Source organism: Chiloscyllium plagiosum, unplaced genomic scaffold (genome assembly GCF_037043375.1).
Source record: "Chiloscyllium plagiosum isolate Xiang-an unplaced genomic scaffold, Cpla_swu_hap1 HiC_scaffold_45, whole genome shotgun sequence".
Taxonomy (NCBI): Eukaryota; Metazoa; Chordata; class Chondrichthyes; order Orectolobiformes; family Hemiscylliidae; genus Chiloscyllium; species Chiloscyllium plagiosum.
This window is the reverse complement of record NW_028270183.1, coordinates 65,033,451-65,105,539: the sequence shown is the minus strand read 5'-3', so window position 1 is coordinate 65,105,539 and position 72,089 is coordinate 65,033,451. Positions and strand designations below refer to the sequence as shown.

General features: G+C 43.7%; 7 non-coding genes across 7 annotated transcripts; all 7 read left to right on the top strand.

The window, feature by feature from the left end:
• Positions 1-37,095: 37,095 nt before the first annotated feature.
• On the top strand, positions 37,096-37,168 carry trnar-ucg (transfer RNA arginine (anticodon UCG)). Its single transcript has one exon. It is a non-coding gene; the product is annotated as a tRNA-Arg (tRNA).
• Positions 37,169-40,813: 3,645 nt separating this feature from the next.
• trnar-ucg (transfer RNA arginine (anticodon UCG)) lies at positions 40,814-40,886 on the top strand. Its single transcript has one exon. It is a non-coding gene; the product is annotated as a tRNA-Arg (tRNA).
• A 1,437-nt stretch (positions 40,887-42,323) lies between these two features.
• Positions 42,324-42,405, top strand: trnas-aga (transfer RNA serine (anticodon AGA)). The gene has a single exon. It is a non-coding gene; the product is annotated as a tRNA-Ser (tRNA).
• A 2,129-nt stretch (positions 42,406-44,534) lies between these two features.
• trnar-ucg (transfer RNA arginine (anticodon UCG)) lies at positions 44,535-44,607 on the top strand. The gene has a single exon. It is a non-coding gene; the product is annotated as a tRNA-Arg (tRNA).
• A 1,437-nt stretch (positions 44,608-46,044) lies between these two features.
• Positions 46,045-46,126, top strand: trnas-aga (transfer RNA serine (anticodon AGA)). Its single transcript has one exon. It is a non-coding gene; the product is annotated as a tRNA-Ser (tRNA).
• Positions 46,127-48,255: 2,129 nt separating this feature from the next.
• trnar-ucg (transfer RNA arginine (anticodon UCG)) lies at positions 48,256-48,328 on the top strand. Its single transcript has one exon. It is a non-coding gene; the product is annotated as a tRNA-Arg (tRNA).
• A 1,437-nt stretch (positions 48,329-49,765) lies between these two features.
• trnas-aga (transfer RNA serine (anticodon AGA)) lies at positions 49,766-49,847 on the top strand. Its single transcript has one exon. It is a non-coding gene; the product is annotated as a tRNA-Ser (tRNA).
• Positions 49,848-72,089: the final 22,242 nt, after the last annotated feature.

Here is a 72,089-nt window from a genome sequence, read left to right as displayed (position 1 = left end):
GAATACACCACCCGCAAGTGCATCAAGTCCTACTCGAATATGCCGGTTTACTACCATCAACATCAGTGGAGAACGGAACAAAGCTCATTCTGCAGTTGTCAACCTGTTGTGACGTAGTTTGTAAAGTCAGAAATATGATGAGGTAAAAAGCGGGATGAAAGCGGGATATAGGAATTCTGAAAAAAGCAAGTGCGTGCTTTGCTTTGAAGAAGGTTGGCAGTGATGATAATGGAAATTAATACTCAGCATCGTTGCAACACACAGGGACGCAATTCGTTTTGCTAGGTTTCTGTTCTGCCATTTTATAATCACGACTGCTGTCGGGTTTGGTTTCCATTCCAGGCTTAGGTGACAGCCTGATGGAAGTTTGCACATTCGCCCAATTTCTTTGTGGTTGCTCTGGTTTGCTGCCACATTCTAAACATTTGCAGGTTATTTGGAATCGCCATTGAACGCACACGGTTACAGAGACAGTGATGACTCTGTAATAGGAGTGTCTGGATAGGACGTACTTCAGAGGATTTTTGTGAACTTAAATAGACAGAGTGGGGTTAATCTGCTGTTTCCTGGGTGAGCTACATGGACAGAGAGGGGTCAGGGTCTTCTTCCCTGAGGGAGATACGTTGACAGAGTTGGGTTAGTTGCTCTTACCTGTTTCAGTCACGCAGATACAGTAGGGTCAGTCTGCCCTTCCCTGGGCGAATTTCTTTCACAGAGTGGTAACAGTCTGCTCTTCCCTGCCTGAGTGAAATAGAAAGAGCGGGGTCAGTATTCTCCTCCCTCGATAATTTATGTTGACAGTCTGGCTTCCGTCTGCTCCTCCCTGGCGAGTTACATTGGTAGAGTGGGTTTAGTGTTCGTTCATTGGGTGAGTGCCATAGACAGAATGGAATCAGTCTGCTCTTCCCTGAGGGAATTATATTTATAGAGTGGGGTCAGACTGCTCTTCAGAGAATGACTTTTATTGACAGTTTGGGATCAGTCTGCTGAGTTTCACTGAGAGTGTGGGGTCAGTCTGCCCTTCCCTGGGTGAGTAACACTGACTGAGTGGCGTCAGTTTGTTCTTCCCTCAGTGAGTTACATTGGCAAGGTGGCGTCAGGAGTGGCGTCTTTGAGGAGTTGACAAAAGTAACTCGTCCTCTACATCTTTGGGATAATTAGGGATGGGCAGTGAATCTCATCTCATTGAAAGACAACTGTGTCCCAGAAATGCATTTCTAATAATTGCATGTACTAATTCGACACTGCAAGCGGTCGGGAATAATTTGAGGAGAGGTGCAGGGTCGAATAATTAAAGTCAAATGCACTGATGCCGAGGAGACATGACACAAGATGTGAGTGTTATGCTGATGGTGCAAGGTTCAGTGTCAGTGCTATTTATTTCTCACTGTTCGCAATGACTCACACACCACTGCTGTCAATTCACAACAATGAGCCTGTTCATCTTGGTTTGAAAATCCCTGCATGTGTATTAACGTGGTTAATGGGACGCGAGAGGAGATGAGCACATCCTCTTTATTCTGTCAGTTTAAACAGATGAAAATATCTGTTGAATGCCAATGCAAGAGGATACTGTCTTTTTCTGTGCCGTTTCAGTGGGGTATGCTCAGCATTGAAATGTCTGTTTTTGCACAAGCAGAGTTTGATTGCCATTCATACTGAGCAACGCTAATACAGAAAACGCGTTTTCCAATTCCTGTGATCAAGTGGTTCAGACATTGCACATATGGACGACAAATCTGGCTTTTAACGTGGTGCCCCGTGGCTTAGCTGGTGAAAGCATCTCCAATCACACTGGTGCCTGCTCATTTTATTGAAAGCTCATTATTTCTCACAAGTATTGCGTTGCTGATCGAGAAACTCAGTGTCTGTTTGAATTGCTTTATATTCTGATTTCGAGTTCCGTCTTCATTTTCCAGGTTTAAATCCAGTAGTGTATGTTGCTCTTTTTAACTACTATTTTAACCTGGAGATTCTTCCCGCAGTTCCACAAGCACTTCTGCTTCTCATCCTCTTATTCTCATTCCTTCATTCCCAGATTTGTGGAAATTAAGTGGTGAGGCAGGAGACACTGCAGCATTCCTGGGGAATGTTGTTGTAATGGCACAGACACCACGACATGATCACCCTCATTCTCTGCTGTCACCATTCATTGATTGTACACCAACAGTAAATGCATCCTTGTTCTTCTTCAGCTATCATGTAATTACTTTCTTTTTCTGTTGGATAAGGAATTCAACTTTAACTTCGAAAGGGTCTTTAGATTTTGAGGAAGAAATGTCTCCTTGCCTCAGGTCGAAGTGACAGACGCATTATCCAGAGAATGTGAGACTACTTCGACCGACTCCAGCCAGGCGTCAGAAAGCCTCTCAGCAGTTCGAATCTCAAACTGTCTCTGAATGTCAGGCTTTTCAGAGCAGAAATGGGAAATGAGGGATATGGACAGCCAGAGAATGTGAAAAAAGGCCCAGGAGGATACAGAGACAAATATAGAAAGAACAAGGACACATTTTGAGGCAGACACTAAAAGAAACAATTCTCCATTCGGCGTGACTGCTAAATAACAGAAAGCAAAAGGAAATGTTGCCATTAAAATATAGCCTTCCACCAGCTCAGGAAAATGAAAGTAGCATGACAGCTGATTAAGTCCTTTTAAGATTGTAAATTCGACGTTTGTAAGCTCAAGAGTGATTTTGATAAATATCCTGATTCGACAGGTAAGATTATCATTTTCCCAACAGGATAATCTAGGAATCTATAACTAACCTGTTTCCTGTCCATCTAAAAAAAAATCTGTTTCTCTCCACAGATGTTGCCAGGTGTAGTGGGTTTCTCTATCAATTCTCGTTTTTAGTTCAGCTTTCCAAAACCTGCATCTTTTTGATTTTTGATAACCTGGCACAAAACCAAGAATTACCAGGATCGGACCAGTGGTCAGAAATACTGCTACCACGATATATTTGCACAATAAAACATTCATTCCCTGTCCGAAAATAGAACTAATGCCATGGCAGTTCTAGTTCCAAATCCTACCTACGACATTACACTGAATGAAGACAGACGCTCTTGCACTTATTCTCAATGAAATGGCTTTTCCTTTTCATTTCTGATCAGTTTCACTGCAGATTGTTTTCTACTCGTCGTCAAGTTTTGCAGAATGAGAAAGCCCATTTGGCCCATGGTGCAGTCTGGTTTAAAGACATTCGTCTATCCATTCCCTGTTTCCAGCTTTGGTCCATAATCTTATGTGTTCTGATGTTTCCAGTGCAAATTGCAGTGAGGTTCTCGCTTTGATCTTAGATGACACAACAATGGGATTGAAGTTTGACATAGTCACACTGTGTTATTACCCACGTCGTGTCTCCGACAGAAAGAGACACACAGACACATTCCCCGAGAGTGGCAGAGTTCTCAGGATTTGACCAGCTCCTTGTGCTTCACTTCAGCTGTCCGCTCCAACATGCAAGTTCAACCGCCAAAAGGCAGCTTTTGGTTAAACCAAAGCCAGTTCTACAGACAATGAGAGACGTTGCTCTGAGCTAGAATTTGAAGTGGACGAAAGAAACTGCAAATTCGAAAACCCAAACCCTTCCGTTCCTGACAGACAACAGGAATTGACGAGCACGCTGCATCCTCGCGATTTTAAATGCAAACCGACAATCCCCTAACTCGACGTCAGGCGTGTTACCAATTCCGTCACTGAACCAAAAAACCAGGTTTGGCTGTGACAGTTTGTCTATAGGTAATGTAAACGTCCACATCAGGGGAACAGCATTCACAAGGTGAAAAATCAGCAAACATAATCACCGTCACTGTTTCACTTGGAATTCCCCACTCTGTGAACCATTTCCTTTCACTGTACTTTCATATTTGAAGTTTTTTACATTCCAGAGCCTGAACTAATTCAGCGAGAAACCACTGGTCATTTCGAGCCCGTCACCCGGAATGAGGCGAGTTGAACGATGCCTTTCTTGCTGCCAAAACATCAGCACAGCTCAAAACGAGCTCGTGTTTGCATCAGTCTTTACTTAACTTGCTGCAGTATATCTGCTGAACAACATCAGATTATCACAGCATTGCCTTCTTCACATTGAAACCAAGGGTGATAATATGAACCGACTCGGAAACTTGGAGAGAGAAACACTGCTGACAAAGACAATTATGACGTGAAGAGCAGGCACTAGAGTTTGTACAGGTCCCAGAGGCTACTGCAGTATCAATGGACATCCCTGCATACGAGTCTGAGTTTGCATTGCCAGGAACAGGCTTTCATTCCCAGTTAGGAGATGTAGATTTAATTATCTTCTTGTGAATTATCCGAATGAAAAATAAATCCTGGCTGCACCCAGGACACACACACGGATCCTGCCAGAACAATTCAGTGATTGATCAGCATCTGTCTGGAAGGACAATGGCAGCAAATACAAGCGAAAGCTATCACAACAATTACCCCTCCAAGGTTCTCGCGTTTCCCAGTTGAAAATATTTCGCTGTTCCTTCAATGTCACGACGTCTAAACCCTTGCCTCATGGCATTATGCCTGTACCCCGCTACTGAGGTCACCCAGGGTTATGCGGAGTAACTCATAATCTCAATCTCTCGAGTAATTAGGGATTGACGGTGCATCCCATCACATTGAGCAATGACTCTATCCCAGTAATACGTTTCCTAAAGCTGCAGTTTCTAAGGGAACACTTGCAAGCTGTCGGGAATAAGTTGAGAAGTGGAACGGACGAGAGGAAAATGTGATAGGCAATGATGACTGGGAGGCATGAGACAGCAAGTGAGTTAGGAGCTGGTGTTGCAACGTTCAATGTCAGTGTCAGTACTTACTGATCACTATTCACTCTGACTCACACACCACTCCTTAACAATTCACCGCAATGAGCCCATTCCTCTTAGTGTGAGTTTACCTTTGCGGATATTAACGCGGTTAAAGGTGCCCAAGAGGATGGATGGATCCGCGTTATTCTGTCAGTTTAAACAGTCTAAGTTATCAGTTTACAACAAAAGTAATAAGAGATTGCCTCTTCCTGTGCATTTTCAGTGGAGAATATCCAGCTTTGAACTCTTCTGCATAACCAGAGGCTGTTTTAAATTTACACCGAGTAACTGTGAAACACACAAAAATGAGTCCGAGTTCCTGTGTTCGAATAGTCAAGTAAATGCACGCATAGTTTTGAATCGTTGAGCTTGGGCAGTCCCTCAGCCTTAGTTAGTGAAAGTTCCTGTGAAAAGACAGCCGAATATGGGATCAAATCCTGACATCTCAATGTTTATAGGTCTTTCATGAAAAACAGAGTTCCCGACTTCACCTGTGGTTCTGGTTGTGGTGGGAATTCAAATCAATGACTGGATCTAGGTTATAGTTTAAAGACAGCTCCTTCGACACCTCTGCCACGCTGCCACAAAAACACCCGCAAACACGTTTTTCATGATTAGTGTTTCAGCTCACTTCAGGCACTTACCCACACGCACTTTCAATGGCGAACTTGGCGTAAGTTTGATAATATTTATGAGGATGTTGCAAGGCATACAGTGTTTGGACTGTAGCGTAAAGCTGAATAGGATGTGAAAATTTTCCCTGGAGCTTGAGGGCTGAGGGATGGGCCTACAGAGGTTTATATCAATATGAAGGAGACGGTAGACTAAATGGTCAATGACTATTTATTCCCAACGCAGGCAAGTTCAAAACAAGGGAACAATGTTTTAAGGGGAGAATGGTAAAATTTAAAAGGGATCTGAAGGACATTGTTTTTTCACACAGAAAGGTTTACATGTTTGGAATGAATTGTCAGATTTAGTGGTGGAGTCTGGTATACTCTCAACATTTCAAAGGCATATGGATCTGTATACAGACAGGAAAGTTGTAAAAGAAAAAAACGTGAAAATTTGGCAAATAGAGCGGTTGTTTAAGGGGTCAGCCCCTCTGAGATGCTGCAGTGGCGATCACCAGTTTGAATAGGCACTCATCACTTGGTCAGTGCGTTGGGCTAGTTTTCTGGAAGATGGTTAGATTAGATTCCCTACAGTATGGAAACAGGCTCTTCAGCGCAACTAGTCCACACCGACCCTCCAAAGAGTAACCCACCCAGATCAATTTCCCTCGAACTAAAGCACTGATTATTATGGGCAAATTAGCATGTCAAATTCACCTGTCCTGCACGTCTTTGGAGTGTGGGAAGAAACCCAAACAGACGCAGGGAGAATGTGCAAACTACGCACAGGAATCAAACGTGGAACACTGGTGTTGTGAGGCAGCAGTGCTAACCACTGAGCCACGGTGCCGCCCTAAAAGGGGATGGAGAACGCAGATAGCAACCCTGCAATCTCTCGCATGCAAAGAGAGTATTCTCCCATTTGAGATAACTCCCACAGGCTGCTTCGGTGAAAACCAGCAACGAATCATTTTTTTCTGATCTGAGGCTGCCAATGACCATTCTTCTTGACACATTCCCAACTTCTCAGTGGGAGGTTTTGGCTGCGGAAAATACCTCACAAATAATGTTGCCCGCGCAGCTCTCCAGCGAAACCAAAACCTGACATCTCATGAACAGAAGCAGAACTGACAAAGATAACCTATTTTCAGACACACCGACTCATGAATGCTGTCTGTGAGGCAGAGCAAGTCGTTTGGGTCATGAGCTGCTCACACAAATTGCAGCGAGGCAATTTCAAATCGTGCTTTCAACGTACTGACGCCTTAGTGCACCAATACTTCCAGGAAGGGCTCAAGTTACATGAATCAGAACTGACTAACAATGAACCATGAAAAGTGAAGATTACCAGTAACAGTCTCGATTAGATGAGGTTAACAATTGGGCTGATGTCTCCACCGGATCGAGAGGACCAATCACCAGCCTCTCTCATCAGGACAGAAATTAAGGAAATTAGGGAAAAGTAACCAAGTTTTATATCGCAATTTGCGTCCTTTTCGCAACAACAACAGAAAACTGCGAGCAGATTCAATGTAGAACCTAATTTCACATAAACAGGGAAATAAATATCTCCATTCACTTTCAGAGAAACGGTGAAAAATGCAAATTGTCTGGAATATGAAAGATTGGCCCAGCCTGTTTTTGAGTCGCATATTATGCTGGTGGCCTTTCGAGCTGCAGGGGAACGTGACAACTGCAGCAGAAGGGGAAAACATGGGCACTGACATGTTGGTTGTTTTCTGCTGTGCCACATCACAGCCGGGTTAGAAGAAATGACTGCTTTTTTTTATGTTCAACTTTAACAAAACTCATCCCTGCAAAACGTTGCCAGCTTAGTCCATTAGCACACGTGGCCGCGCAGGGATGCAAACACAAGCCTTCTTAAGAAGTGGAATCTGAAATCAGAATCTCAGGTTGCTCAGCCACGCGAGCACACAGGCCAAAACCGGAAACCCAAGAGCATGTAGCTGATGATACCCTGCAGCATACTCACAGCAACTGCACCAGTTCTGCAGAATAAGCGGTGGGAAGGAATTGCTCTATCTGAGCGGTAGTGCTTGTTGTTCTCATCAGCAAATCTGGCTTTGAATTTGCTAGCCCATACCTGCTACCATGCTGAAACGGAATGCAATTCCGATTAGTCGCTGTGTGAAACTTTGTTCATTTTCTCTCTTCAGATAAAGTGATCACTGGAGATGATGAATTCTGCTCCTGCCAGAAACGCTGACTCTCCTGCATCTCGGATGAACTGAAAAACTGATTTAGTACTGGAATCCGAGAATGGCAGAACACGTAGCAAGATTATTCGAAACCCAGAGCCAATAAGAATTCCAACTTTCCTTTTCTTTCTCCATAATAGTGCATTATCCAGCAGAGCCATGAGCAACTGCCACCTGGCTGCAAGCTGAGTTGGAAACCTATGTGGCAATCAAGGACATGCGACTCACTTATTGTCGGTAAATCAAACACTTCTCACTTTGAGGTGTACAAAAATTAGTTTCTATACATATTCAGGGAAGGTCAAAGACGATCTGAAATGTCAAAGAGGTGGTCACTGTTCGTGATTGCTCTTTGTTCGAGTTGTGAAAAGGTTTCCCGCTTTAGTCGCATTCACATTTCTTGTTGATGACTGAATCAGACAGAAGGTGTTTCACCAGAGCTGCACTTGACTTGCATTCCTCTCCCTCGCTGTCATACTTTCCTGGAACTCTGTGAGAACAAGAAAACAAAATACATACTGCGTCATTCGGCAGCCTGTCTGTGATTTCCAAATTTTCAGTTACAATATGGCTTAGACTTCAGGCCACACGGTAATATTAGTAACAGTATGAGAACAAGAGTCGATAGTTCATCTGTGCCTGTAAATCTTTTCATTCCTGTTGTTGACTGAATGAACTGTATCCGTGTCTGCTGCTTCGAAACTCGAATATGTGAACTGCTCCAAACTATGATTGAGGATTTCTGGTTTTGGTTGACACACCTTGAGAAACGCCAGACAACGTTCAAATGAAGCTTTCAGAGCACATTTTCGGATGCATTTGACAGAGACTAACATCATGAATCCAGTGTTCGCTGTGACAGAAGGAAATGAATGTTCTCCTTGTTACTGATCCAGGCCACCTTCGCATGTCAAGCAAATGCGGTACTGTTGTTACAAAAAGGATCAGTGCTCGGTAACTGTGTCCTTAAAGAGGACATGATTGAAAAAATAAAGAATACCACGTTGAAATATCCAGGAAATATTGGCTAAAAAGGCGCAGACAATTTTCCCTGCAGCGCCAAGACAGAGGAACATATGTAACGGCACTCTTAAACAGGATGGCCAGCAGTGATATAGACATCACCACATATGAAGGACCATTGCTAATAGAAATTTTAAAATGAATTTCACGCAGCAGGTATTCGGACTTATATTTTATTCACCGCTACAGTAGTATTTGGCGAGTAAATTCAAAACAAGGTTTGCTGATGAGAATGCAATAAAACCCCATCGATCATGATATGAAACTGAGATTGATGACACGTAGACACGGTGTAACAGCTGCCAACACATGTGGAGGGTTTTGGGACGGATGAGGACCCACTCTGGGAAAAAGACTGGATCCTAAGACTGGGGATTAAGTGTTCAGGTAGAGGACTGGAGAATGGGGTTAAGAACGATATTAGCCAAGATCGAATGATGAAGCAGATTAGATATTCTGAAAGCGCTAATCGCTCCTATGTTTTCCAATCTCTGGCCATCTGGTATCTAAGGAAATAGAAACAGAGTTATTTGTTCAGTTGGAAGTCCTGGGCAAAGTGAGAGATAGAACAAGCATGATACAATTTTAGAGACTGGGAAAATGTTTGGAGAGGAAGCAATAAAAGTGAAGCTGAATATAAAGTTTGAAGTCAGGATATATTAAATAAAAAGGAAGTTTGTAGAAAGGCAGAGGGACATGAAGATTGAAAAAGAAGTGTCACCAGTCCCGAAATCTCATTCGGTTTTCATTTTCAAGATGCGACCGGACCTGCTGAGATTTTCCAGCAATTTCATTTGTTGATTCTGAAACAGAAGATGGGAGTGATCCTGGACCAATCAGCTCTCTCATGTTCTGGGAATATTTGACTTACCCGTTCGATCAGATCAGGTCTGTCCCACACTGAAACCTCAGAATCCTTCCCCACCCCCACCCTCGTTACTGGCAATAAACTGTTCATTACATAAACTTACATGAGCACACAACAAGAACAATTGCAAAATGTACAGGGAGAGCTCCGTTCCGTTCCATCAGCACATTCTGAATCAGTTAATTTTTGTTCAGGACCCATGATACATTAAGCCGTCTCTGTCAGACCACTAACAAATGACCATTCGCGTTCTGTGTCTTTGAACACTTTGGTTGGTGCACGGATGTAGTGGAATCTCATGTTTTGTAATGGACATCATTCATAGTATTTTCAGCTGCACTGATAAACTTGTCTCTGGCGCTTCCAGGAAAGTGCAGACAGTTTTCACTCAGTAACCGACATGTGATCAAAGCAGGAGGACATATGCGTCTATAAAAGCAACAAGAATGCTCCACCAGCGTTGGCTTGCAATTCTGCATGTGGAACAAAGAGCTGGAACTCGATTAAACAGTGAAAACGACTATTATGGGCCTTGGACGCACGGCTCCCTGATTAAACACCTCACATTGCACCGAACTGAGATATCCAGGCTTGGGACACGATGAATTAGTTTGCTATTTCATTCTGAGCATAATTCACCTGGCACAGAAATTTGCAAAGATCCAGCTCATTTCTCTCAATCACAAAGAACATAATTCACATCTTTCACTTTTTTTATTTCTTCAAAACATTACAATCTATTTAACACTGGTCCCGGCATTTAAGATTCAACCCGAATATTTTCACATGAAGTGATTTCCAGTCACTCTGTCAGACAGTAAATCAGTCGGAAAATTACCTTAGGAAACCCAACCATTTCTGTTTACAGTATTGGGAATTTCCCATCTGCTGACAAGACAGAGTCCTCACAATCAACATTTTCTTTGTTCTTCCGGCCTAAAACGTTTACCACTTCTTATTTTGAAGACAGGAATTTTTGTTTATACCACGTTCCAAGAACAGGAACAACCTTCCAATCTCCTGAAGCCGTTTCCAATTTAAAATGGAAGTTTTGTTCCTTTCCCATGGGAAGAGTAGTTAATGAGAAAGGAATTCCCACGAGCTGTGTCCCAGGGTTTAGCAGGAAGCCGCTAATTGCAGCTGCAGTGGCCGCTTTCAGTTGGCATCGGGGGATTGGAGAACATGGTGTCGTATTCTGCTGCGTGTAAACGTCTTGCTCCCTGTGGACTCAGGGTGAATCATGGATGAGTTTTCGGAACAACACTGCCTTCCAGTCTCTGGCCATCTGATATCTAAGGAAATAGAAACGGAGTTATTTGTTCAGTTCGAAGTCCTGGGCAATGTGAAAGATGGAACAGTTCTGATACAAAATTGGAGACTGGGAAAACGGTTGGAGAGGAAGTAATAAAAGAGAAGCTGAATATAAAGTTGGAAGTCAGGGGACATTCAATAAAAAGGAAGAGTGTTCAAAAGCAGGTGGAGATAGACATGGAAAAGAAGTGTCAATAGTCCCGAAGTCTTAAATCGATTTATATTTCCAAGATACTACCAGACCTGCTGAGATTTTCCAGTAATTTCATTTGTTGGTTTAGAAACAGAAGATGGCACTGATCCTGGACCAAACAGTTCTCCCGTTCTCTGGGAATATTTGACTTACTGTGTCTATGTCCCACACTGAAACCTCACGATCCTGCCGCACCTCCACCCTCATTACTGACAATATACTGTTCATTACGTTAAACACAAGAAGAACAATTGCAAAACGTTGAGGGAGAGTTCCCTTCGGTTTCCATCAGAACAATCTGAATCACTGAAAATTGGTTCAGGACCCATGTGACATTGATCCGTTTCTGTCAGACCCCCAGCAAGTGGCCATTCGCTTTCGGTGCCTTTGAACACTTTGGGTGGTGCACGGTTGGTTTGGAACCTCGCGTTTTGAAACGGACATCATTCATTGTATTTTCGGCTGCACTGATAAAGTTGTCTCTGGCGCCTCCAGTAAAATGGAAACAGTGTTCACTCAGAAACCGACGTGTGATCAAAAGCAGGCGGACAATGAAAGCAGCAAGAACATTCCCCTGCGAAGGGTTGCAATACTGCATGTGAAACGGAGAGCCGGAATTGTATTAAGCAGTGAAAGTGCCCATTGTGAGACTTGCACCCACCACCCTCAGATTATGCATCTCACACTGCACCGACTGAGCTAACCAAGCACGGTGCACTGTGGATTCGTTTGCTATTACTTTGCGAGCATAATTCATCAGCAATTTTTTAGGATCCAGTTCATTCCTCCTCATCACAAAAATATCATTCACACCTTTCACTTCAGTTATTCCTTCAAAGCATTACAATCTATTTAGCACTTGTCCCGGGATTTAAGGTTCAGCCTTAATATCTTCATATTTTTAACCTCACCTTTATGTCGCTGATTTGATTTCCAATCACTCTGGCAGACAGTAAATCAGTCAGGAAATTACCTAAGGAAACCCAATCATTTTTACAGTGTTGGGCATTTCCCATCTGCTGACGAGACAGAGTCGTCTGAATCAAAACTTCCTTTGTTCTTTCTATCTAAAACCTTTACCACTTCTTATTTTCAAGTCAGGAGTTTTATTTATAACATGTTCCAAGGACTGGAGCGACATTCCAATGTCCTGAAGCCCTTTCCAATTTAAAGTGAAAGTTTTGCTTCTTTCACACGGATAGAGCTGTTACTAAGGAAGGAGTTTCCACGAGTTGTTTCCCATGGCTTGGCAGAAATTCGCTGATTGAAGCTGCAGTGGCCGCTTTCTGTTGGCATCGGGAGCTTGGAGAAAGTGATGTCGTATTCTGCTGCGTGTAAACGTCTCACTCCCTGCGGACTTGGGGTGAATCATGGATGAGTTTTCCCAGTTGAAATGTCAATATATGGTCGGGGTAAATGCTTGTGCTGAAATATTTGAGGCTTATTCCCTGGGTGGGCTCGAACCACCAACATTTCAGCCAACTGCACTGACCATTTGAGATACAGAAACTGGCAACGCAGATATCCAAAACCAATGTTATCGACGGGATATGAGGATACGTCGGACAGCAGGAACTTGCGTTGTTTTCAGAGACGGTCGCTGATTTTATCACCGAGAGGGTAAGCATACTGAGGAGCTGCAAATACTCAAATTAAAAGGCATCCACGCATGCGCACTGCGCTCACATACATCTCCACACAGTAGCTCACTTACGATGCTGGTAGTTGAAGCCACGATTCGATAGAAACTGAAGCTTAAAATCCAGCATATTAGACCGCTCGACCACGCTACCACACAAAAGCCATCACTCAGATTTGTTTTGACTAGTGTTTCAGCATCGATTCACTTCAGGCACTTAGACCTCGTAAATTTTGTAATGAAATTGGCATAATTTAAGAAGAAAGACTAAAGAAAATGTACAGACAAGGAACAGGCCCTTCATCCATTCAAGCCTGAGCAGATCCAAATCTACTGTTTAAATCTGTCACCCAATTCCTAAGCATCTGTGTCCCTCTGCTCCCCACCTACTCATGCATCTGTCCAGACGCATCTTAAATGTATCTACCGTGATTACCGCTCCCGTCTCTGCTGGGAACGCGTTCCAGACAACCACCACCCGCTGTGTCAAGTAGTTGCTGCGTGTATCCCTCTTAAACTTTTCACCTCTCACCTTGAAAGCGTGACCTCTCGGTATTTAATCCTTCAACTGGGAAATAAAACTTTTCTCTATCTACCCTGTCTGTATCTTCATGATTTTGTAAACCTCAAAAAGGTCCCCCTCAAACTCCTTTTTTCTAATGAAAACAAACCTAACCTACTCAACCTCTCTTCCTAGATTGCACCTTCCATACGAGGCAACATCCGCTTAAACCTTTTACGCGCCCTCTCCAAAGCGTCCACATCCTTTTGGTAATGTGGCGACCAGAAATTTGCACAGTATCCTAAGTGTGGCCAGACCAATGTATTGTTCCATTTTAACATGACTTGCCAGCCATTTTATTCAATACCCCATCCAATGAAGCCAAGCATACTATATCCCTGCTTGTCTACTCTATCCACCTGTGCAGCAACCTTCAGTGTATAATGGACCTGCACTCACAGATCTCTCTGTCCATCACCTTTTTTTTCCCAAAGCTCTTCCGTTCATTGTATAACCCCAGCTAGAATTAGACTGACCGAAATGCGTCACCTCACAGTTGTCTGTTTTGAACTCCAGCTCCCACTTTTCCGCCCAACTTTCCAGTATATCTCTATCCTCCTGTATTCTTAAACAGTCACTTATACTTTCTGCTCGTCCAGAAAACTTCGTGTCATCTGCAAACTTTCTGATCATTCCAACAGTGCTCTCTTCCAGATTATTTATGTATATCACAAACAACAGTGGCCTCAACACTGACCCCTGTGGAGCACTACTGCTCATCTTTCTCTATTTCCAGAAACTCCATTCAACTGCCATTCTCTGTCTCCTATTGCTCAACTAATTCTTTATCCACCTGTCTAGAACACCCTGCACACCATGTTACTTTACGTTCTGTATTTGGTTACCATGGGGAACCTTATATAACTCCATACTGTAGTGCATGTATATGACATCAACAGCCTTTCCTTCATCTATCAACGGGCACTTCCCCGAAAAACTCTGTGCCTCTCACTGATATGCACATTATTTTATAAATATGAATAGATCCTATCCCTCAGTACCTTCTCCAGCAACTTTCCCAACACTGATGTTAGGCCCATTGTTCTGTAGTTATCCGGAATATCCCTATTATCCTTCTTGTACAGTGGACAATATGAGTAACGTTCCAGTCGGCCAGAACCTCACCTGTGTTGAAGGATGCCACGAAGATATCTGTCAGGGCCCCAGCTATTTCCTCTCTCACCTCACTCAGGAACCAGGGATAGATCCCATCCGTTCCTGGGGATTTGTCCACATTAATTACCCCTAGCCTGCCCAACACAGCTTCCCTACTTATGGCAACATGATCCAGACTAATCAAATGTTTTAGTTGAAACTTTATTGCTGGAACAGCGCAGCAGGTCAGGCAGCATCCAGGTAACAGGAGATTCGACGTTTCGGGCACAGGCCCTTCTTCAGGAATGAGCAGAGAGTGTTCAGCAGGAGAAGATAAAAGGTAGGGAGGAGGGACTTGGAGGAGGGACTTGGAAATGTGATAGGTGGAAAGAGGTCAAGGTGAGGGTGATAGGTCGGAGTAGGATGGAGGCGGAGAGGTCAAGAAGAAGACTGCAGGTCAGGAAGGCGGTGCCAGGCTGGAGGGATTCGGCTGAGACAAGGTGGGGGGAGGGGGGATGAAGAAACTGGTGAAGTCCAAGTTCATCCCCTGTGGTTGGAGGGTTCCCAGTCGGAAGATAAGACGCTCCTCCTCCGACCGTCGCGTTGTTGTGGTTTGGCGGTGGATGAGTCCAATGACCTGCATATCCTCGGTGGAGTGGGAGGGGGAGTTGAAATGCTGTGCTACAGGGTGGTTGGGTTGGTTCGTTCGGGTGGCCCAGAGGTGCTCTCTGAATCGCTCCGCAAGTAGGCGGCCTGTCTCCCCAATATAGAGGAGGCCACACCGGCTGCAGCGGATGCAGTAGATGATGTGGGTGGAGGTGCAGGTGAATCTGTGGTGGATATGGAAGTTTCCTTTGGGGCCTTGGAGAGAAGTGAGGGGGGAGGTGTGGGCGCAAGTGTTGCACCTCCTGTGGTTGCAAGGGAAGGTGCCGGGAGTGGAGGTTGGGTCGGTGGGGGGTGTGGATCTGACAAGGGAGTCGCGGCATCTGCAGACCTCACTTTCTCCCCAAATCAAATGTTTTACTCGAGATTCAACATTCATCATGTTCCTCTCCTCAGTGAACACTGATGCAAAATAATCATTCAGAATCATACCCACTCTCTCAGATTCGACATACAGCCTTCCTTCATTTTCCTTTAGTGGACCAATCCTTTCTCTGGTTAACTGCTTGCTTCTTATATATGAATAATAGGCTTTAGGATTCTCCTTAATTGTGCTAGCGTGAAGTTGTTTCATGACCCCCTTTTAACCCCCTTGATTCCTCGTTTAAGACTTGTCCTACTCTTCCCATGTTCCTCCAGGGATCATTATGTTCTTGGCTGTCGAGTCGTTATGTATGCTTCCCTGTTCCTCTTGGCGAGTCGTACAATTGTACTGTCATCAACAGTTCACGAATATTGCCTTCCAAATCCTTTGCCTTCATCGGGACATGCCTATCCTGCAATATGTTTAACCTATCTTTGAAAGCCTGCCACATATGAACTGTGGACTTTCCTACAAATAGCTGTGTCCAATCCACATTTCCGACCTCCTGCATAATTTTGATACAATTAGCTTTGGCCCACTCTCATCTTTGTCAATGAGTATTCTAAAACTTACAGAATATTGGACACTTCCCAAATAAATCACCCACAGCAACTGCTATCACCAGCCCTGGCTTATTCCTCAATATCAGTTCCAATATGGTCTATTCCCTCGTTGGACTATTGATATCATCCCTGACTAGCAATGCAACTCCTTCCCCTTTTATTTCCCTCCCTGTCCCGTCTGAAGCATCTATATCCTCGAACATTTGGTTGCCAACCATGCCCTACCTTCAACTAAATCTCTGTGATCGCAATAACGTCATATTCCCAGGCACCAACCTAAGCCCTAAGTTCATCTGTCTATACTCCATGCATTAAAGTAGATGCATTTCAGGCCACCAGTTCTTTTGCATTCATCTGCTCTCTGTGTACTCTTCCCATTATTAATGCTATCTTCCTGAGTCTAAGCGTTTCCAGTTTCCACCTCACTGCCGACTTGCTTAATCGTGTGGTTCCCAACCCCCTGCCACATTAGTATAAAACCTCCCCAACAGCAGTAGCAAAAACTCCCGAAAGGACATTCGTTCCCGTCTGGTTCAGATGTACATCGTCAATTTTCTCATAGTCCCACATTCCCCAGAACTGGTCGCAAAATCCAACAAATCTGAAACCCGCCCTGCAGCAGCATTCCTCAAGTCACGTGTTCATCGTGCCTTTTTTAAATTTATTTCTACGCTGGCAGTCACATGGCACCGGCAGTAATCCCGAGATTACTACCTTTGAGGTCCTCCTCTTTAATGTCTCTCCTAGCTCCCTGAATTCTCCCTGCAATTCCTCATCTCGTTTTTTTTTCGTTGGTGCCTGTATGCACCAAGACAACTGGCTGTTCACGATCCACTTTTCGAATGCTCTTTAGCCAATGGGTGACATCCCTCGCCTGAGCACCTGGGAGGCAACAGAACTCTCCAGAATTGCTGATGCTCCACAGTGAGTCCACCCGCAGTTCCAGAGTGACCACGCGGTCAAACAACTGCTGCAGCTGGACACACTTCTTGCAAGTGTAAGTTTCGAAAACCTTTACAAGGATTTGCAAGGTTTGCACTGCGTGGACATGAGAACGAAACTGAATAAGCTTCGTCTGATTCCCAGGAGCTTCATTGCTTAGATATGGCCTCACAGAAGCTTATAAAATCATGAGGAAGACAGACAAAGTAAATAGTCAGGGAGCACTTTTTCACAAGACACGCGAGTTCAAATCTACATAGCAAACGTTTAATGCGAGAGAGGAAACATTTAAAAGGGATGTGAGGGACACATGCTTTTCACACAGAACTGTTGTTTGGTGGCAGAGTCTGGTGCACACACAACATTTCAAAGGCATCTGAATGGGTGTATAGACAGGAAGACCTCGGAGAGATAAGGCACAATTATTGGCAGATATGTATGGATTAATTTCGGTTATCTATTCAGCAAAGGCAAGTTGGATCGCGGGAGTTGTTTCCATGCTCGACAACTTTGAGATGCTCCAGCACCGGCAACGGTTTGAATACACCATTTGCAAAAAAAAACGCATGATGTTTGTTACTCAGTCAGCGAGTTTGGCTATTTTGTTTGGAGAGTGGATGGGCCCAACCGATCCAGAGATGAAGGTTTTCCAGATATTTGCTTCCAATGACCATTCTTCTTGACACTTTCCCAAGTTCGCCATCAAAGATTTTGGCTGAAGAAAAATACCTCCCATATCGCATTACCCACTTTGCTCTCCAGCGAATCCAAAAACTGAGAGCTCTTAGCGTGGAACAGAATTAAAACTGAAAAGGCAGTACCATGATCAGACACACCGAAGCTTAAGTGCTGTCTGTGAGGCACTGTGAATCGTCTCTGACATGAACCGCTCGCACAAATAACAGCGAGGCAATATCAAACCGACTGGAGATTTAGTTTATTGCCAAGTCCCAGAAAGTGCTCAAGTATCATATAAAAAAAAGAACAACAACGAACCATTAAAAGTGAACATTTCCAATTATATCAGTGATTAAATTAGGCCATCAATGCGCCGGTGCCCCCATCTGATCGAGAGAGCCAATCACCTTTCTCCCTCACCAGGACAGTAATGAAGGAAATGAAGGTATAGCAACGTTTCACATCGCGATTGCCCACCTTTTCGCCACAGCATCAAAAAGCGGCGAACAGATTCAATGCAGGATCTTCTTTCGAAATAACGGTGAAATAACTATGTCTATGCACTTTCAGAGTAAACGGGGAACAACACAAGTTGTCTGGAATATGAATAACCAACATAGACTACTTGGGACCCAGATTCTACTGATGCACAGACTTTCATATGAAAAGGTACCTTGGGTGATTGCCCTCCACCCAGAAATCTTCTGTCTGCCTACTGTTTGCCCTGTCACATTAAACTTGTGCTGCTCTAATCGAATTTGCAGTTCTTGCTATTTGTCCGTATTGCTACTAGGGATAGCTGGTCGTGGCAACTCGTGACTGCCACACAAATTCTTTGCCAAAATTGGATTGTCCCGCAACGTGATTCGCAGTGCACGAACTTCGCAACGAGGATATGCCACGCGGCAAGTTACAAAGCACGCTTCCATTTATTAAAGTCAGTTTCTGGGAACTGACAACCAGATTCCTCCTTACACTCGGAATTATGACAACACATAAACCAACAGCCTCTCTCAGAGACAAGCGACCAATGCCCATCTTGAGCCAGACAAACGTAGTTGACAAGATTGCACGCAGGGACTGCACAGAAAACTATAGAGGAGAAGCAGACAGACGACCATCGAGCTGCATTCATGCAGTTCAGTTACCCGATAAACCCCATGCACAGCTGTTCCTTGTAGGTACACACAGGGCACTGAATCTCTCTGACTCCGGGACTTGGGACTCGGATTATATGACCGTCTGCAGCACTGGTTACTTCCTTGTGTGAGGTAACTCACGATGGAACATATGTAAAACATGATAGCTGATTGAGAAAAACGTCCAAAATAGTACCCAAGAGACGTATTTCTGTTGTGTTTCTGGTCCTGTTCCTGACATGACATCCAGCATTGTACTTATTGTGTGCTTCCTGACGGTTCGGTGCATGCTTCCGTAATCGCTTTGTGTGCAGTAATCTGCGTTTTAGCTGCAATTACGTGCGTTTGAAACCCAGGACCACCTGCCTCTATTGTGTTTTCGTCTTCTCATGTGCAATTGCAACACAGTAAACGATAAATTAATATTGAAAAATGACATACACAGGCGTGTTCAAAGCCCAGTTTCCGTGGCAATTATGCAATGGTTAGAGATTACATTGATTCAAGAGATAAGGATGGAAATGTGTTTGGGTAGAGATGAGGCACATTGAGGAAAGGGGAAACCAGCCGGTGTAGCTTACAAGAACACTAACAGTAACCACAGTGCAAAAAAAAGTACAGGAAAAATACCGCCTGTGAATGATAAAAGAAGGCAAGAATTATGGGAGACATTCATTTCCCTTCTTCCACTCCCATTTGAATTGTAAAGAAACTTTGAAGAAAAACAATCAACAAGTCATATATGCCCCAACGAACAACGTGCGCCATACTTTGGTCATTGATTACTGTAGATTAGAATACTTACAATGTGGAAACAGGTCCTTCGGCCCAGCAACTACACACCCAGCCCAAATGCATTCCTCTCCATTCACTCCGTCAATTTAGCACGGCCATTTCACCTAACCGGTACATTTTTGGACTGTGGGAGAAAACCAGCGCAAGCGCACGCAGCCACGGGGAGAATGTGCAAACTCCACACATTCAGTTGCTTGAGGCGGGAATTGACCCTGACTCTGTGGCATTGTGAAACAGCAGCGCTCACGATGGTGCCAGCGTTAGATGGGACTTCTTTGCCGTCTTTTATTGGGAAAAATCTCTTTCATTGTGAGCATCTGGTAAGATCAGTTCGTTCGCCAGAAAAAGAAATGAATATGTCACCAACCTTGGATTGTTTCATGTCCAAGAACACTCAGATCAATACCTCCCTTGAGTACCTCTGCTGGTCATGTTTGCAAAGAGATCTAGCAAATTGCCAAGTGTGATTTTCCTTTCAATCAATAATTTTGACTCAGTTTGGCTGCAAATATCTTTTCCTAACTATGCGCTTTTCTTCTTTTACATTGGTGTCTCGCACCTTACAATTGACAGCAGAGTTAGGAGAGGAGATGGAAGCATTTAGCCCATCAATTCAGCGACAGCTTTCAATGAGATCATGGCTGATTTGGTTAATGCTCAACTCTGCTTTTCAGCCAGTACTCATGGCCGAGTGGTTAAGGTGATAGGTTAAAAATCCATTCAGGTTTCCCGCATAGGTCCGAATCCAGCTGACTCCGCTATGAATGACTTGCTGCTTGGCGAGGTTTCGCTCAAAGTTCAAAAAACCTATTTTGCAAACCAGGCCGGTAATTTAATTCGACTTTGGAACTCGAGTTCTTCATCAGAAATGTTCCATATTTAAAACATTATCTCTGTTTCTCTTTCCAGATACACTGCTCGACACATCGTGTTTCTGCAGTTGTTATTGAACGTCCTGAGCAGAAGTGCTGCTTTTCATTCGATTCCTTTAATCCGTGGCCTCTGTTCACGGATTCGGGTCAATGGCAACACTTCCTCCTGCTCCCCAAAGTGCTCATTCCCCACCGCTCCCTCTCCCATCATTACAAACAACCGCAGGAAATTGCCACTTAACCATCTTTGTTCCAAAGTGAAACTCACCAGCCTCGGGAATCTCACGACCAAACGTGACTTCTCATCACTGGACATGGTGCAGGCCAGAGGTTTCTGAAGCTTTACTGTGAAAACATTGTCAATTGGCAGTTGGAAAAATGTTAAGGAGCCGAATCAATCCAGGCACCAGCTTTGGAAATCTTGAGAAACTCTTTAGGAAGTGGAATCAGAGGAGAATGCGGAAGGGTAGACTGTCGGACCGAGCAGAGACCAGAATATTGACTCTGATGTTGTCGGGACAAGAACTGGTCTGAGACATTGAAAAAATTCTCACCCCTGTACATGGGGAATAGAAACTTCATCTGGACTCTGCGACAATGAAAATCTCTAGAACACACAAGACACTGAGAGGCAAAAAGGGAGATTATCCCTGATGGAGGTGAGCTGGTTCCCAGTGACATGGGTGTGTCTGTCGTGGGGGTATCAGACTGTTAAAATGTCTCCATAATGAATGGTTCAGTCTTTCATTTGTAAAAGTAAAACAGATAGAGGACAGTAGTCGTTCAGGGAATGGCACATTGAATTTGGAATTCAGTCACGGACCGCTTTAGAGGATCGTCGAATTTGTTAGGTTGGAAGTTTCAGCGCATTCAACTGTTAACTGAAACTTCTTTGTGGAACATAGTAAAAAATCTTTCAGTTGAATTAGCAGGATCTCGTATTGACTGATGGGGCCACAGCAGGCGGCAGGACGTGGTAACACGAAATAAAAATGCGCTGAGCTCAAACACAAGAAGCATGCTCGTTCGGTATGGTGGATCAACAATACAACATTTTAAAGAAGTTTAAGCAACGATCTTTCAATGTACAGGACATGCCAACCAGGATTTGACACCATACTCGTCTCGTTATTACCAGGCGCTTTAATTAATTCATCAACGGTGTCAGCGCAGACAATGCTGTTCATATCCATATGTGTATTTAATTAGCTGTTCAATCACAGTAACTTGGACATTTGTTACTTTATGAAAGTTGCTCCATAAGAGTTTAAACTAACCTCCGCTGATACACAAAAGAAACGTTCACACCTGGACATTCTCCATTATAAATGCTCAGAACGAGCCAATCTCGTATTGCATTCATTTCAAACTGATATATTCATATGTTTAAGTCGACAGGATAAAGAAGATACGTTCATCCTCTCGGGGCCCATTAACCACGTTAGTATGCACAGAGGAAATACAACGCCAAGAGAACAGTATCATTGTGGTGAATTGATCAGCAGTGTTGTGTAAGTCAGTGTAAACAGTGGCCAATATAGGCTGACCCATTCATACCAACAGTGAGCCTTGCATCACCAATTCCTCTCTCACTTACAGCCTCACGCCCTCCAGTTATCATTGCCTTTCACTTTACTCAAACGCCCTGCTCCACTTCTCCCTTCTGCCGATCGCTTGCGGGCATCCACGTAGAACCTGCAGATGTTCGAAACTCATTCGTGGCATATAGACGCCACTCAATGGCATTGGATTCACTGCCCATCCCTAATTACTCCAGTGATTGAGATGATGAGCTACTGTACAGAAACTAGAGAGAACTTAACATAGAGGTACAGCCAAGATGCTGTTAGCGAGGGAGTTCCAGGGATTTAGGAATAGCCAGATACTTCCAACTCAGAAAGGCAAGATCCTTAATAGGTGATTTGTGGTCACAGTTTTCTCTTGTTTCTGCTGCTATTGTCCTTAGAGATAGATGTAAACAATCACAGGATTGATTCTGGCAACCAAAATAAAAACCCTGCATCTGCCATCGTTTGTGGAAGTGAGTTCCAAACCTCTCCCAAATATTGTGTGTAGAAGTGCTCACTAACATCTGTCCTGAATAATCTGAACCTCATTTTCAGACTCATTGCAGAATCCATAGCGATCTGAAACAGTTTATCGCTTCATTTTAGTGTCTTGCATTACTTTTCTCAGGTCAGCACTTAACATTCAAAGTTGTCGCAAAAACAGGCTTCATTTGTATATCAGAAACAGAAATGGCTCAGCATGTCTTACATCATCTGTGGGATAGCAAGAGTTAATGTTTCACTTCCGTTTACCATTCTTTGCAACTGACTTGTCTGATTTCTTATCATACCTACAAACGGTAGGAAACCGGAACGGATGACAGAACACAGAGATTAGGAAGTTCTGCATTTGCAGTGACATCGGAAGTCTCTATCGCTGGAGAATTGTAAGGAGACTACTGCTTAGTGAACTGATATCGCACTTCCTATGTCTAAATAAGGAAACCTGTCAGTGAATTGGAGACTTTATTGTTCAAAAGTTAAAATCAAAGAGCAGATCAACAGTAGACTAAAACAAGTAAAATTGTCATAATGCCTTATAAGGAACGCCAATGAAGACCAGGATAGTGAGGATCACCTTCTCCACGTGTTTGAATTGTTTGATGCAGTTTTCTGTGCGACGTTATCTCTCCCTTCAGGCAACTGACAAGCTCCTTGTTTGAAAATCTGAGTTGATGTATCACCAAAAGTGTTGCATGGTACTGTGTGTAAGCAGCTTGTGGAGACTGAGACTGTAGCATTGCTCACATTTTTTTTAATTCAAATTTCTGAGAAATGAAGAAGCTTAATAGCAAGCTTAATCCCAGTTTTGGAGAAGCATTGCTCATCAGTACATGATAATCAGCTCACGTGAAGATATTCCAGAATTGATATCAGAGACCTAATTCAAACCCTGCAACGATAGATGTTATGAATTCTAAGTTGAAATTCTATGTCTAATGCCTTTAACCCATTACAACTGACCATGGAAAATCCCTTCCGATTCGCCTCTACCCCTTAGGGAAGTAAAGCTGCTATTCTTATTTGCTCCAAGATACATGTGACTCCAGACGCACAGAAACTGGATTGGTTGTTGCGGGTCAGTTATCTAAACTCCAGGACCTCACTTCAGGAATTATTCAAGGTTCTGTTCGTTAATAAATGTCCAGAGTTCAGCCCATTCTTACTACCTCAACTCCTGAAGCATTTCATTTCACAATGCAGCAGAATTCTGGCAATGTGAAGGCCTGGGCAGACAAGTGATATGAATTTCACACATCCTGATTAAGATAATCTAATCAACACCTCTGGAAATTCAATGGTGTTGCCATTACCTAGTCTTCAACGATCAACAATGTGGGAGTTACTATTAACCCTAAAATGAACTGTCCTCCCTACATAAATAATATGGCTACAAGAGCAGGCCAGATGGCAAGAAAACTGCCATCAGTCATGGGCTTTCTGACTCCAATCGCTTCTCTAATACCGAGAAGGCTCACGTCAAGTGTGTGATGGAATACTCCCCGATTGACTGAACAAATATATCGACAACATACCTCAAGATGTTGGACAGCGCCATTATGAAACATTCGTCCAAAAGGATAATGCTGCCGACATTTAATAACTGAAATGAAAGCAGAAAGTGCTGGAGAGGTTCAGCAACTCTAACAGCATACTTGGAGAGAAATACAGTTAACGTTTTGAGGCCAAAATGACTCTTCTTCAGAACAGGACTGAAGAGAGGACATGTAGGACAAGAAACATTACTTCTCTGACAATTTTCACAGTTGCTACCAGGTCGGCTGAGTTTCTTCAGAGCGTTCCATTCCATGGCCATTGAGCCAGTTCGATTGGCAATTTATGTATAATTTCAAACCATTCACCACTGTCGCAGCTTTGTGATTCATCAACAATTTCCATTTGACAGCACACTCCAGCTCTAGTACTACTTTCGTCCTAAAGACAAAGGAAGTAAACGAATGAGAATATAATAATCTGCATGTTCCCTTCCAAGCTACTAATCATCACAATTGGATAGGTATTCCTTCAGTCAGTCCTTCACTGAACCAGTAGATCAGAGGGTTGCCCTCCTCCCCCACTTCAAAACATCCAAATAGTTTAATGAACTGTTCAAATAAACTTTGTCAAACTCAATTGTTAGAAGGCCAACACTTACTGGGAGGTGAGAAAACCTTCAAAAAATGTAACGCTTAAGCTAGAGAGTTAAGAGGAGCAGTTTGGATATATGTGTCCCTGTGTTCTTGCTGCAGATTCATGTTATCAGACATTTGAGATAGGCTGAGTCAGCAACTTGCCATGAATAGAAATGTTGAATTTGGTGATGCATTCACCATTTTACCAGCAAGCTGCTGAGTTGTACCATGCCTTACGCTGTTAAAGTACCGACGTAATGAAATAGAATCATACCATCCCTACAGTGTGGAAACAGGTCATTGGGCCCAACAAGTTCACACGCAACCTCTAAGGAGTATTCAACCCACAGCAATTTCCCTTCCCTATTACTTTGCACTGCTCCTGACCAACACATTCTGGAGAACGAGGTACAATTTAGCATATCCAATTTATCTAACCTTCATATCTTTGGACTGTAGTAGGAAACTGGAGCAACCCGAAGAAACCCATGCAGGCACAGGGAGAATATGCGAACTCTAAATGGTCGCCTGAGGCTGGAATCGAATCCAGGTCCTTCATGCTGTAAGGCAGCAGTGCTAACCAACGAATCACGAAAGCTAACTTCAAACCTTAGTGGAGCCATTCTTCTGAATAAGCCTGATATCAAAGACATACACGTCTCCATAGCCATTTTGCAGCAAAAGGTAGACATATGTAGACTAGACATACTCCAGCACGTGGTTGAAGGTGATCAGTTAAAGGATAGATGTTTTATCATCATTTATGAGCAGCTGACTCAGCTGCGCTACTTAAAGACTGGAGCAGGAAGTCCTCAATCAAATATGTTCTTCTTACCATTCGTCCTGCTAAGACTGCGGTATTTATCTTCATTTAGGCTATGTTATATATTTTCGGTTACACCATTATCCTGTTAGAAGGCATCCCCAGAGATTTTATTCAATGACTTTGCCTGTTTGAAATTTGGAAAGTCTCTCAGATACTGCCAAAACCTCTTCAGGAGTCTTCCCCTCCCAGAATTAGCTCTTGCCTTCGAACTTTCCCTCATTGTCAGTCCTACTCCATAGAAACTAAGTGGAGACAAATACATGTATGATGTCACCGAACAGGCCATCACCGCGCGCTTCACTCTCTCCCAGGGAGCAGCATGGCTCAGCGTTGGTGATCGATGCCTTGCAAATCCACTTGGGATGATGGGAAGAGTGGTCGTCATCTACCTATCCACCATCAAAATGAACCTGAATCTGAGAAGTTACCATTCCCATCAGTTTGAAGTACATGCATTAAATGTAGATAAATGAGACTAATTCGACTGTTTATGATATAGATTAAAAAACACAAGATTTGATCTTAATGGTAAAAAGCTGTGATTTCCGAAGCGTGAACACTGAATGCACAACTTTAAATTGCATAAGTGCAGACTTCGAGGTGTAGCTCCTGTGTGAGAATTGGAATATCGTTTGCAGACATTCAAAACGACACCTAGAAACATTATTTATCTTTCGGACTGTCTAGAAAATCGCACGATCGCAATAATTTTCGTAAAATCCCAATTGTGTGGAAGTAGGCCGTTCGGTCTATCAAGCCCACACCAAAGCAGTGAAGATTATCCCAACAAAAACCACTTCCTAATCGATCCCCTTCAAGTTTCTCACAGCGAAATAACCTGAAGTCCATATACATGGACAAGTTGGGTAATTTTCCATTTGGCAATCCACCGAAACTACACAGCTTTCATAATGTGAGATGAAAACTCACGCACACATGGGAGGAGTACAAGCACCATACAGACAGTCGCCACAGGCTGGAATTGAACTGGGTCCCTGGCACCGTGTGGTAGAAGTGCAAAGCATGTTTATTCTTCCGTCAGCTCACTGGGTTCAAGATAAAAGACATTTAAACAACTCAGGCAAAGCTTTGAAGCATATATCGTCCCTTGAAGTATGTTTTTCTTTGAAATTGAACCACATTCCAAAGTACATACATTCCAAGAGAACCGCTTGAACCTTAAGTTTTCATCACAAACAACAACAATTTCAGAATTACATGCGGCAACAGGAGTAAATGAGCTTGAACATAGTGTGGAGGGGAAAGTGCGTGTAGTGGTATTTCCGTGTAGCTGCTGTGGAGGTTGCGGTTTTGGACTGCGATGGACCAATTCAGAAATCACACCAGGTTATAGATGCACATGTTTATTTGAAATAACAAGATTTCGGACCAGAGCCCTTTCATTAGGTGAAATGGGAGGGAATAACACAGAGCACTGAATTTAGGGAAAAGAGATCAAGGGCAGACAGATCAAAATATCAGGCAAATTGTGGGAGCGGAGTGTCAAAGACGTAATCTCTAGAAGTGAACAAGAGTGTCCGACAGTGTGAGTAATGTGTCAATAACTGAGTGCCAATAGAATGGTTGACCGATGATCCAACAAAGTGAGACAGAGAGATAATTACAAACCGTTATAATAAAGTTGTACTGGAGACAAATCAAGGCACTGGAATGACATGGAACAGAAACAGAAGCAACTGGAAAACCGCTCCACAACAAAAACACCAGAGGAAGGGACACCAGCTCCGAAACATTAACTCTCATGTTCCTCCACAGATGTCCCCAGAGCAGCGAAACACCTGCCCCCCTTCGCCACGATGCCCCAGTCTCGTTCCCGCACCCCGCCCAGTAACCCTTGCCCTTGCTCCTGGTTTAATAAATTCCCAGTTTTCTTATTTTTCTTTGGCAGAGTGACATGCCGCGAGACTGACCCAAATTATCAGTTAGCCAATATTGAACAAAGTGATTAAGGTAGAAGGACAATAACAACTTGTCACGGTGATGGTGTGAAAACAGAACAATTAAGGAAGATTGCACAGATACAGAACAGTGTGGTGGGTTACATGTGGTGTGACATTAACCGAATATCATGGTTGATGCCATCACCAAAACGAAGGCAGTTGGCGACCCGATTCTGTTTGGCGATTTTGCGTTGTTGTGTATCTCGAAAGCCACCTTGGCCGACATTTAGTCGAAGGTTGAAAACCAAATGTCCTTGATTGCTGAACTCTTCCCCGACTGGGTGTGAATAATCCTGTCTGGCAATTGTTATGCCGTTACCATTCATCCATTGGCACACCATCTGCATGGTCTCGCCAATATACCATTACTGAGTATCTTGTGGTATCTTGTTGTATCATTGCCTGCTGCATATGTGACAAACAACATTGCCTGAGTCACATGAGTACCTGTCGTGTACGTGGTGGGTGGTGTACCAACGGGTCATGGTAGTGTCCATGTCTTGCAAAGGTTGCGAAGGCATGGTGCTGTGGTGTCGTGGTTAATGCTATGTGAAGGTTGAGTAGTTTACTGTAAACGGTCGTATGTTATAATTTTGCTGGGTGTTTGAAGGTGAGAATTGAAGCCATGGGGATGTTCTTAGTGAGATGCTCATCATCATCAGTGACATGCTGAATCCTGTGAAGAACGTGCTGAACTCCAGGAAAGTACTGACGATGAAAGATACTCTATTAGTTGCATTCTCTGTCTGTCTTCTGACGAGTTCACAGCAGATTTTCACTGTGGCACACCGGAATTGGCGATCAATCAGTTCAACAGGTACCCCATCATCATGAAGATATCCTTCAAAATCTTTAGGTGTCTATCGCATTATTCCTCATCTGAACGGTTCCTGTGCAGTTGAAGCCCTTGTCCTTCCGGTATGGCTTCTTTAATATATTTAGGGTGGAAGCTGGAGAAGTGCAGTATCGTGTCGTTCTTCTTGGGCTTGCGGTGGAGTGAGATGCTGAGGTGTTATTTCTTAATTTTGGTTTGAGATGGGTTTGGTTGTATCATCCTTATAAATGGAATAGGCATTCAGTTAAAACCACGAACAGAAATACCAGGAGAATCTCAGCAGATCTTACAGCGTCTATTCAGAGAGAATCAGAGACAAATATTTCAAAACTTCATCAGAACTCGGTAATCTCCCACAGGCACTGCCAAACTGGTTAGTTTCGACAGCAGTTTCTGTTTTTGCTTCAGATTCCCAGAATGCACAGTTCTTTACATTAACCATTAAAGCAATGCAGAAACTTTTTTTTTATCGTTCTGTTTCGAAAACATTTTCCTGACCCCATTAGAAACATGAAACGGTGCTGCACAGAAAACAGATGTATTATGAACATCAATCGCTGTCGCCCCGGGGCTATTGAACCAGTAACATTTCAGTTAACAGTCGAATGAGCTGATACTTCCAACCTAACACCTTGGACGATCCTCGAAAGCAGTCTGTGATTGACCTACCACTTCAGGCTGCCATTCCTAGAACGACAACTGTCCTCTATCAATTTTACTTTTCCGAAATAAGGACTGGGACATTCATAATGGCGACATGGGAACAGTCTGATCCCATCCACAACAGACACACCCATGTCACTGGGAACCAGCTCTGCTCCAGTCGGGAACATCTCTCTTCGAACCTCTCAGTATCTTGTGTGGTATCGGGTATTTTCGTTGTCCCAGTGTCCATACAAGGTTTGTATTCCTCATGTACAGGACCGAGAATTACTTCAATGTCTCCAATCAGTTCTTGTCCTGAGAACATCAGAATCAATGTCCCGTCCTCTTAAAGAATGGAAAGTTGTCCTGACTGATTCCGATCAGTCTGACTATTCACCCTTCTTCATTCTCCTCTGAGTCCTTTTCCCAAAGAGTTTCTGAAGATTGACAAAGCTGGAGACTGGGTGACGTGTTTTGCCTTCTTAACACTTTTTCACCTGACAAGTGACAATATTTTCCCAAATTCTGTTCACAATCGTCTGTATTTCACCATGTCCAGGGATGAGAAGTCACGTTTTTTGGAGGGATTCCCGAGGTTGGTGAGTTTCGCTTTGGAGCAAAGATGGTTTGTCAGCAATTTCCTGCGGCAATTTATAATGATGGGAAAATTAGTGGTGGGGATTGACTCTTCGACGAGCGGGGAGAAGTGTTGCCACTGACCAGAGTTAGTGAACGGAGGACGGGGGTAAAAGGAATCTATTCAAAAGCAGCACTTCTGCACAGTACATTCAAAGAATACTGCAAAACCTCAATGGGTCTGGCAGTAAGTGTGAAAAGAGAAACGGAGATAATGTTTTAAGTGTGTTGCATTTTTGATTAATAACTTGAGTTTGCTAAGTCTAATCAACTGACTGGTCTTGTGTGTTGAGACGAGATTTCTGAACTGTGAGTGAAAACTCGTCCTGCATGACATCACTGAAAACGGAGCCAGCAGAATTCGAACCTGCGGAGGGAAGCCCCAATGGATTTCTAATCAATCACCTGTATCACGCGGCCATGACGACACGCGTGCAATGCTGCCTTAGTATGTCTTATGTAATGGAAAGTTCCAACCTGAAACACCAGGATTTGGCTTTTCCTGGAACCCCAGTATTCACTGTCAGACTCTCTTTATTTCGAAAGGAGGAGGATGCTGGGGTGCCAAGAAAAGCCAAATTCTGGTGTTTCAGGTTGGAACTTTCCATTACATAAGACACACTAAGACAGCATTGCGCGCATGTAGTCATGGCCTCATCAATTTGAATTGCACACATATTGATGAGAGATAAAGTGGATGGGTAAGAACCATTTTCATGCGCAGAGCGGTGAATAAACACAGCACTGGATCGCGAAAGAAAAATGTCCTCGCATTAGTGCGGCATGGTGGCACAGTGGTTAATACTGCTGGCTGACAGCGCCAGAGACCCGCGTTCAATTGCCGCCTCAGGCGACTGACTGTGTGGAGTTTGCACGCACTCACCGTGTCTGTGTGTGTTTCCTCCGGGTGTTCCGGTTTCCTCCCACAGTCCAACGATGTGCAGGTCAGGTCAGGCGAATTGGCCATGCTAAATTGCCCGTAGTGTTAAGTAAGGGGTAAATGTAGGGGTATGGGTGGGTTGTCCTTCGGCGCGGCGGTGTGGACTTGTTGGTCCGAAGGGCCTGTTTCCCCACTGTAAGTAATCTAATTTGTCTAGCCCTATTCACTGCCAGTAGAATTACGCTCATTGAAGTCTTCTTGAAAAAATTCACCACTGGCCAATCTGATGTGCAAATGAGGTCTACTATTTTTAATCAGAGGTCAAAATATGAAAATGTTTCAAATACACGGAGCGGCACTGGAGAGTGCAGACCTACCTTCAGGGACTTATTCTGCTCTGATGTACACCCCGAGAAATTGGGACGAGAGTGCGTTCTCACAGCTGAAGGGATCGAACATTTAAGAAAATGATAAGGAGGATATTCACTCTTTCAGATGGTAGCAAATCCGTAGGTTTCCTAACAACAGAGGGCTGTGAAGGCGAGGTGTATTCAAGGCTGTGATAGACAGACATGGAGCATCACGGAGATGAGGATAAAAACGGGGGTTGAGAATTAACCAAACCAGCCATGATCTCATTGAATTTTGTCGCAGACTTGATAGGCTAAATTGCTTCCATCTGCTCTCGTATCTTTGCCGTCATTTGGAAGATACCGGACACCATTTTAAAAGAAGAAAAGCACAACTTTAGGGAGAGGTGGTTTCAGTCAAACTGAATCAAAATTATTTATTGAGCGAAAAATCACACTTGGCATGTTTCCAGATTTCTTTGCTAGCATGACTAGCAGAGTTGATCAAGGTCGTCTCATTGTACTTGGGCATGAAACAAACAAAGATTAGTGACATAATCTTCATTTTATTTATGTCAAAGTAATATTTTTCCTGATGGTCACAACAAAGGAGATGGTTTCCAAGAAAAGACAGATACTAAGTCAGCTGTAAACTAATCGATGACCAAAATATGGCTCGCGTTGTTCTCTGGGACAGATATGATTTATTGATTATTGTCATCCAACCTTTTTTCTTACCATTGAACCGTGAGTGGGAGATGGGTAACTAAGATCACCCGTAACTATGGCCATCTTTTATCACTCACATGTAGTTTTTTTTCTTGTACGTAGTGGTTACTGCGAGTGCACTTGGAAACTACACCTGTGGATGACTTCTTTCCTCACCGTTCCTCATTTCTACACAAACACGTTTTACATCCTTATCTCCTGAATAAAAGTAATATGCAACCAATTGATAAATGTCACTAATACCTTGGCATTTCACACGCCTCTCTTTGTCACCTTCCAATGTAAATTAATAATTTGTCGGGTTGCAATTGCACACAATAAAAGGTAACAAAATACAGGGAGGTGTACCAGGTTTGCAAACGCACGTTATTGAAGCTAAATTGCAGGTTTCTGCCCAAAATACGATCACGGAAGCATGCACCGAATCGTCAGGAAGCACACAATAAGTCCAGTTCCAGAGGGCATGACAGGAACAGCACCAGAAAAACCACCAAAATACTTCTCTCGGCTAATATTTTGGATGTACATCTCAATGAGCAATCGAGTTTTACATATGTTCCAACAGTAATTACAACACAAGGAATTAACCAGTGCTGCAGACGGTCCAAGCCCCTGAATCAGAAACAATCAATGCCCTACATACAACTACAAGAACATCTGCCCGTGGCGTATACGGGCTGGCTGAAGTTCATTATTGCAGCTCGCTATTTGTCTGACTGTTTCTCCGATATAGTGTTTTTTGCAGTCCCTGCGTGGAATCTTGACAACCACATTTGTCCTGCACAAGATGGGCATTGGATATTGTTTTCTGGTGAGCTTTCCCTCAGCGAGGCTGTTGGTTTATGTGCTGTCCTAAATCCGTGTGTTCAGAGATGTCTGGCTATCAGTTTTCAGAAATTTATTTTAAAAAAGGGAAGCATGGGTGTTTCAATTGCTTTATGGCATATCCTAGTTGACAATTTAGTGTGCCAGACATCTGGGAATGCAGTTGTGGGATACATATTCTTGGCAAAGAATTTATGTGGCCGTCACTAATTGCCACGGCCAGCTGTCCCGAGTAGCTATACGTACAGACAGCATGCATCCTCGAGAGCAGCACAATAGTACTAGAAAATGGCAATCAGAAAGCAGCCAGAGATTTTCTAGAAGCAGGGCACCCATCCATGGATTCCATCAATAAACACATTGATCAGGATCCAATCTGCAACACCAACAACCGGACCCAGCGGCAATGAAACTAAATCAATTCCAACCGCCACAGGATAGTAGGCTTCACAACAGGCTCTGCAACCCTGAGGATGTTACCCAGAACTGTGAGGATCCCGCTTCCCAGCACCGCAAAACATTCCAACAACATCTCCATGAAGCCAACGAGCTTCACATCTTTCTGCTCCAAAGCACTCCGATTTTTCACAGCAGAGTTCACATTGAACTCCCGCGTGCAAGGTGAGGATGCCAAACCCAACATAATCAATAATGGCAGTGAGAGCGAGGGCAACAATTTCCATTGTCATATGGACAGCCACAAACACTCTCTTTGAAAGGTACCTTTAAATATGAAAGTCTGTGCAGCAGTATAATCGGGGAACCAAGCAGCCTGCGCTGGGTATTTATATTTCAGACAATTTCCATTGTTCACCGTTTTCACTGAAAGTGAATGGATATTACTACTTCATTGCTGATATGAAACCAGATTCTGCATTGTATCTGCTCGCCGTTTTTGTTGTTGCAGTGGCAAAAAGGTTGGCAATCGCGATGAGCAATGTTTTTTGTATTTCTCGCATTTCCTTCATTACTGTCCTGGTGAAGGGAGCTGGTGATTGGTCCTCTCGATCAGATGGAGTCATCAGCGCATTGTTGACCTAATTTCATCACGAGTGCAATTGGTAAACTTCATTTTTCATGGATTATTGCTGTTCCGTTTTGTTTTATGTTTGTTGAGCACTTCCTGTGACTTGGCAATGCACTAAATCTCCAGTATGTCCGGAATTGCCTCGCTGCCGTTTCTCTGAGCAGTTCATGACATAATCGGCTTGCACTGCAACAAAAGCAGCATGCATGCTTCGGTGTGCCTGGCAATTGTCCACACTTTCTGTTTTGCTTCTGTTCCACATGAAGAGTTGTCAGTTTCTGGATTCGTTGGAGAGCTGACGGGGCTAACATTATCCGTGCGGTATTATTCTTCAGCCAAACTCTTTGATGGCAAAACTGGGAAGGTGCCAAACGAACGGTCATTGGCAGCAAAAGTCCGGAAAGACCCTCATTGCTGGGTCAACTTGTCCCATCCACCTTTCAGAAATATAGGCAAACGCGCTGACTGCGTAACAAACAGAGTGCATGTTTTTTTTTCCAAATGGTGCATTAAAACTGGTGTCAGCTGCGGGAGCAGAACAAAGATGCCGAGCACGGAAAAAGACCCTACTATCGAACCCGTCCCTGCTGAAACGATAACCGAAATTAATTGAACCATATTTGCCAAAATGTGTTCCTTATCTCTCCGAACGCTTCCTGTCTATATACCCATTCGGATGCCATTGAATTTGCCTTAAATGTGGCAAATCATTCTGCACACACAAAAATGTCTGAGTGAACTCGCTGAGTTTCTGCATGACACCATGATCAAACTTTGGGCCAAAGTTGGAAACTGCGACTAGAAAAATGGCTCTCTGATTAGCCGCAATGCACAAAGGGCGGAATGGCCTTTTCCCACTTTGTGAACCTTCGAAGACAAGTTGAAAATAATCTGCAACGAAAATGTTCTTGTGAGGATTTACTTGTGAGGATTCGGTACTCTCAGCACCGTGGCCCGGATCGTATTACCGCTCATGGAATGGTTGTATTGTTCAGCAAACATATCGGTGTACCAGTACTTCTGCCGATTTTCCGATGCTGGCAGGTCATTGGTTTTGTCCAAAACATTATGAAGGTTAACATAAAACAAATAGCTGCAGGTGCTGGAAATCTGAGACAAAAACGAAAATTGTTTGCGGAACGCAGCAAGACTGGCAACAGAAACGTCGACTTTCCTGCTCCTCGGATGCTGCCTGACCTGCTGTGCTTTTCCAGCATCACTTCAGGTCCAAGAATGCTCAGATCATTGCTTACCTCTGCTGGTCATGTTAGCAAAGAGGTCTAGCAAATTGCCAAGTGTGATTTTCCTTTCAATAAATATTTTGACTCAGTTTGCCTGCAAATATCTTTTCCTACCTTTGTGCTTTTCTTCTTTTACATTGGTGTCTCGCAACTTACAAATGACTGCAAAGGTATGAAAAGAGATGGAAGCATTTCGCTCATCAAGTCAACGGTAGCTTTCAATGAGATCACGGCTGATTTGGTCAATGCTCAACCGCTCTGAGCTGTCTGTTGTCATGGCCGAGGGGTGAAGGCGATGGATCAGAAATCCATTGGAGTTTCCCCACGCGGATTTGGTCAATGCTCAACCAACCTGAGCTGTCTGTAGTCATGGCCGAGTGGTTAAGGCGATGGATTTTGAAATCGATTGGAGTATCCCCCCGTCGGTTCGAATCCTGCTGACTACGTTATGAATGCTTTCCTGCTGGTGCAATTTTCGCTCAAAGTTCAGAAAAACTATTTTGTGAACCAGGCCGGTAATTTGATTAGACTTGGGAAACTCGAGTTCTACATCAGAAATGTTCCATATTTAAATCATTATCTCTGTTTCTCTTTCCAGATACACTGCTCGACACATCGGGTTTTGCAGCTGTTATTGAACATCCTGAGCAGAAGTGCTGCTTTTCATTAGATTCCTTTCATCCCTGTCCACTGTTCTCTGACTCGGGTCAGTGGCAACACTTCCTCCTGCTCGTCAAAGTGCTCATTCCCCACCGCTCCCTCTCCCATCATTAGAAACAACCGCAGGAAATCGCCACTTAACCATCTTTGTTCCAAAGTGAAACTCATCAGCCTCGGGAATCTCTCCACCAAACGGGACTTCTCATCTCTGGACATGGTGCAAGCCAGAGGATTGTGGAGAGATACTGTGAAAATATTGTCAGTTGGCAGTTGAAAAAATGTTTAGGAAGCAAACCATATAATTTAGGCTCCAGCTTTGTAAATCTTGAGAAACTCTTTGGGAAATGGAATCAGAGGAGAATGAAGAAGTGTGAACTGTCGGACCGAGTAGAGGACGGGACATTGACTCTGATGTTCTCGGGACAGGAACTGATCTGAGACATTGAAATCATTCTCGCTCACGTACGTGAGGAATGCAAACTTCATCTGGACTCTGGGACAATGAAAAACTCTGGAACACTCAAGACAATATCCAAATATTTACTGGGATCACTACAGTACGAGTACTATAGATGAGTCATTTTTTGCCCAGTGTGTGCAGGAGGGCTTCCTGACACAGTACGTACACATGCCTTCAAGGGACGAAGCCACTTTCGATTTAGTACTGGGTAACGAGCCTGGCCAGGTTTTAGATTCGGAAGTAGGTGAGCACTTTGGAGACAGCGATCCCAATTCTCTCAGGTTTACTTTCGTGATTGAAAGGGATAGGTGTACTCCACGGAGCAAGAGTTTCAGCTGGTGGAAGGGAAATTACGATGCAATGAGGTAAGATTTAGGAAGCGTAGAATGGGGTAGGAAACTGCAGGGGGTGAGCACATTAAAATGTGGAGCTTATTCAAGGAAAAGCTCCTGTGTGTCCTAGATAAGTATGTACCTGTCAGGCAGGGAGGAAGATATAGAACGCGTGAGCCGTGGTTTACTAAGGAAGTGGAATCCCTGGTCAAGAAGAACAAGAAGTCTTATGTTAGGACAAAATGTGAAAACTCAGTTAGAGCGCTCGAGGGTTCCGACGATATCAGGAGAGACCTAAAAAGAGAGCTGAGAAGAGCCAGGAGGAGTCATGAGAAGTTGTTGGCAGATAGGATCAGGGTTAACCCTAAGGCTTTCCATAGGTATGTCAGGAATAAAAGAATGACGAGAGTTAAATTTGTGACAATCAAGGATAATAGTGGGAAGTTGTGTGTGGAGTCAGAGGAGATAGGGGAAGCACTAAATAAATATTTTTCGACAGTGTTCGCTATAGAAAATGAAAATGTTGGCGAGGAAGATACAGAGCTACTTGCGTCTAGACGAGAAGAGATTGAGGTTCACAAGAAAGAGATATTAGAAATACTGCAGAGTGTGAAAATAGATAAGTCAGCTGGGCCGGATGGGAGCGATCTGATTTTGTTGAGTAAATGCACTGCAGGAAGGTACAAATCAAGCTGATGCTTACAACGGCTCGTTTTGAGCCGCTAATTTCAGTGAAGTGGCAGCGCCAATAAAAGGTGTCACGCATCTCGTCTAATTCCACATCCTGAGCTCGAAATGACCAGAGGTTTCTCGCCGAGTTTCTGCAGGGTCTTGTTTGGACGACACCATGACACTTTTTCACTGGAGTGGATCATGAAATCGCGTCGTGACTGTGAATAAAACGATGGAAACTTCCAGCAGAGAAGGAGGCGACCCTGAAGCAGGCAGCTGAGGACAAATGTCTCTCCTTTGCCAGTGAAAGGCACTGCTTCACAAATTGGAAACTTCGAAGTGAAGCAATGTTGGTGATTATCTTCGGTGCTTGTTCACCTTTTTAATTCTGATTCCGTGAAAGTCCATGGCATTACATATCGACATTCTGCCAAGTGCAGGTTTGTCTCTTGGGCCAGTGGCGTAATGGATAACGCGTCTGACTTCGGATCAGAAGATTGTAAGTTCGAGTCCTACCTGGCTCGAGGGGGGATGTTTCGCTTTAACCGTGGTATACGTTGACGCTCCCCTGTAAAGTTCTCTCGGGACATCTCCTCTGTGCTTCCGCATGTAAAGCTTGCATTTGTCCTATTGTCCATTTCAAATTCCAGCTCTCCACAACGGACACCTCCGTCAGTTTGGCGGTATCTTCTGGTGTGTCTCCCTCTGTGGGTGAAAATGAGCATGAGTTCCTCAAAAGAGTTACAATTCGTTATACTTCTGTCCCATTATTGTGCAATGTAAGAACATAGGATAACCTCATTGACATTTGACCTGGAAACATTAGAACACACGAGGCTTTGGGCCAAAGTTCGAAACTGCGACTGGAATACATGGCTCTCTGATTAGCCGCAATGCACACGGGCGGAATGGCCTTTTCCCACTTTGTAAATTTTCGAAGACAATTTGAAAAAAATCTGCAACGAAAATGTTCAGACAGGGTGTTTTATTTACACCAAATACGATAGTATCTATCGCCTTGTCTTGTTATTTACTTGTGAGGATTCGGTACTCTCAGCACCGTGGCCCGGATCGTATTCCCGCTCATGGAATGGTTGTATTGTTCAGCAAACTTATCGGTGTACCAGTACTTCTGCCGATTTTCCGATGTTGGCAGGTCATTGGTTTTGTCCAAAACATTATGAAGGTTAACATAAAACAAATAGCTGCAGGTGCTGGAAATCTGAGCCAAAAACGAAAATTGTTTGTGCAGCGGAGCATGACTGGCAACAGAAACGTCGACTCTCCTGCTCCTCGGATGCAGCCTGACCTGCTGTGCTTTTCCAGCATCACTCTGATCTAAAGTCAGGTTTCCAGCATCTGCAGTCCTCACTTTTGCCTAGTTTCTTCAGTGTCTCTGGTTCCCAATTCAAGAAGTCCATCTCTAGCGGTTTCATGTTTGTACCTCCGTGCTGAGGAGTTGAAGAGTGAAGAAAAGTAACTCACCTCCTCCATCTCTGGGGTAATTAGGGACTGAAAATGAATCGTGTCACATTGAAATATATCTACATGCGAATTAATCTCTGTCTTTTATTGGGAACCATCTCTTTCATTGTAACCATCAGGAAAGATCATTTCGTTCGCCAGAAAAAGAAATGAATATGTCACTAACCTTTGTTTGCTTCAGGTCCGAGAATACTCAGATCAATAGCTCCCTTGCTTACTTCTGCTGGTCATGTTCGCAAAGAGATATGGCAAATTGCCAAGTGTGATTTTCCTTTCAATAAATAATTTTGACTCAGTTTGCCTGCAAATATCTTTTCCTACCTTTGTGCTTTTCTTCTTTTACATTGGTGTCTCGCAGCTTACAAATGACAGCAAAGGTATGAAAGGAGATGGGAGCATTTCGCTCAAGTCAACGGTAGCTTTCAATGAGATCACGGCTGATTAGGTCAATGCTCAACGCACCTGAGCCGTCTGTAGTCATGGCCGAGCGGTTAAGGCGATGGATTAGAAATCCATTGGGGTTTCCCCACGTAGGTTCGAATCCTGCTGACTTCGTTATGAATGCTTTCCTGCTGGTACAATTTTCGCTCAAAGTTCAGAAAACCTATTTTGTGAACCAGGCCGGTAATTTGATTAGACTTGGGAAACTCGAGTTCTACATCAGAAATGTTCCATATTTAAAACATTATCTCTGTTTCTCTTTCCAGATACACTGCTCGACACATCGGGTTTTGCAGCTGTTATTGAACATCCTGAGCAGAAGTGCTGCTTTTCATTAGATTCCTTTCATCCCTGTCCACTGTTCTCTGACTCGGGTCAGTGGCAACACTTCCTCCTGCTCGTCAAAGTGCTCATTCCCCACCGCTCCCTCTCCCATCATTAGAAACAACCGCAGGAAATCGCCACTTAACCATCTTTGTTCCAAAGTGAAACTCATCAGCCTCGGGAATCTCTCCACCAAACGGGACTTCTCATCCCTGGACATGGTGCAAGCCAGAGGATTGTGGAGAGATACTGTGAAAATATTGTCAGTTGGCAGTTGAAAAAATGTTTAGGAAGCAAACCATATAATTTAGGCTCCAGCTTTGTAAATCTTGAGAAACTCTTTGGGAAATGGAATCAGAGGAGAATGAAGAAGTGTGAACTGTCGGATCGAGTAGAGGACGGGACATTGACTCTGATGTTCTCGGGACAGGAACTGATCTGAGACATTGAAATCATTCTCGCTCACGTACGTGAGGAATGCAAACTTCATCTGGACTCTGGGACAATGAAAAACTCTGGAACACTCAAGACAATATCCAAATATTTACTGGGATCACTACAGTACGAGTACTATAGATGAGTCATTTTTTGCCCAGTGTGTGCAGGAGGGCTTCCTGACACAGTACGTACACATGCCTTCAAGGGACGAAGCCACTTTCGATTTAGTACTGGGTAACGAGCCTGGCCAGGTTTTAGATTCGGAAGTAGGTGAGCACTTTGGAGACAGCGATCCCAATTCTCTCAGGTTTACTTTCGTGATTGAAAGGGATAGGTGTACTCCACGGAGCAAGAGTTTCAGCTGGTGGAAGGGAAATTACGATGCAATGAGGTAAGATTTAGGAAGCGTAGAATGGGGTAGGAAACTGCAGGGGGTGAGCACATTAAAATGTGGAGCTTATTCAAGGAAAAGCTCCTGTGTGTCCTAGATAAGTATGTACCTGTCAGGCAGGGAGGAAGGTATAGAACGCGTGAGCCGTGGTTTACTAAGGAAGTGGAATCCCTGGTCAAGAAGAACAAGAAGTCTTATGTTAGGACAAAATGTGAAAACTCAGTTAGAGCGCTCGAGGGTTCCGACAATATCAGGAGAGACCTAAAAAGAGAGCTGAGAAGAGCCAGGAGGAGTCATGAGAAGTTGTTGGCAGATAGGATCAGGGTTAACCCTAAGGTTTTCCATAGGTATGTCAGGAATAAAAGAATGACGAGAGTTAAATTTGTGACAATCAAGGATAATAGTGGGAAGTTGTGTGTGGAGTCAGAGGAGATAGGGGAAGCACTAAATAAATATTTTTCGACAGTGTTCGCTATAGAAAATGAAAATGTTGGCGAGGAAGATACAGAGCTACTTGCGTCTAGACGAGAAGAGATTGAGGTTCACAAGAAAGAGATATTAGAAATACTGCAGAGTGTGAAAATAGATAAGTCAGCTGGGCCGGATGGGAGCGATCTGATTTTGTTGAGTAAATGCACTGCAGGAAGGTACAAATCAAGCTGATGCTTACAACGGCTCGTTTTGAGCCGCTAATTTCAGTGAAGTGGCAGCGCCAATAAAAGGTGTCACGCATCTCGTCTAATTCCACATCCTGAGCTCGAAATGACCAGAGGTTTCTCGCCGAGTTTCTGCAGGGTCTTGTTTGGACGACACCATGACACTTTTTCACTGGAGTGGATCATGAAATCGCGTCGTGACTGTGAATAAAACGATGGAAACTTCCAGCAGAGAAGGAGGCGACCCTGAAGCAGGCAGCTGAGGACAAATGTCTCTCCTTTGCCAGTGAAAGGCACTGCTTCACAAATTGGAAACTTCGAAGTGAAGCAATGTTGGTGATTATCTTCGGTGCTTGTTCACCTTTTTAATTCTGATTCCGTGAAAGTCCATGGCATTACATATCGACATTCTGCCAAGTGCAGGTTTGTCTCTTGGGCCAGTGGCGTAATGGATAACGCGTCTGACTTCGGATCAGAAGATTGTAAGTTCGAGTCCTACCTGGCTCGAGGGGGGATGTTTCGCTTTAACCGTGGGATACGTTGACGCTCCCCTGTAAAGTTCTCTCGGGACATCTCCTCTGTGCTTCCGCATGTAAAGCTTGCATTTGTCCTATTGTCCATTTCAAATTCCAGCTCTCCACAACGGACACCTCCGTCAGTTTGGCGGTATCTTCTGGTGTGTCTCCCTCTGTGGGTGAAAATGAGCATGAGTTCCTCAAAAGAGTTACAATTCGTTATACTTCTGTCCCATTATTGTGCAATGTAAGAACATAGGATAACCTCATTGACATTTGACCTGGAAACATTAGAACACACGAGGCTTTGGGCCAAAGTTCGAAACTGCGACTGGAATACATGGCTCTCTGATTAGCCGCAATGCACACGGGCGGAATGGCCTTTTCCCACTTTGTAAATTTTCGAAGACAATTTGAAAAAAATCTGCAACGAAAATGTTCAGACAGGGTGTTTTATTTACACCAAATACGATAGTATCTATCGCCTTGTCTTGTTATTTACTTGTGAGGATTCGGTACTCTCAGCACCGTGGCCCGGATCGTATTCCCGCTCATGGAATGGTTGTATTGTTCAGCAAACTTATCGGTGTACCAGTACTTCTGCCGATTTTCCGATGTTGGCAGGTCATTGGTTTTGTCCAAAACATTATGAAGGTTAACATAAAACAAATAGCTGCAGGTGCTGGAAATCTGAGCCAAAAACGAAAATTGTTTGTGCAGCGGAGCATGACTGGCAACAGAAACGTCGACTCTCCTGCTCCTCGGATGCAGCCTGACCTGCTGTGCTTTTCCAGCATCACTCTGATCTAAAGTCAGGTTTCCAGCATCTGCAGTCCTCACTTTTGCCTAGTTTCTTCAGTGTCTCTGGTTCCCAATTCAAGAAGTCCATCTCTAGCGGTTTCATGTTTGTACCTCCGTGCTGAGGAGTTGAAGAGTGAAGAAAAGTAACTCACCTCCTCCATCTCTGGGGTAATTAGGGACTGAAAATGAATCGTGTCACATTGAAATATATCTACATGCGAATTAATCTCTGTCTTTTATTGGGAACCATCTCTTTCATTGTAACCATCAGGAAAGATCATTTCGTTCGCCAGAAAAAGAAATGAATATGTCACTAACCTTTGTTTGCTTCAGGTCCGAGAATACTCAGATCAATAGCTCCCTTGCTTACTTCTGCTGGTCATGTTCGCAAAGAGATATGGCAAATTGCCAAGTGTGATTTTCCTTTCAATAAATAATTTTGACTCAGTTTGCCTGCAAATATCTTTTCCTACCTTTGTGCTTTTCTTCTTTTACATTGGTGTCTCGCAGCTTACAAATGACAGCAAAGGTATGAAAGGAGATGGGAGCATTTCGCTCATCAAGTCAACGGTAGCTTTCAATGAGATCACGGCTGATTAGGTCAATGCTCAACGCACCTGAGCCGTCTGTAGTCATGGCCGAGTGGTTAAGTCGATGGATTAGAAATCCATTGGGGTTTCCCCACGTAGGTTCGAATCCTGCTGACTACGTTATGAATGCTTTCCTGCTGGTACAATTTTCGCTCAAAGTTCAGAAAAACTATTTTGTGAACCAGGCCGGTAATTTGATTAGACTTGGGAAACTCGAGTTCTACATCAGAAATGTTCCATATTTAAAACATTATCTCTGTTTCTCTTTCCAGATACACTGCTCGACACATCGGGTTTTGCAGCTGTTATTGAACATCCTGAGCAGAAGTGCTGCTTTTCATTAGATTCCTTTCATCCCTGTCCACTGTTCTCTGACTCGGGTCAGTGGCAACACTTCCTCCTGCTCGTCAAAGTGCTCATTCCCCACCGCTCCCTCTCCCATCATTAGAAACAACCGCAGGAAATCGCCACTTAACCATCTTTGTTCCAAAGTGAAACTCATCAGCCTCGGGAATCTCTCCACCAAACGGGACTTCTCATCCCTGGACATGGTGCAAGCCAGAGGATTGTGGAGAGATACTGTGAAAATATTGTCAGTTGGCAGTTGAAAAAATGTTTAGGAAGCAAACCATATAATTTAGGCTCCAGCTTTGTAAATCTTGAGAAACTCTTTGGGAAATGGAATCAGAGGAGAATGAAGAAGTGTGAACTGTCGGATCGAGTAGAGGACGGGACATTGACTCTGATGTTCTCGGGACAGGAACTGATCTGAGACATTGAAATCATTCTCGCTCACGTACGTGAGGAATGCAAACTTCATCTGGACTCTGGGACAATGAAAAACTCTGGAACACTCAAGACAATATCCAAATATTTACTGGGATCACGACAGTACGAGTACTATAGATGAGTCATTTTTTGCCCAGTGTGTGCAGGAGGGCTTCCTGACACAGTACGTACACATGCCTTCAAGGGACGAAGCCACTTTCGATTTAGTACTGGGTAACGAGCCTGGCCAGGTTTTAGATTCGGAAGTAGGTGAGCACTTTGGAGACAGCGATCCCAATTCTCTCAGGTTTACTTTCGTGATTGAAAGGGATAGGTGTACTCCACGGAGCAAGAGTTTCAGCTGGTGGAAGGGAAATTACGATGCAATGAGGTAAGATTTAGGAAGCGTAGAATGGGGTAGGAAACTGCAGGGGGTGAGCACATTAAAATGTGGAGCTTATTCAAGGAAAAGCTCCTGTGTGTCCTAGATAAGTATGTACCTGTCAGGCAGGGAGGAAGATATAGAACGCGTGAGCCGTGGTTTACTAAGGAAGTGGAATCCCTGGTCAAGAAGAACAAGAAGTCTTATGTTAGGACAAAATGTGAAAACTCAGTTAGAGCGCTCGACGGTTCCGACGATATCAGGAGAGACCTAAAAAGAGAGCTGAGAAGAGCCAGGAGGAGTCATGAGAAGTTGTTGGCAGATAGGATCAGGGTTAACCCTAAGGCTTTCCATAGGTATGTCAGGAATAAAAGAATGACGAGAGTTAAATTTGTGACAATCAAGGATAATAGTGGGAAGTTGTGTGTGGAGTCAGAGGAGATAGGGGAAGCACTAAATAAATATTTTTCGACAGTGTTCGCTATAGAAAATGAAAATGTTGGCGAGGAAGATACAGAGCTACTTGCGTCTAGACGAGAAGAGATTGAGGTTCACAAGAAAGAGATATTAGTTATACTGCAGAGTGTGAAAATAGATAAGTCAGCTGGGCCGGATGGGAGCGATCTGATTTTGTTGAGTAAATGCACTGCAGGAAGGTACAAATCAAGCTGATGCTTACAACGGCTCGTTTTGAGCCGCTAATTTCAGTGAAGTGGCAGCGCCAATAAAAGGTGTCACGCATCTCGTCTAATTCCACATCCTGAGCTCGAAATGACCAGAGGTTTCTCGCCGAGTTTCTGCAGGGTCTTGTTTGGACGACACCATGACACTTTTTCACTGGAGTGGATCATGAAATCGCGTCGTGACTGTGAATAAAACGATGGAAACTTCCAGCAGAGAAGGAGGCGACCCTGAAGCAGGCAGCTGAGGACAAATGTCTCTCCTTTGCCAGTGAAAGGCACTGCTTCACAAATTGGAAACTTCGAAGTGAAGCAATGTTGGTGATTATCTTCGGTGCTTGTTCACCTTTTTAATTCTGATTCCGTGAAAGTCCATGGCATTACATATCGACATTCTGCCAAGTGCAGGTTTGTCTCTTGGGCCAGTGGCGTAATGGATAACGCGTCTGACTTCGGATCAGAAGATTGTAAGTTCGAGTCCTACCTGGCTCGAGGGGGGATGTTTCGCTTTAACCGTGGTATACGTTGACGCTCCCCTGTAAAGTTCTCTCGGGACATCTCCTCTGTGCTTCCGCATGTAAAGCTTGCATTTGTCCTATTGTCCATTTCAAATTCCAGCTCTCCACAACGGACACCTCCGTCAGTTTGGCGGTATCTTCTGGTGTGTCTCCCTCTGTGGGTGAAAATGAGCATGAGTTCCTCAAAAGAGTTACAATTCGTTATACTTCTGTCCCATTATTGTGCAATGTAAGAACATAGGATAACCTCATTGACATTTGACCTGGAAACATTAGAACACACGAGGCTTTGGGCCAAAGTTCGAAACTGCGACTGGAATACATGGCTCTCTGATTAGCCGCAATGCACACGGGCGGAATGGCCTTTTCCCACTTTGTAAATTTTCGAAGACAATTTGAAAAAAATCTGCAACGAAAATGTTCAGACAGGGTGTTTTATTTACACCAAATACGATAGTATCTATCGCCTTGTCTTGTTATTTACTTGTGAGGATTCGGTACTCTCAGCACCGTGGCCCGGATCGTATTCCCGCTCATGGAATGGTTGTATTGTTCAGCAAACTTATCGGTGTACCAGTACTTCTGCCGATTTTCCGATGTTGGCAGGTCATTGGTTTTGTCCAAAACATTATGAAGGTTAACATAAAACAAATAGCTGCAGGTGCTGGAAATCTGAGCCAAAAACGAAAATTGTTTGTGCAGCGGAGCATGACTGGCAACAGAAACGTCGACTCTCCTGCTCCTCGGATGCAGCCTGACCTGCTGTGCTTTTCCAGCATCACTCTGATCTAAAGTCAGGTTTCCAGCATCTGCAGTCCTCACTTTTGCCTAGTTTCTTCAGTGTCTCTGGTTCCCAATTCAAGAAGTCCATCTCTAGCGGTTTCATGTTTGTACCTCCGTGCTGAGGAGTTGAAGAGTGAAGAAAAGTAACTCACCTCCTCCATCTCTGGGGTAATTAGGGACTGAAAATGAATCGTGTCACATTGAAATATATCTACATGCGAATTAATCTCTGTCTTTTATTGGGAACCATCTCTTTCATTGTAACCATCAGGAAAGATCATTTCGTTCGCCAGAAAAAGAAATGAATATGTCACTAACCTTTGTTTGCTTCAGGTCCGAGAATACTCAGATCAATAGCTCCCTTGCTTACTTCTGCTGGTCATGTTCGCAAAGAGATATGGCAAATTGCCAAGTGTGATTTTCCTTTCAATAAATAATTTTGACTCAGTTTGCCTGCAAATATCTTTTCCTACCTTTGTGCTTTTCTTCTTTTACATTGGTGTCTCGCAGCTTACAAATGACAGCAAAGGTATGAAAGGAGATGGGAGCATTTCGCTCATCAAGTCAACGGTAGCTTTCAATGAGATCATGGCTGATTAGGTCAATGCTCAACGCACCTGAGCCGTCTGTAGTCATGGCCGAGTGGTTAAGGCGATGGATTAGAAATCCATTGGGGTTTCCCCACGTAGGTTCGAATCCTGCTGACTACGTTATGAATGCTTTCCTGCTGGTACAATTTTCGCTCAAAGTTCAGAAAAACTATTTTGTGAACCAGGCCGGTAATTTGATTAGACTTGGGAAACTCGAGTTCTACATCAGAAATGTTCCATATTTAAAACATTATCTCTGTTTCTCTTTCCAGATACACTGCTCGACACATCGGGTTTTGCAGCTGTTATTGAACATCCTGAGCAGAAGTGCTGCTTTTCATTAGATTCCTTTCATCCCTGTCCACTGTTCTCTGACTCGGGTCAGTGGCAACACTTCCTCCTGCTCGTCAAAGTGCTCATTCCCCACCGCTCCCTCTCCCATCATTAGAAACAACCGCAGGAAATCGCCACTTAACCATCTTTGTTCCAAAGTGAAACTCATCAGCCTCGGGAATCTCTCCACCAAACGGGACTTCTCATCCCTGGACATGGTGCAAGCCAGAGGATTGTGGAGAGATACTGTGAAAATATTGTCAGTTGGCAGTTGAAAAAATGTTTAGGAAGCAAACCATATAATTTAGGCTCCAGCTTTGTAAATCTTGAGAAACTCTTTGGGAAATGGAATCAGAGGAGAATGAAGAAGTGTGAACTGTCGGACCGAGTAGAGGACGGGACATTGACTCTGATGTTCTCGGGACAGGAACTGATCTGAGACATTGAAATCATTCTCGCTCACGTACGTGAGGAATGCAAACTTTATCTGGACTCTGGGACAATGAAAAACTCTGGAACACTCAAGACAATATCCAAATATTTACTGGGATCACTACAGTACGAGTACTATAGATGAGTCATTTTTTGCCCAGTGTGTGCAGGAGGGCTTCCTGACACAGTACGTACACATGCCTTCAAGGGACGAAGCCACTTTCGATTTAGTACTGGGTAACGAGCCTGGCCAGGTTTTAGATTCGGAAGTAGGTGAGCACTTTGGAGACAGCGATCCCAATTCTCTCAGGTTTACTTTCGTGATTGAAAGGGATAGGTGTACTCCACGGAGCAAGAGTTTCAGCTGGTGGAAGGGAAATTACGATGCAATGAGGTAAGATTTAGGAAGCGTAGAATGGGGTAGGAAACTGCAGGGGGTGAGCACATTAAAATGTGGAGCTTATTCAAGGAAAAGCTCCTGTGTGTCCTAGATAAGTATGTACCTGTCAGGCAGGGAGGAAGGTATAGAACGCGTGAGCCGTGGTTTACTAAGGAAGTGGAATCCCTGGTCAAGAAGAACAAGAAGTCTTATGTTAGGACAAAATGTGAAAACTCAGTTAGAGCGCTCGACGGTTCCGACGATATCAGGAGAGACCTAAAAAGAGAGCTGAGAAGAGCCAGGAGGAGTCATGAGAAGTTGTTGGCAGATAGGATCAGGGTTAACCCTAAGGCTTTCCATAGGTATGTCAGGAATAAAAGAATGACGAGAGTTAAATTTGTGACAATCAAGGATAATAGTGGGAAGTTGTGTGTGGAGTCAGAGGAGATAGGGGAAGCACTAAATAAATATTTTTCGACAGTGTTCGCTATAGAAAATGAAAATGTTGGCGAGGAAGATACAGAGCTACTTGCGTCTAGACGAGAAGAGATTGAGGTTCACAAGAAAGAGATATTAGTTATACTGCAGAGTGTGAAAATAGATAAGTCAGCTGGGCCGGATGGGAGCGATCTGATTTTGTTGAGTAAATGCACTGCAGGAAGGTACAAATCAAGCTGATGCTTACAACGGCTCGTTTTGAGCCGCTAATTTCAGTGAAGTGGCAGCGCCAATAAAAGGTGTCACGCATCTCGTCTAATTCCACATCCTGAGCTCGAAATGACCAGAGGTTTCTCGCCGAGTTTCTGCAGGGTCTTGTTTGGACGACACCATGACACTTTTTCACTGGAGTGGATCATGAAATCGCGTCGTGACTGTGAATAAAACGATGGAAACTTCCAGCAGAGAAGGAGGCGACCCTGAAGCAGGCAGCTGAGGACAAATGTCTCTCCTTTGCCAGTGAAAGGCACTGCTTCACAAATTGGAAACTTCGAAGTGAAGCAATGTTGGTGATTATCTTCGGTGCTTGTTCACCTTTTTAATTCTGATTCCGTGAAAGTCCATGGCATTACATATCGACATTCTGCCAAGTGCAGGTTTGTCTCTTGGGCCAGTGGCGTAATGGATAACGCGTCTGACTTCGGATCAGAAGATTGTAAGTTCGAGTCCTACCTGGCTCGAGGGGGGATGTTTCGCTTTAACCGTGGTATACGTTGACGCTCCCCTGTAAAGTTCTCTCGGGACATCTCCTCTGTGCTTCCGCATGTAAAGCTTGCATTTGTCCTATTGTCCATTTCAAATTCCAGCTCTCCACAACGGACACCTCCGTCAGTTTGGCGGTATCTTCTGGTGTGTCTCCCTCTGTGGGTGAAAATGAGCATGAGTTCCTCAAAAGAGTTACAATTCGTTATACTTCTGTCCCATTATTGTGCAATGTAAGAACATAGGATAACCTCATTGACATTTGACCTGGAAACATTAGAACACACGAGGCTTTGGGCCAAAGTTCGAAACTGCGACTGGAATACATGGCTCTCTGATTAGCCGCAATGCACACGGGCGGAATGGCCTTTTCCCACTTTGTAAATTTTCGAAGACAATTTGAAAAAAATCTGCAACGAAAATGTTCAGACAGGGTGTTTTATTTACACCAAATACGATAGTATCTATCGCCTTGTCTTGTTATTTACTTGTGAGGATTCGGTACTCTCAGCACCGTGGCCCGGATCGTATTCCCGCTCATGGAATGGTTGTATTGTTCAGCAAACTTATCGGTGTACCAGTACTTCTGCCGATTTTCCGATGTTGGCAGGTCATTGGTTTTGTCCAAAACATTATGAAGGTTAACATAAAACAAATAGCTGCAGGTGCTGGAAATCTGAGCCAAAAACGAAAATTGTTTGTGCAGCGGAGCATGACTGGCAACAGAAACGTCGACTCTCCTGCTCCTCGGATGCAGCCTGACCTGCTGTGCTTTTCCAGCATCACTCTGATCTAAAGTCAGGTTTCCAGCATCTGCAGTCCTCACTTTTGCCTAGTTTCTTCAGTGTCTCTGGTTCCCAATTCAAGAAGTCCATCTCTAGCGGTTTCATGTTTGTACCTCCGTGCTGAGGAGTTGAAGAGTGAAGAAAAGTAACTCACCTCCTCCATCTCTGGGGTAATTAGGGACTGAAAATGAATCGTGTCACATTGAAATATATCTACATGCGAATTAATCTCTGTCTTTTATTGGGAACCATCTCTTTCATTGTAACCATCAGGAAAGATCATTTCGTTCGCCAGAAAAAGAAATGAATATGTCACTAACCTTTGTTTGCTTCAGGTCCGAGAATACTCAGATCAATAGCTCCCTTGCTTACTTCTGCTGGTCATGTTCGCAAAGAGATATGGCAAATTGCCAAGTGTGATTTTCCTTTCAATAAATAATTTTGACTCAGTTTGCCTGCAAATATCTTTTCCTACCTTTGTGCTTTTCTTCTTTTACATTGGTGTCTCGCAGCTTACAAATGACAGCAAAGGTATGAAAGGAGATGGGAGCATTTCGCTCATCAAGTCAACGGTAGCTTTCAATGAGATCACGGCTGATTAGGTCAATGCTCAACGCACCTGAGCCGTCTGTAGTCATGGCCGAGTGGTTAAGGCGATGGATTAGAAATCCATTGGGGTTTCCCCACGTAGGTTCGAATCCTGCTGACTACGTTATGAATGCTTTCCTGCTGGTACAATTTTCGCTCAAAGTTCAGAAAAACTATTTTGTGAACCAGGCCGGTAATTTGATTAGACTTGGGAAACTCGAGTTCTACATCAGAAATGTTCCATATTTAAAACATTATCTCTGTTTCTCTTTCCAGATACACTGCTCGACACATCGGGTTTTGCAGCTGTTATTGAACATCCTGAGCAGAAGTGCTGCTTTTCATTAGATTCCTTTCATCCCTGTCCACTGTTCTCTGACTCGGGTCAGTGGCAACACTTCCTCCTGCTCGTCAAAGTGCTCATTCCCCACCGCTCCCTCTCCCATCATTAGAAACAACCGCAGGAAATCGCCACTTAACCATCTTTGTTCCAAAGTGAAACTCATCAGCCTCGGGAATCTCTCCACCAAACGGGACTTCTCATCCCTGGACATGGTGCAAGCCAGAGGATTGTGGAGAGATACTGTGAAAATATTGTCAGTTGGCAGTTGAAAAAATGTTTAGGAAGCAAACCATATAATTTAGGCTCCAGCTTTGTAAATCTTGAGAAACTCTTTGGGAAATGGAATCAGAGGAGAATGAAGAAGTGTGAACTGTCGGACCGAGTAGAGGACGGGACATTGACTCTGATGTTCTCGGGACAGGAACTGATCTGAGACATTGAAATCATTCTCGCTCACGTACGTGAGGAATGCAAACTTCATCTGGACTCTGGGACAATGAAAAACTCTGGAACACTCAAGACAATATCCAAATATTTACTGGGATCACTACAGTACGAGTACTATAGATGAGTCATTTTTTGCCCAGTGTGTGCAGGAGGGCTTCCTGACACAGTACGTACACATGCCTTCAAGGGACGAAGCCACTTTCGATTTAGTACTGGGTAACGAGCCTGGCCAGGTTTTAGATTCGGAAGTAGGTGAGCACTTTGGAGACAGCGATCCCAATTCTCTCAGGTTTACTTTCGTGATTGAAAGGGATAGGTGTACTCCACGGAGCAAGAGTTTCAGCTGGTGGAAGGGAAATTACGATGCAATGAGGTAAGATTTAGGAAGCGTAGAATGGGGTAGGAAACTGCAGGGGGTGAGCACATTAAAATGTGGAGCTTATTCAAGGAAAAGCTCCTGTGTGTCCTAGATAAGTATGTACCTGTCAGGCAGGGAGGAAGATATAGAACGCGTGAGCCGTGGTTTACTAAGGAAGTGGAATCCCTGGTCAAGAAGAACAAGAAGTCTTATGTTAGGACAAAATGTGAAAACTCAGTTAGAGCGCTCGAGGGTTCCGACGATATCAGGAGAGACCTAAAAAGAGAGCTGAGAAGAGCCAGGAGGAGTCATGAGAAGTTGTTGGCAGATAGGATCAGGGTTAACCCTAAGGCTTTCCATAGGTATGTCAGGAATAAAAGAATGACGAGAGTTAAATTTGTGACAATCAAGGATAATAATGGGAAGTTGTGTGTGGAGTCAGAGGAGATAGGGGAAGCACTAAATAAATATTTTTCGACAGTGTTCGCTATAGAAAATGAAAATGTTGGCGAGGAAGATACAGAGCTACTTGCGTCTAGACGAGAAGAGATTGAGGTTCACAAGAAAGAGATATTAGAAATACTGCAGAGTGTGAAAATAGATAAGTCAGCTGGGCCGGATGGGAGCGATCTGATTTTGTTGAGTAAATGCAATGCAGGAAGGTACAAATCAAGCTGATGCTTACAATGGCTCGTTTGGGGCCGCTAATTTCAGTGAAGTGGCGGCGCCAATAAAAGGTGTCACGCATCTCGTCTAATTCCACATCCTGAGCTCGAAATGACCAGAGGTTTCTCGCCGAGTTTCTGCAGGGTCTTGTTTGGACGACACCATGACACTTTTTCACTGGAGTGGATCATGAAATCGCGTCGTGACTGTGAATAAAACGATGGAAACTTCCAGCAGAGAAGGAGGCGACCCTGAAGCAGGCAGCTGAGGACAAATGTCTCTCCTTTGCCAGTGAAAGGCACTGCTTCACAAATTGGAAACTTCGAAGTGAAGCAATGTTGGTGATTATCTTCGGTGCTTGTTCACCTTTTTAATTCTGATTCCGTGAAAGTCCATGGCATTACATATCGACATTCTGCCAAGTGCAGGTTTGTCTCTTGGGCCAGTGGCGTAATGGATAACGCGTCTAACTTCGGATCAGAAGATTGTACGTTCGTGTCCTACCTGGCTCGAGGGGGGATATTTCGCTTTAACCGTGGTATACGTTGACGCTCCTCTTGTAAAGTTCTCTCGGGACATCTCCTCTGTGCTTCCGCATGTAAAGCTTGCATTTGTCCTATTGTCCATTTCAAATTCCAGCTCTCCACAACGGACACCTCCGTCAGTTTGGCGGTATCTTCTGGTGTGTCTCCCTCTGTGGTGAAAATGAGCATGAGTTCCTCAAAAGAGTTACAATTCGTTATACTTCTGTCCCATTATTGTGCAATGTAAGAACATAGGATAACCTCATTGACATTTGACCTGGAAACATTAGAACACACGAGGCTTTGGGCCAAAGTTCGAAACTGCGACTGGAATACATGGCTCTCTGATTAGCCGCAATGCACACGGGCGGAATGGCCTTTTCCCACTTTGTAAATCTTCGAAGACAATTTGAAAAAAAATCTGCAACGAAAATGTTCAGACAGGGTGTTTTATTTACACCAAATACGATAGTATCTATCGCCTTGTCTTGTTATTTACTTGTGAGGATTCGGTACTCTCAGCACCGTGGCCCGGATCGTATTCCCGCTCATGGAATGGTTGTATTGTTCAGCAAACATATCGGTGTACCAGTACTTCTGCCGATTTTCCGATGCTCGCAGGTCATTTGTTTTGTCCAAAACATTATGAAGGTTAACATAAAACAAATAGCTGCAGGTGCTGGAAATCTGAGCCAAAAACGAAAATTGTTTGTGCAGCGGAGCATGACTGGCAACAGAAACGTCGACTCTCCTGCTCCTCGGATGCAGCCTGACCTGCTGTGCTTTTCCAGCATCACTCTGATCTAAAGTCAGGTTTCCAGCATCTGCAGTCCTCACTTTTGCCTAGTTTCTTCAGTGTCTCTGGTTCCCAATTCAAGAATTCCATCTCTAGCGGTTTCATGTTTGTACCTCCGTGCTGAGGAGTTGAAGAGTGAAGAAAAGTAACTCACCTCCTCCATCTCTGGGGTAATTAGGGACTGAAAATGAATCGTGTCACATTGAAATATATCTACATGCGAATTAATCTCTGTCTTTTATTGGGAACCATCTCTTTCATTGTAACCATCAGGAAAGATCATTTCGTTCGCCAGAAAAAGAAATGAATGTGTCACTAACCTTTGTTTGCTTCAGGTCCGAGAATACTCAAATCAATAGCTCCCTTGCTTACTTCTGCTGGTCATGTTCGCAAAGAGATATGGCAAATTGCCAAGTGTGATTTTCCTTTCCTTTCAATAAATAATTTTGACTCAGTTTGCCTGCAAATATCTTTTCCTACCTTTGTGCTTTTCTTCTTTTACATTGGTGCCTCGCACCTTACAAATGACAGCAAAGGTATGAAAGGAGAGGAAGATACTGAGATACTTGCGTCCAGAGTACTAGAGATTGATGTTCACAAGGATTAGGTGATAGAAATACTGCAGAATGTGATAACAGACAAGTCCCCTGGGGATGGGATCTGTCCTCGTATCCTCTGGGAAGCAAGGGAAGAGATTGATGAGCATTTGGCATCGATCGTCAAATCATCGTTATCTACAGGAATAGTGCCTGTGCAATGGAGCATAGCATACGTTGTTCCCGTGTTCAAAAAGTGTCGTAGAGACAACCCTGCTAATTACAGACCAGTGAGTCTCACTGCAGTTGTTAGTAACGTGTTGGAAAAGGTTATTATAGATAGGATTTATGACCATCTAGAAAAGAAAAATCTGATCAGGGACAGTCAGCACGGTTTTGTGATGGGTAGGCCTTGCCTAACGAATCTTATTGACTTTTTTGACAAAGTGACCAAACAGGGAGATGACAGTAAACCGGTTGATGTGGTGGATATGGGTTTCAGCAAGTTGTTCGATAAGGTTCCCCACAATAGGCTATTATATAAAATGCGATGGAATGGAATTGTGGGAGAGATGGCAGCTTTGATCATTAATTGGCTTGCCAATAGAAAACATTGTTATAGTTGATGGAACATGTTCTTCTTGGTGTCCAGGTACTGGCGACGTACCACAAGGGTCGGTGTTAGGTCCACTGCTGTTACATGAGGTCTAACCTTGCCAATCAGTCTCCCATGGGGAACATTGTTGAACGCCTTACTGAAGTCCATATAGATCACATTTACTGCTTCGTCCTCATCAATCTTCTTTGTTACTTCAAAAAATTCATTCAAGTTTGTGAGACATGACTTCCCACGCACAAAGCCATGTTAACTGTCCCGAATCAATCCTTGTCTTTCCAAATACATGTACATTCTGTTCCTCAGGATTCCGTCCAACAATTAGAGCATTCTTGGCAGATGCAGTTTCATGTCGGGAATGCGAGTTCATATACTTTGTTGGGAAGAATCAAAAGACACGCTACTATTAAAATCGATAGAAACGCAAAAGATGTGCAGTGCAGAGGAGTCTCAGTGTTCTTATACATGAAACGAACAAAGGTTAATCACATATTTATTTCTTGCTGCCAAAAGAAAGCCTTTTCTGATGCTCACAATTAAAGAGATGGTTTTCAAGAAAATAGGGAAATTAAGTCACCAGTAGAGTAATCAATTACCAAGATATCCCTCGTGATGTTTTATGGGACATGTGGGATTTTTTTGATTATTGTTCTCCAAACGTTTTTACAATGGAACCGAGAGTTTTAGATGGGAAGTTAAGATCACGCATGACTATTGCCATTTTCGTCACTCACACACAATATTTTTTCCTTGTACGATTTATTTCGCTTTGTGGTTACTGCGAGTGGGCTTGTAAACTACACATGCTTGTGAGTTCATTCCTCACTGTTCCTCAACTCCAGCCAAACAGACTTTACGTCCTTATTTACTGAATCGAGGTAATCTCTAACCATTGCATAAATGTCATTAAAACTTCGATATTTCACAGGTCTCTGTATATCATCTTACAATATTAATTGATCCTTTACTGTATTGCAGTTGCGCAAAAGAAGAGAAAAATTGAAGAGAGAATGGTGGACCTCCGCTTCACACACCCGTTATTGAAGCGAAAATGCAGATTACTGCCCATAATGCGATCGTGGAAGCATGTGCCAAACCCTCAGGAATCACAGAATAAGTGTAGTGCCACAGGGCATGTCAGGGACAGCACCAGAAAGACAACAGAAATGCTGCTCTGAGCTCCTATTTTGGATATATTTCTCAATGAGCAATAGAGTGTTACATGTGTTCCATCAGGAGTTACCTCACACAAGGAAGTAACCAGTGCTTCAGACGGTCATATCATCCGAGTTCCAAGCCTTGGAATCAGAGACATTCAATATTCTGTGCATAACTGCAAGGAACAGCTGTCCGAGGTGTTTACAGTCCAGGAGAAATTATGAATGCAGCTCTCTAGTTGTCAGCCTCTTTCTCCTATGTCGTGTTTCGTGCAGTCCCTGCGGGGAATGTCGTCAACCACGTTTGACCTGCACATGATGCGGATTGGGCCTTGTTTTCTCGTGAGTTGTTGTCTGAGTGAGGCTCTCGGTTTCTGTGCTGTCATAAGTCCGAGTGTTCGGAGGAGTCTGGACATCGTTTTCCAGAATTTGTTTTTAATACAGGGAAGCATGATTTAAAAATTACCTCAAAGCATATCCTCGTTGCGAACTTTGTGTGCCATGCATTTGCGAATGAAAGTGTGTGGATATTGGTTCTTGGCAAAGAATTTGTGTGGGCGTCAGTCCAGCAGTCCCTAGTAGCAATACGTACAAACGGCAAGGGCCACACATTCGACTAGAATAGTACAACAATAATCGGACAGGGCAAGCAGAAGACAGCCAGACAATTCCTGGAAGCAGGGCACTCATCCACGGATTCCATCCGTTGGACCCAATCTGCAATCACAACAAACGGAAGCAGCAGGAATGAAACCAAATGAATTCGTACCAAAACATGAGAGCAGCGCTTCACATGAACCTCTGTAGCGCTGAGAATGTCACCCAGACAGGCGAGGAAAAGTCTGCAAACCATCTTCCTCGCGTCACCGAACTTTTCAACAAGAACTCCAGAAGCATCCGAACTTCACATCTTTCTGCTCCAAAACACTCCGCTTTTCCACAACAGAGAATTGCACACTCAACTACCGCGTGTAAGATGAGAATATCGGCCCCTACACTACCAAGGGCGGCAGTAAGAGCGAGGGGAAACGGCTGCCACTGTCATTCCACAGCTACAAACGCTCTCTTTGAAAGGTACATTTTCGTATGAATATCGGGGCAGCAGTAGAATATGGGAACTAAACAGCCCGCGCTGTGTATTCATATTCTGGACAATGTGAGTTGTTCACAGCTTTCCCTGAAAGTGAGTGGACGTCGTTATTTCACCGTTGTTGTGAAGCCAGATCCTGCACTAAATCTGCTCCCTCGTTTTTTGTTGTTGTGGCTAAAAGTTGGGCAATCGCAACGTAAAACGTTGTTATATTTCTCTCATTTCCTTCATTACTGTTCTGGTGAGGGAGGCTGGAGATTGGCTCGCTCGATCAGATGGAGGCACCAGCTCATTGTTGACCTAATTTAATCGAGAATATAATTGGTAATATTCACTTTGTATGGTACATTTTTCTGTTATGTTTTATGTTACTTGAGCACTTTCTGTTCCTTGGCAATGCACTAAATCTCCAGAATGTCGGCAAGCTCCGTTTGGAATTGTTTCGGTGCTATTTGTGTGAACAGTTCTTGACATACACGTCTCGCACTGCCTCACAGACAGAAGTAATGAGTTTGTGTGTCTGATAATGACTCTGCCTTTTGAGTTTTGCACCTTGTCCACGTTAAGAGCTGTCAGTTTTTGGATTCTCTGGAGAGTTGAGGGGATAACACGATTTCTGAGGTTTTTTTTAGTCAACGAGATTATTTGATGGAGAACTTGGGAATGTATCAAGGAGAATGGTCATTGTCTGTAAATGTCTGGAAAACATTCCTCTCTGTGTCATTTCAAAACATTACGCCTCAAGAAAAAATAAAATTCAAACACGCTGACTTAGTAACAAACAGCATGCGTTTTTGCAAGTGGTCTATTGAAACTGTTGTCAGGTACTGGAGTGTCACAGAATTGCCTTCTTCTCCAACTTGCACCTGCTGAACAGATGACCGTAACTAATCTGAACATATTTGCCAATATTTGTCCCTTATCTCTCCGAACACTTCCTGTCTGTATACCCATTTAGATGCCACTAAATGTGGCAATTTATTCCACACGCACAAAAATGTCTCCCTTTCAAATTGTACTGCTCTCACATAAAACCTATGCTATCTCGCTTTAAACTCACGTGACCTCTGAAAAATTGTAGATTGACTATGTTCTCTGCTCGTCTACCTCATTATTTTGTAAACTTTTCCAAGGACATCCCTCAGGCCTGAAGCTCCGGGGAAAACTATCGAAGAATATTCAGCTTCTCACTAATGTCCACACCATACAAACCTTTCAAATTGTTGTAAATATTTTTTTTAAATTATGCGAAGGTATTCATAGAAAGTGCCAGGGGAAATTGCCTGAAGTGAAGCGATGCTGAAACATTAGTCTTGACAGGTTTGGCACTTAGTTATCGTCAGGGAGCGTCGCCGAGTGGTTTAATGTAGGCAAAACCAATGAATACAGATGCTGGAGACCAGATTCAGGATCAGTGGTGCTGAAGAGCGCAGCAGTTCAGGCAGCATCAGAGGAGGAGTAAAATCGACGTTTCGGGCGATACCCTATATTCCTGATGAAGGGCTTTTGCCTGAAACGTCGATTTTACTGCTCCTCGGATGCTGCGTGAACTGCTGTGCTCTTCCAGAGAGGTTTAATGTGCTAGGTTAGGGTCCAGTCTCTATTGCGTCGTGGGTTTGAAACCCAACTTTGCAATAGAACTACTGCAGGCAGCTTTTTATGACAGAACTACACAGGTCCTGATATTGCTTTATGGGTGTGTTTGTTACTCCTCGGGTCTCTCACCCTCTCTGCGATAAACACGGGAACATGAGCAACTGAATCTTAAAATAATGAGAACTACTGCTGTCCACATCCTCTCGAGAACTGTGCGTTTGGATGTGTACACGCACAATTTTGCAGCAGGTTGCAGTGTCTCAAATGGTCAGAGCATTTGGCTGAAATGTTGGTTGTCCTAGCCCAAAAAGAGCACAGAGCCTCAAATATTTCACATCAAGTATTGAGACCGACCATATACTGACAATACAACCACGAGAATCCACCCATGATTGACCCTGAGTCCACAGTGAGTAAGATGGTCACGTGCAGCAGAATGTGACCCCACTCTCTACAAGCCCCTGCTGCCACCAGAAAGGGGCCACTGCAGTTTCAATCAGCGGCTTCCTGCCCAGCCATGGGACACAGCTCATGGAAACTCCTTCCTCAGGAATGGCTGTTGCCGTGTGAAAGGGTAAATAATTCTAATTCAAATTGCAAATGGCTTCAGAAGATTGTTCCTGTTTTTAAAACATTTTATAATCAGAATTCCTGTCTCGAATATTAGAAGTGGTAAACTTTGTAGGCAGGTAGAACAAAGCAAGTGTTGATTGTGAGGACTCTGTCTCTTCAGCAGACGGGATTCCCTACACTCTAATCAGAAATTATTTGGTTTCCTGAGGTATTTTCCCGATTGATTTGCAGTCTGCCAGAGTGTCTAGGAATCAGTTCGGCGACCTAAGGATCAGGGTCAAAATATGAACATATTAACAGAGAATCGTAAATCCCGGGGCAAGGCCTAAATGGATTGTAATGGTCTGAAGGAATAAATCTGAGAATTGAAAGACTTGAATAATGTTATTTTCAATGGGGAGGAATGAACGAGATTTTTGAAAATTGCCGTGTCAGCTGAATTAAACTCAGTATGAAATCATAAATTAACCAACACCAATCCTGTCCTGGTTCGCTCAGTCGGTAGAGTTTGAGACCTTTGATCTCAATGATGTGGGGTCGAGACCCACGCAGGGCGCTGTTGTTTGCTAATAGGTTTGCCGCTCTCCATTAATGTCGCAGGAGCGAATTCGCTCGCTGGGGCAGGTTTTGTTGACACATTTTTTCCTCCGTTTTTGATCATCTCTTAGTTTCTGAGTGAAAACTGTCTCCAATGTACTGCAGGTGCAAGAGACAAAGTTATCAGTTCGGCCGAATATGCTATAAACGATGTCCCTTCCAAAACGTGAGGTACCATTCCAAACATGCCCCAACCAAAATGTCCAGAGACGTCGAATGCGAATGGCCACATGACAGTGACAGCTGCATGTCAAATGGTGCTGTATTGAATTAACTGAACGAGAATGCTCTGATGGAAACCGAATGGAACTCTCCCTGAAATTTTCCCAATTCACTCGGTAAATGATGCTGTTTGTACCCATATGGGTTTACGGAATGAACAGCTTATTGTCAGTAACAGAGGTGGGGGTGATGCAGGATAGTGAGATTTCTGTGTGGGTCAGAAGTGATTTGTTCGAACAGGGAATTCAAACGTCCACAGAGCAGACATAGCTGATTGGTCCAGGATCACACTTCTCCCTTCTGTTTCAGTACCAACAAAAGAAATTGCGGGAAAATCTCAACAGGACTGGTAGAATCTTGGAATGGAAAACCGAGTTAAGTCTTCAAGACCAGTGACACTTATTTCTCCATGTCCATCTCCGTCTAGCTTTTTATTGAATATCTCCTGACTCTCAACTTTATACTCAGTTTCTCTTTTATTACTCCGTCTCCAAACATTCTCCCAGTCTCAAAATTTAATCGCAGATCTGTTTCATCTCTCACCTCGCCGAGTTATGAGAGGAGGATTTCGAAATGCACGATTAACTCTGTTTCTATTTCCTTAGATACTGGATGGCCAGAGACCAGAAGGCATCAGAGTACAGTTAGAGCTTTCAGCCCATCTGGTCTGCCCGCCATTCGGTCATGACTCATATCGTTCCCAAACCAATTCTCAGCCTTCTATCTGTGACACTTAGCTCCCCTGAATTTAGGATCCTGTCTTTTTCCCAGAGTGCGAATGAAACCATCCCAACCGTCTCCACATCTGCTGGCGGCTGTTACACCGTATCTGTGTGTGATCGAGCTCGGTTTCAGGCCCACACAGCAAACACGTCTGTTCTGAACAATGCACTTCCCGCTACATGACAGATCGATCGGGTCTCTGACCACATGGTTTTTCTGCGAGTCAGTAGTTAGCTCCTTCACCACCCACGGAAAGTACCGTTGCTTCAAAATGTGGGGACAAAGAACGATAGGCACAAGAGTTTGTACAGGTTAGGTCGAAAGGGTTATTGTGAACTTCAATGGAGTCCCTGCTTCAGAGTCTGGGTTTGAATCGCCTAGGCCTGGATAAAATTCCAATTCAGGAAATGAAGATTTATTTCTCTTCTTGTGGCTAATCTGAAAGAAAACCATTTTCTGCTTCCACAGAGAGCACAGACCCGGTTCTGCCAGAAGGAATCCAGTGATTGATTGCTGGAATCTTAGAGTCATAGAGATGTACTGCAGGGAAACAGACCCTTCGTTCAAACCTCTCCGTGCTGACCGGAAATCCCAACCCAATTTGGTCCCTCTTGCCAGCACACGGCCCATATCCCTCAAGACCCTTCCTACCCATATACCATTTCAAATGCCTCTTGAATGTTTGTTGCAATTGTACGAGCCACCACCACATCCTCTGGCAGCCATGGCAGCACATACACGAATAAATTGTCACTGCAAATCCCCTCTAAGGATCTCGCCTTTCTGAGCTGAAACTATCACGCTGTTCATTCAATGTCGCTGGGTTTAATTCTTGGAACTTCCTCCCTATCGACATCATGGCTGTATCACTGTGTTGAGCACTTCGAGGACGAAGTAAAGTAACTTACCATCTCAATCTTTTGAGTAATTATGGTTGGGCAGTGAAGCCTATCCCAAAGAGTGACGTGTATTCTCCTGAATTTCGTTTGAAAAAGCTGCAGTTTCCAAGTGGACACCCGAAACTGATCCGGAACAAGTGTAAAGTTTCGAAGGGAAAGTAGGATAAACTGAAAGTCAATGATGACTGGGATGAATGAGGCAGAAAGTGAGTGAGGGGCTGTTGGTACAAGGATCAATGTCAGTGCTAATGGTTTAGCCCTTACTGCCCACTGTTAACATCGACTCACACACCATTCCTGGTAGATTCACCACCATTACCCTGATCTCTTGGTATGAGTTTCCCTCTGTGCATATTCAGGCGGTAAATCGGCCCCGAGAGGATGAACGCATACTGTTTATCCCGTCAGGTTAAAGAGGTGAAAGCATCAGTTTGAAATCAAAGCAAGAAGAGATAGCCTCTTCCTGTACATTTTCAGTGGACAGTCACCAGCTGTGAACTTCTTTTCTGCACGAGCGGATGTTGATATAAATTCTCATCGAGCAGCTTTATTACAGAAAGGTGGTCCGATTAACTGTGATCAAATACTTCATTAAATGCTCTTATTGATTTGAAGAACAGTGTCTGTGGTTTCGTCAGTTAAAGCATATGGTAATAACCAGGCGTTAATGGTGTCAAATGCTGTCAAATGTTCTGTACATTGAAAGTTCATTGTTTAAACTTCTTGTAAAAGCCGTATTGTTTATCCAACATCGCGAAAGTGACGGATCAGCATGCTTCTTGTGTTTGAGCTCAGACCGTTGTTATTTCGTGCTACCAAGCCCTACCGCCTGATGTGGACCCATTAATCGATGTTCTATCCTGCTAATTCAACGCAGAGTTCTTTTTACTCTGTTCGACAAGGATTTGTCTATCTCTTCTACTATTATTCTCCGTCCGTCTTTTCAAGTTTGTTGGGAATAATGAAGAGATGCAGGAGACACTGCAGACTTGCAGGACAATGTTGTAGTAATAACGCATCCAATGAGATAATGGCTCTCATTGTCTGCTGTCACCATTCATTGATTTTAGGCAAACGGCAAAGGCACCATAGAAATCCTTTTATTGGAGAGAAACTGCTTTTTTTCTGGTCTATTATGAATGCTATTTAGAATTGTAAATGCTCATAACGTTTTGTGTGAACAAATGTCACCTGATCTCAGACCTAAGTAACACAGACATTACTTGGAGACTGTGAGCCCAGTTCTACACACTCTGGCCGGGAGGGATGAGAAAGCCACGGACCAGACTCCGATTTTAACACTTTTCCAAGAGTAGAAATGAAAAATGAGGGATATTGACAGACAGAGAGTGGGGGAATGTAGAAGAGAGTGAGATGGCACAGAGAGACAAAGGGAGGCAAACAGAAATTCTCCATTCACCATGGCTGCTCATCGACATAAAGGCGAAGAAAAAGGTAATGAAGGCCAGCCTTTCACCAACTCAGAGCAACAGCAACAACATTACAGCTTATAAAGGAATTTTGCATTTTTACAGATGTCGTCTGTCAGCTAATGAGAGATTCTGGTAGACATGCTGTTTCGTGAAGTGAAATTGACAATTACCCAGGCAATAAAACAATAAAAAGCATAAGTAGCCTGAATCTGTGATATGAAACATTAAATCTCTTTGTCTCCACAGATGCTGTCATGCCTGCAGAGTTTCTCTGTCAATTCCTGTTGTTGATTCAGATTTCCAGGATTTGCACTTCTTTGTTTTATGCTAGTCTGAATCCTGTTTGTGACAATACTCGATTAATTGCCAGTTCCATACAACATTCCCTGCTTTGGGAAGGTTGTCAACAACATAAACGGTCAGAGGAAATCCCGCATTGCTACAGCAGTGAGAGCACTGAGTCCTTAACAGTAGACTTCCACGGAAAGTGAAATATGGCGCTATAAGTTTTCTCAATGAATCCACTTTTACTTTTTTCATTTGGGATCATTTTAGCTGCACATCAGTTTCTTTCTTTCTTCCATTTCTGTCAGCTTGGAAAAGGCCTTTCCGCCCATCTGCAGTGAGGGTTATTGGACATTCATCTTTTCGAGTCCAGGAGCTACTATTTCTTGGAGGACCTTCTGCACTGCATCTCGGGTGGGGTGGGTGCGAGGCTGTACCACTATATTCACCTGTCTATAGATATCGGAGAAGGGTCTATCTATTCCACACCACCAGGCTTCCTCATCGCTCTTCTGAATCTTGGTTATTATTACCCTTGCCATGGCACCTCCTTCTTTGATAACAGGAAACCGATATCCCGTGTCAGGTGTACCTGTAGCCGTGGTGGATACTACTAAGTGCCAGTAACTGGGTACACAAGGATCTCTGCGTAAATATTTATTGAATTATTTATAGTCATCCTGGTTACCAAACGGGCATGTAAAGGTCAACTTAGCATCCTTGGTTAAGATTACCGTCTGCGGTTGTATCTCAGACACCCCTGCCTTCACGAGTCGTCCTGCCATGCAGCCCCATATTTTTATGAGTCTTCTAATCACTACTTGCACTTACTTGGATCCGGTGTTGTCCGATGTCTCCACAAGGTCAGCTACACGTTTGCAATGGCTGGCGTGTATCAACGTGGCTCTTTCGGCGATCTTAACAGCTGTCTGTGTTGTAGGGAGCCCTTGGAACGGTCCCAGCCAGCTGTTGGCCTTCAGGCTTTTGCTCCTGAAGTCTTTCACCACTATCCAGTCTTCAGTTTCTAGATTGTGCATCTTCCCTTCTGCTGGTTGGGGTAGTGCTGCCCTTCTTTTGATTCTGTATTTGAGACAGAAGTGTGGAGAGTTTTATACCGTAACATAACATCTCGTCCTCACAGTGGTCTATTATCTGTCTTACAATCGGTCTTGGGCCAATTCCTGTATTGGGCCACCTTCCAAACAAAATCTCAAACGTTCTAAGATTTACTCTTCCTCTCCTTCATATACATTAGCACAATTGGAAATGTCTTTGTCCATGGCACTTCTAATTCCTCACAACATTTTGCCAATTTATTTTTAAGGGTAGTTTTCTCTCTTTCAACTGCCCCACCGCTCGCTGGGTGATAGGCACAATGTTGCCTCACCTTTATTCCCAAGTAATTACTGATCTGCTGTACGGCAATATTTATAAATGGCTTTCCATTGTCCCTGCTTAGCCTTTCAGGGATGACCCATCTCGGAATTATTTCAATTAGCAAAGCCTTGGCTACCGCACTGGCATCCTGTTTAGACGTTGGAGCACTTCCACCACCTTGGGAAAACATCAACTATTACCAGACAATGCCTTTTCCCTTCGCTGGGTGTTAGTTCAATAAAATCCATCTGTAAATGTTCAAAGGGTCTTTGGGATTGGGGGTGTTCTGCCTGATTCTTTTGTATTCCCCTCCCCACATTATTAGTGCCATAGATAACACATTATTCACATTTTTTATGAGTAATGAGTAAATCCCTTTCTGTACCAGCGTGTTGAAATATTGTCGTACATCCCCACTTTTGACACATGGTCCTTACCGTGTGTTACTTTGGCATAGAAAGGGAATAAAGATCGTGGTAGACAGGGTTTACCATTGGGGCCACACTGCACCCATTCCCTCATTCTGCACCCTGCCCTTGTCCATTCACGCTTCTCCTTCGTTGTGGCCTGTGACTGTAAGTCCCATAAGTCTGCTTTGGATTACAAATATTTGACATACACATGTCAAACTGATCATTTGGCGGCTGATTGACTGCCGTCCTTGCCGCTGAGTCTTCATTTTCATTGCCTTGAGAAATTGAATCATAATTTTTCCTGTGGGCTTTACATGGACACACAGTGATTGATTTAGGCAATCGGACTGCTTTCAGGAGGTCAGAGATCAGGCCATGTTATGTGATTGGCTTTCCAGTGGAGGTCAGAAAGCCCTTGTATTTCCACAAGGATCCAAAATTATGTACAACCCCGAATGCATATCTGCTGTCGATGTAAAAATTCTGCCTTCGGTCAATTTACATGCCTCATTGAAGGCAATCAGCTCTGCTGCTTGCGCTGACGGATGAGAAGGAAATGATCCCGCTTTGACTACCTCGTGGGTAGTTGCTACATCATATCAGACACTGGCCTATCTCTTTGCTTCTGAATGCTGACCTATCCACAATAAAACGCCGTATCCAGATTCTAAATTGGTGAATCCTACACGTCTGGTCTCGGGCTTCAAACCTAAGAACTTCAACTGTTGTTCCACAAGTTGTAGTTTTGCGAGACAAGATGGCAGAGCATCGCAAGCCTACCTTTCTCACATTGTTTCTCTGTTGATGCTGCGATTAAGCATTCGCTTCCATACTGCAGAAGCACTGACCCCCCCACCCGGTTAAAACAAGAGTCTCCAGACTCCTGTGTCGAGCCTCGTTAATTATGGTGGGGACTCACAGTATTCTTGAAAATGTCACGTGAAAGTATACTATTGGCCTTTGAATGGAAATGTGAACCAGAATTGAATGTTGGTGTGTAACGGTACACAAAACAAGGCATTTGCTAAATCCACAATTCAGAGCCAGTTATATCCGGTGGAATTTGAGCCAATATAATATAGGAGTTGGGGACATTTGGGGTGTGCGGAATAACAGCGTTATTGATAACCTGCAGGTCATGAACAAACCTCCATTCCCCCGATTCACCTGGAATGTTTGCCTTTTTGAACGAAAAAAATGGGTGTGCTCACCAGTGATTATTCACGGGGGATTATCACTCCAGCCTATAAGAGAGATTCAAAGACTGGGGTAATTCCTTGCACAGCCTCGGGTTTTATCGGTTCTTTTGCTTTGCAAGGACGATACTCAGACTTCGGGGTTATTCTTAAGGGTTCGTATGAACCCCACATCGTGTTAGCCTTTTCCCCTGAAATCAGTTGGGACCCTTCTTAATCTTGGGTCCGAGACATCTACCATAGGTAAACGCCAGACGACACCACTGGTGGGTATTACCTGGACTGCCCTGTCTGCCTGAGTTAGCCGATTTAATATCTTCCTATACGTCCTTATAACTGCATTGAAGCAGATAACCACACCGACCCTGAAGATACAATCTTTCGTTTTTTTGTGGCTGTCGTACCCATGGTCCCAAATTCTGACACCTGTCGCTGGATGCCTTCGCCAATGATCCGTGAGGAAAAGAGCCTTCCACATCAAAAATAAACAGGGTCTACTTAGCGTCACAGATACTTAAAAAAGTTTAAAGTGACAGCACATCTGTGACCATTCCAATAAAATTCACACAATAACAACTGATCAGGTTTAACCAATCTCCTGAACCAATCCTTCTCTTATGATTAGTCAGGACCATCGCGGTGTATGTGTGCTGTGCAGTGCAGCATATCTCCAGCAAGAAAATCGGTGTTAATGGGATTAACATGGCTACTTGCTTCCTGGGTGAGTGAATCGCTGAAGGAACCTATCGCTCTCTGACATGCATCACGGGTCATGATTCGTATTTTCCAGCCAGCACTGTTAAATCTTCTTTTTGTATTACCTGCAAGCCCGTCGGGATACTGTGCAAATCCGACCCCAGTCTCACTATGAGATCCCGAGACATCAGATATACAGAACAAGATTCTGATAACAGAAATGAGAATTGGAATTTCTCCGCATTACTGGTTTCGCACAATAGGGGTGCGGTAAATCTCTCGCCTGTCACGAATCCTGACGCACCCATTAAGTTGAGGAAGCTTCCGTTCATCTTTATTTGCGTCGACTCTCTGAACTGCCTTGATTTATGAACTGAATATGTTGCCCTTGTATCTTCCAAAAAAGTAAGAGGTGCACCTTCCACATATAACATAGATGTAAGCATTGACTTATATGCATCATCGTTGTACTGAAAATGTAGTTCACGCTTCGGTAACTCAGTGCTCAGTAGAGAGGTGGGACATGTTTCAGTGCCCATAACGTTAGTAGTAGAGATGAGCATAAGCGAGTATTCGTTGCCAAGCATAAAGCAAAGAGGTTTACCTATAACTTTGGGGCTGCCCACCTCCAACTCAGCCTTCCTCCATTAGTCACCCTGCTGCCCAGCCTCCAGAGCCGATTGAGGCTGTCTGGGCGTGCACTGCCTCACTGACTGGTCCATTGCTCTGCAAACAAAGCACCCGCCAGATTTACCTCTGCCAGCCCTTCTTTTCACGCAGCACCTCCTTCCAAAGGCTGGGAGACCATTTGCATCATAGTCAGCTGAGCCTTATGTGTTTGCTGTTCCATCTTTAATTTCCGTTTTTCCTTCTCTTGGGCAAGAAAGTTTTCAGCATGAAGCGCGTGGAGTTCCATCAAATTCAGGTTTCCTGTGTCCCAGGTAATACATTGGCAAGACGCCTCATGTAATGGGCGCCTGATAGCTTTCACATATTCCCTTTAAGGTACAATTCGCTTCTTCTTAGCAACACTTCAAGGTCAGTGGCCTGAAACATTCGAGTTCCTTTCCAGATATGGAGTTGTTTTTTTTCTTCTAATTCCTTGGCTGTTGATATGGTAGTTTGCTGGCCTTGTACGTCTGCTATTAGTTCGGTTTAAATATACATAGTTTTTCTTTCTGTCTCCAACACTTGCCCTCTGCAAAGTCGGGCCCTTTCCTTTTTGTTTCCCTGTGCTTTTATTGGTTTCAAAAGAAATGTTAATTTTCCATTGCAATGGACATCACATTATTTTAACGATCTCGAGGTCGGTGCAACATCGAGAGCCGAAGTGCCTGTACTGCACTGTAACGTTCTATGTTGTAAGATACATTTCCTGCTGGTTTCCGATGTCTCTCCTTACTGTGGAAACTTCTGGACACATCTTGCAGTGATTTGTCTGCACTTCATTCAATCCAGAAAACTGTAGTTCCTGCTGAGAATGTGATCTCTCTACAATGGAGAGAGGAAAACAGAGTCGGTGACAAAGATGAGATCACTTACGTTCTGTCCAGAATCAGCAAAAATTACCCCGGTCTTCCAGTGTCCTGTCACTTTAACATTGCATTGTGTACCCAAGCCATCATACCAGTCTCTGGTCTCCTGCAGTTCTCCTTCAAGGCACAGCGCAAGCTGGAAGATCGGCAACTCATTTTCTACTGAAAGAACATGCAGATTTCAGGACCCAACATCGAGTTCAATCATTTTGGATCCTGTCCGCCCTCTTCCACATTTTTCACCCACCTACACATCCCATCAGTTCCGAACACGAATCATTGGACTCGAAGCGTTAACTGTCCTTTCTCATCATAGATGGACAAGAGCTGCTGATTTTGTTCAGACATTTTGGCATTTCTTCAAAGAACATTTCTTCTTCCGTTGTAATCGCAAGACTGCAGGAACCGTCTGATTGCAGGAGGAGAAGTTTACAGGAGATGAAAATAATGCCAAGGGCTGGGCCATTCCCATTGTGAAGGTAGATGAGCTAAGCTGGGGCTGTGTAACTCAGCACAGAGAAGGCTGAGTGAGAAACTGATTAACATGCACATATTATGAAGAGGATAGATATGTATGACAGGAATAAGGCTGTTTGGGAAGGAATAATAACCAGTGACATCGATGAAAAGCAGGAGAAAAGCGGTTTAGAGGAGATTTAGGAAGAACGCTTTCACCATAGAGGGTTGTTAATCTGGAATTTCTTAACTGAACGTGTGGTAATGCTAAGTGTTATGAGGACATTTCAGCAGTATATAGCCGTACACTTGAAGATCCAGTGCACACGTGGATAAGGACCAGATTCTGGAAAGTGTGACGAGGTCAGACAGACGTGAGATGGGTGTCCCGAACGAAATCGCTCTAAGGTAAACTTTTGTGCTGAAACCTGGGTGAGGCCGCGACTCTGTGGTGCAATGGAAAGCGCGTTGAATTTCTACGCCTTTCTTAAGACTGCCATTCAAAAGTTGTGAATGCAAATCTCAGCAGAGTCGAGTTTTAGTTTATGTTTTGAAAGGTGTTCAGACCAGACTCGGCTGCTCATCTGCAAAACCTAAAACATTCATGCAGAAACCCAACTGTCTCGAAATGCAACATTTTCCTCTCAGCGATGAATAACTTCGATGTCTATTTATGGTAGAGATCGATAAATATGTGTTAGCCACTTGGCAACACGATGATATGGATACGCTGGAAAAAGACATATAAGTGCTGTGTGAGCTATGATGGTACAGAATGGCGTGGCGGGGCAGGAGCGGTGTTAAGAATGGCCTACTTCTGCTCCTTTCTGTTTGCGTCTTTTCTGGCCCAGGTTTTTAAACAAACACAATTAGAACAATGTGAATCTACACCAATTAATATTTTCTGTCTCACCTCCACTTCGCTACCCTCCCAGCTGGAATAGATAGCTCCTGTTTCAGCTTTAGGTCAGACAGTGGAGGATTCTCACAAGTTCTCTGTCAGGCTGAACATCCTTTCACATAGGTTTCCAAGCGGACAGATGGAGCAAGCGATTACATGAATGCTGGGGATTCAGGGACAGATTTCCCTTTTGCTGGGCTAGACTTCTGGTCAAGGTAATGAACATGAATTTCTGACATTTTGAAACTTACTCGGGATTCTTGCGACTTTACTAATTAAACTAAAATTCAATTTGCCCTTGCACAACATGATTCAATTTTCACTATTTATAAAAAAAACCATGCCACGTGCCCTTGGATGTAGTAATGCAGAAGATTGTTGACGTTGTGTACAGTGTGGGTCATTGTGCCGTATGAACATTCCAAAAGATGCTGGTGAAGTACCAGTGAATCGAATTCCCTGACGAATTGATACCGATAGAAGGAAAATCCCAGTACAGTGGCGACATAACATTGCCTGTGATCAACGCAGGAAGCCACGGGAAACGAACACAGAATTCAATTATGTCTATTTTCACCACATTTTACTATGTCATTTTCCTGAACCTGATGCTCCATAATCGATGATCCATCATCAGTATAACCTCCTCTGCGCTGTGTCTCATTTCAGATCTTCAGCAAAAAAGGAGTAATTGGTTTGAGTGGCCCAGTGGTAAGATTAGTAGCCATTGGACATCAGTACACGGCAGTACACGGCAGCTCCAGTGGTGCAATTCGTCAGTTTGATGCAATTGCACGACAGAATGGAAGTGCGTAAGGTGCCAAAGTTGCACATTCGGTTCTCGCCAGGTGTTGGTTTTACTGATAGTGACCAGATATGATTGCAACTTCAAGCTAAAGAACAGTTCAAATACCGAATATTACACCGCAATAAAGTTCATTTTGGCCCTAACGTTGCACCGACCCGTGATACCACACTGACTAGTATTTTAACATCATAATCCGCAAGTTTATACAATGACCATTTCATTGCCCTGAAAGTTGTTGAGTCTACGAGTGTTGAAGGCAAGGCGTTCAGCACCCTTACTACTCACTGATAAAGGAACCTACCTCGGATCTATCACCCTCAAGTTACATCGATGTGCCCTTGTGCCACAATTACCATTTGAAGAAAAATGCCTTCACTGTCCACCTTATGGCAACCTCTGATCATCTTCTATGTCTCTCTAAATTCACCCCTCAAACTTCTTGTCACTATCAAAAAACGCCTCAACTCCCTCAACCTTTCCTCTTAAGACCATCTTTCCATAGAAGGCAACATCCTAGAAAATGTCCTCTGCACCCTTTCCAATGCTTTCATATCCATCGTATAATGTGGCGACCAGAAATGCACGCAGCTCTACGAGTGCGGCCACACCAGTTAATTTCTGGAGCTGCAAAGTGATAATTTCGCTCTGACACTGATTCACTCTCCCAAGAAAAACTAACACACCGTGCTCCTTGCAAAAAAACGTGTCAACGTGGGTGGTAACTTTCCGAGTTTTATATACATGGGCACCAAGATCGCTCTGCACATCTACACTTCCAAGAATATTACAATTAGCCAAGAACTCTTTATTCTTGTTGCTCCTTCCAAAGTAAATTATCTCACACTTTTCCACATTAAAATCCATTTGCCACTTCTGTGGTCAGCTCTGCAGATTATCCATGCCCCTCTGTAACCATCAGCAGATATTGGCACTATTGACAACATCGTCGATCTCAATGTCATCTGCAAACTTACGAATCCATCATTCCATGCCCAAATCCAGGTCATTTATAAAAATGACAAACAACAGCGGACACAAAAAGGAACCTCATAGTACACCATCAGTTACTGAACTCCAGGATTATCATTTCCCATGAACTGCCACACTCTGTCTTCTTTCAGCGAGCCAATTTCTGATCCAAACCGCTAAACCATCCTCAATCCCATGACTCTGTATTTCATGCAACAGCCGACAGTGCCTTACTGAAAACCATATCCACCACATCAACCACATTACTCTCATCCACCTGTTGGCTCACCTTCTCAAAGACCTCAATAAGGTTTGTGAGGCACAACCTGCTATTCATAAAATCGTACTCACTATCCCGAATCAACTTCTTCCTTTTTCGATGATCATAAATCCTATCTCTCAAAATCTGTTCCAAAAAGTTAGCTGCAAGAAAGCTAAGGATCACTGTTCTATAATTACCAGCATTGTCTCTACTCCCCTTCGTGAAGAAGGGGACAATATTTGCTAAACTCGGGTCTTCTAGCACTAATGACATAAACACTGACGAAATAAAGCTTATAGTCAAAAGTTCTGCAATCTCCTCCCACGATTCGCAGAGAATCCTCGGATAGATCCCATCAAGTCCAGGGGACAAATCTATTTTTAGACTTTCATGAATTGCTAACAACTCCTCTTTATGAATGTCAATTTCGTTTATTCTAATAGGTTGCATCTCAATACTCTTTTCGACAACATTGTCTTTTTTCATTTTTGATATGATAAAAAAAAATACATTCAGCGTCTCTGCTATCCTTGGACTCCGCTGACAACTTCGTACCTCTGTTCTTGACAGGCCATAATCATATGCTAGACACTCTTTTATTCTTGAACTATCAATTGAAAGCTTCACGATTGTTCCTGCCAGACAAAGACTTCTCATGCCTCCTCTTCGCTCGAAGTAGCTCTCTCTTTAGACCCTTCCTGGTTAGCTTTTAATTCCCAAGCGTCCTACCTCAGCCTTCATATCTCATGTTTACATACGCCTCCTTCTCCTTCTTCTCAAGAGATTCAACTTTTTCAGTAAACCCAGCTCCTTGTGTCGACCTCATCTTCCCTGCATGACGCATACATACTTACCAAGGACATGCAGTAGCTTTTCCCTGAACAAGCTCCAT